At 36.7% G+C, this 72,089-nt stretch overlaps 3 protein-coding genes across 5 annotated transcripts; 2 read left to right on the plus strand and 1 right to left on the minus strand.

The window, feature by feature from the left end:
- Nucleotides 1–10,092: 10,092 nt before the first annotated feature.
- Nucleotides 10,093–18,656, minus strand: LOC121413771 (carbohydrate sulfotransferase 11-like). Of its 2 annotated transcripts, none has more exons than XM_041606712.1 (3): nt 18,096–18,656; nt 16,025–16,110; nt 10,093–12,775 (listed from the first exon to the last, which is right to left on the minus strand). In XM_041606712.1, exons 1-3 carry the CDS (start codon nt 18,121–18,123, stop codon nt 11,861–11,863), a joined length of 1,029 nt encoding a protein of 342 aa, XP_041462646.1. In that variant the 5' UTR covers nt 18,124–18,656; the 3' UTR covers nt 10,093–11,860. The 2 variants fall into 2 exon arrangements, with proteins under 2 accessions (XP_041462646.1, XP_041462645.1); XM_041606711.1 differs by lacking the exon at nt 18,096–18,656 and adding an exon at nt 17,722–17,883.
- A 7,857-nt stretch (nt 18,657–26,513) lies between these two features.
- Nucleotides 26,514–35,809, plus strand: LOC121413772. Of its 2 annotated transcripts, none has more exons than XR_005969770.1 (2): nt 26,514–34,489; nt 35,598–35,809. XR_005969770.1 is itself a non-coding variant. In XM_041606713.1 (2 exons), the coding sequence occupies exon 2, from the start codon at nt 28,232–28,234 to the stop codon at nt 33,839–33,841; it is 5,610 nt and encodes a 1,869-aa protein (XP_041462647.1). In that variant the 5' UTR covers nt 26,514–26,806; nt 27,915–28,231; the 3' UTR covers nt 33,842–35,809. The 2 variants fall into 2 exon arrangements, 1 of the variants encoding a protein (XP_041462647.1); XM_041606713.1 differs by having other exon boundaries at nt 26,514–26,806; nt 27,915–35,809.
- Nucleotides 35,810–52,968: 17,159 nt separating this feature from the next.
- On the plus strand, nt 52,969–67,145 carry LOC121413773 (acetylcholine receptor subunit beta-type acr-3-like). The gene is made up of 7 exons (XM_041606714.1): nt 52,969–53,117; nt 54,514–54,558; nt 55,702–55,811; nt 61,785–61,965; nt 63,135–63,492; nt 63,743–63,941; nt 65,294–67,145. The coding sequence occupies exons 2-7, from the start codon at nt 54,535–54,537 to the stop codon at nt 65,640–65,642; spliced, it is 1,221 nt and encodes a 406-aa protein (XP_041462648.1). The 5' UTR covers nt 52,969–53,117; nt 54,514–54,534; the 3' UTR covers nt 65,643–67,145.
- Nucleotides 67,146–72,089: the final 4,944 nt, after the last annotated feature.

Genomic DNA, 72,089 nt, shown 5'->3' on the forward strand with positions numbered 1-72,089 from the left:
AATGCACTCAGAATGCAGTCAGAATTTTTTAGAATGCACTTCGAATATTCAAGAATGTGCCAAGAATTTACATTCCGACGGCATTCCGGCTCATTCCGCCTCTAGTGTGACTAGGGTAAAAAGTAGTAAAAATCTGTTATTTACATCAAATTTCACTGATAATAGAGAATTGCAGTCATATCATGTATTCAAACGTATACTGCGGGCAATGCGTTAAAATCAACAAACCTTAAAAAATTGTAGTGGATTTAGACCCTTTTCGATTAATACCGAAATTTGCAATCAATTTTTGCCAACCTTCCAAAACATGATTCTGATGCGATATGATGGATTTGATTCACATATTTAAGATAATAACCACAATTATTTTGAGGGATAAAAACATAAGTGCATCCGATACATCTCTCAATTAAGCTTTGGTTATTAATTGGATGTTGCCCCTTTTTGAATCATTACGATATTGAATTTTAAATGCGGACTTACTTCATTATTAAACAACTTTTAAAAAATACTTCTGTTTCAATTCACCTTACTTCTTTTCATTTAAGTATAGTGAAATTTGAAGTGGAATAAAGAGGAGACATATAATGATGTTATGTGGGGGCAGAGGCGGTACAATTAGGCCTGCATGGGGAAGTGAGGTGAGCACTGACTTTGATTGTTCATTTTGAAATAAAAAAAAACAATCATTATTAAAGTGAAAACAGGAGAAGAAAGAAGAAAGGAGAACGTAAAAGAGTTCCATTAATTACCCCCACTATTCAAATGAGAAAATGACATCACCCGTGTGTGAGTGAGTGGGTGTGAGAGGGAGAGGGTGTGTGTGAAAGAGAGAGCGGACATGGGCGCGCGCGCGCGCGCGCGTGTGTGTGTGCAAGTATTAGAGAGAGTAGGAATAAAGATGGCAAGTAAGTGATGAGAAAGAGAACACTAAAGAGATGAATGGAGAAGACAAAGACTAAATGAGGGGGCGTATAATTTATGCTAATATAATAAATCAAACACAAACAGAAAAATAAAATATTGTGGATCAGAAAGATAATTTAGGGATTAGTTCTATATGTTCTAAGAGAGAGAGAGAGAGAGAACCAACAAAATGCGATTTCTACCCAAAATAATGACTATTTAAAAGATATGTTATAGACGGAGCATAGGCCAAACATTGATAGATGTTAAGTGATAAGGAAATACGCATTACGCCTGTATGTTTTAAGTTTTCTTGCATCTTGGCCCCTACCTTTAAAAAGGGCGTTACCTACACTTAAAATGCCCTTCATGCCGAAGTCATGTATGCTAGACATACATGTACTTCATAAGGCCTTAGAACGTTGATGATATCCACGCACTTGACAGACTTTGAAACCAAACACTGTATTGACGAACACGTAGATCAGGACATCATGAGAGCGTTTGAGCTACATCATACATTTATTGTGATCGTTCTTATTTTATTTTTCAAAAATGGTAAGTATAGATCCCCGCTGTATTCGGTAGTTTATTGAATGAAATCCTTCATTATTTAGCTCAATTTTGGCCATTGCTCATGATTATCATCAATCTACCAATATTTCATACAAGTGATTGTAGTTTAGGCGTACGCCCCGGGGGGGGGGGGCACTTACATTGACGAGTGGATACCATGCGCGACCAAAAAAACACGTAAAAAGGATGTCTTTTTCACGATAGGGCACGTTACGTACGTAACGTGATAAGGGTGTCAAAAACACAAAAATAATGAAAAAAGGGTATCTATTTCGCTAGGAAAATTACGTGTTTAGGGTCGAATTTGCGGGGATGATAAAACAAAATTAAAATGTTTTATAAAGGGATGTCCTTTTTGCCCCAACACTTCGTGTTTAGAGTCTGATTTGCGCGAGGTGTAGAAGGTGGGGTCCGATTCTAAACCAGTAAGGTAAAGCCGACGACCGAAGGACCCGTAACAATAAAACATTCCTGTACTTGTTTAGGGGTTCATTTCAGGAAATATTTGCCAAGATAATCGTTTTGTTTCCAATACTTGTTAAGGGTAGGGTTTCACACCCCAATACTCGTTAAGGGGTGCATTTTCAGAATATGGAAATTACGTGTTTAGGGTGCTTTTCGAGACTTCATGGTCGCGCATGGTATCCACTCGTGAATGGAAGTGCCCCCCCCCCCCGGGCGTACGCGGTAGGTCGTGTTTAACATCATCCGAATGGGGATTGTCCTCAGTACTCAGCACTATCTTGACCCCTCTTCCAGTGGCTTGGGTATCCTTTCTGTCTCAATATTACCCATGACCGACCCCTTTGTCTGAATAATACCAAGAACCCTTTCGTATACAATACCAATAACATCCTTAAAAACAATGATAAAAGGAACTGTTAGAAAAAAAACAGAAGATTTTACAGAAGAAGAAAAAAAACAGATTTTACAGAAAGAATTAACCAAATCATTCTGTAACTTGTTAAAACAGGAAAGATTTTATACAATTTTTATTGAATTTTACAGAACAGGTCTGTTTTAAGAATTTGTAAGGTTACATACACCAAATAACTATTATCTGTAATTCCACACAAATGCATGTAAGATTGCACAGTGCAGTAAGATAACAGGTGTTCTCAAGACTCTGCTGCGGGATTTTTTTTAAGTAGAAATTTTCTAACAGTAAAGGCTATTAATAGTAATGATTCTGTACGTCAGCATTATTATAATATCGCCATTATCAATGTATATTATCGTTATGAAAATGGCTACACCTATACGTACAGGGAAGGATATCAGTAGTGGTGGATAGCCATGTGGCGCCCATGTAAGACATCGAAGTTGACCCCCCTTCAAGGGTGCAATATCATACCCATAATGGTAGAAGGTACTGGGGCAGGGTGACCAAGTCAACAGTCGAAATTCAATTAGACTTTAACCCGTATAAAGCCATTTCTTGGGCATTTTTCCATGCTCTATCAGATATTTTCCGTAAATCAACCCCAAAGTTGGTTGAATTGTGAATCGACAGTTGTTAAAAATAAATCCTATTTCATTGTGCATGTAAGTTTGTTTAAAAAAGAGTTGTAAGCTACATATTTGAACCAGCTCATACAATTTTATTTATGGGCTTCAAATGAGAGTGTGCATCTAAACAACTCAATCAAACTGAAAAGTTATAATGTTCAAATTTGGTTTTGGTGTGTAGAATTAACAAATTCGTTGACAAATAAAGCAATCCACAATCTTTTGATATGAATACTCCACCGTCGTAGAAGGTAATTACAGCACTACGTTGTGTGCAACATTGGACAAGGATATTTAGAAAATGCCTCTTTAATTTTTTTTAACCGGAATATTTTTTTAGAGTTTAGTTGTTGTTAAAGTCTTGATGGGCACTTAATCCAAGATTCAGATTATATTATCACAGTAGGCAATGTCATAGATCGTGTCAAAGTTTAATGTTGCTCTTAGATATTCTGCTCACAGGAATTGACTTAAAGTAAATTAACTCGAAGAAGTAAAAGAAAAGAAACGAAACAAAGAAATGATACCGAACTTTTAATCCCCGTCGAAACCTTTGTTTTATTTCTAACCCTCTAGTCTGAAGTATGCAGCAAATATATTAGATTATGAAGATTGTGACAGGATTGGTTTGACTCTGCCTCAAGAATAATGTATCATCCTTAGCCTTCATTCTTTTATTCTATTTTCCTTGCAGCACTGGCGTTAATCCGCCACAATCGTCTTTCACAAGGTGTGATAATTGGATGTGGCGAATGAGAATAGCGAGCGAGCAAATTTTCAGTAGGTGGAAGAAAGAATGTTGCCCCTAACCTCTTTCAAATGGTGTGTAATTATATATACAGGTGTATAAAACTGCGTGCATAATATACTACCATATTTCACTTGAAAGACTATTCAGTGATGGTTACATTGCAATAGACTTGTTGTGACATACACCATTGGATTGCATTTAGTGTCCAAATGCGAGTGAGCGAAGCGAACGAGCAAATTTTCCATAGTAGGAAGAAAAAGAATCATCTTTCAAGGGAGTGTTATGGGAGAAATTGCGGCGGTGAGCGTAAATAACGAGCCTTAAAAAAGTTGTTTCACTCGTTTTAAATAATATGCATTAAATACAGAGGATGATAAGTGTATATTATCAATAACGTAAACTATAGAAGGATATGAACAAGAAATATAAAAAAAAGAGCAAATAGGGAGTTAAATAGTTATAAATAATAAATAATTTAAGTATTAAACTGATTCACTCCAACTAAACGCATATGTTGCAGTGGATATAACCTTTGCAATAAGATAAACGTAGGGATTTGTCACGGCAAAATTCTTGTAAGATTATGTTGAGCGCGGGAGCGGAGCGACCATGCGAGAAATTTTGCATTTTTAAAATTCAAAATTAGGCCAATTCAAGCACTTTGACTGCATTTAAAGATGAATCCACACATTAACAATAACATTAACCATGTGATGATTTAAAACATACCTTTTCTATCTTGAAAAGTGGGGGGATGATTGTACATGCCACCCCCCCCTCCGAAAAATGGAGGGATGTATCCCCCATCCCCCCCGGGATTTACGCCCGTGCCTTGCAGCAAATCCATGTCACTAAATTCTAGTGTACTAAATTTGATCTATTGGCATCGTCATGAATGAGATGACGTTGTCATGGAAATATAATTTCGATAAAATGGATAAACACTTTTGATAACTTTGGCAAGGTATTTTCCCACTTCCTGCCCGTTGCACAAAATTTGTAATAAAGGATAAAATTTTCAACCAACAATCCTTAGTCTTGAATTCTTGAATGCCTCTTAAATAAGATTAATATAACCATCAGATGAAACACGGTCTTTGACGGGATTGCAATTAAGTGTTTATATAGATTTAGCTGAAGAGTATTCCCACTGCATGTAAGGAAATGAAATTTTCTGTGAATATATTCACTCTAAAAAACAAAGAGCTAATTTAGCTCTTATAGAGCGTGTATAGCGACTGCACTTCGGAGTGCTGATTTGTCTAGTTCAAACTTGAACGGGAAAAATCAGCACTCCGAAGTGCAGTCTCTATACACGTTCTTTAAGAGCTAAATCAGCATTTCGGTTTTTTTTAGAGCAAAAGCCCAATGGTAGTATTAATTTCAAGTTAATCTAAGTTTGTTTCCTTTTTTCTTTTCTTTGTTTTTTTTTGTTAATGTTGGCTCCCAAATTCAACGAAATAGATATGGACAGACGAGAACGTGATATGGAACCCCGAAAAATATGACGGTGTTGATTACGTCACAGTTGGCATGGATGATGTTTGGATGTCGGATATCGAGCTAAAAGAGAAGAACGTTATTAGAGAGACACCTGGAAAAGGGGTACAGCAAAGTTCCCTCAAAACTGAGACCATCATTATTTCGTTTAACAGTATTTATATAAACATATCTAGCAGCCATTAGATTCAGCTTTTCAACAACCTGCAATATATATTTCAAGAACAAAAAATACTTTACTTTCAAATTACGGCTTTTACAATTTTAATGCAGTTCGCAAAACAAATATAAGTGAAAAAGAAAGAGTTTTAAGGAAACCAATCGTTGAACTAAAATTCCATGTCAAATTATCTTTTTAATTATTGCACAACAACCGTCAATGAAATATAGTTAACCTCGAGTCTTAAACCCTAGCTGGATATTACAATATGGATGTATAATCCATTGAAATGATGTACAGCATATGACTATTAATCAATTCATAATTCCTTGGGTCGGCCATACCTCACTCGAGGCACTATTTTACAAATTAGTAATGGATATTGAATGAGATGTTTTATATTCTTCTCAGGAATATGCCTTCAAGTCGAGCCAATTTACTATGTTATCTCTGGTTATGGCAGGTACATTTTTTATGTAACGACGGGGGGGGGGGACAAAAAACTTAGATATTTTTTATGGATGGTTAAGCAAACAAAATATATCGGATACATTTTACCATCTACAGTAGAAAACACATTTGTTATCTCGTCACTTAATATTATCATTCTCCAGTTTTCAATGCACAGTCACACCGAATGAACTGAACCCAAAATGATTGCTGCTATCTAATTGAAAACAACGTTATAGATATGGATAAGTTTCTTCGGTATGACTGTAGCATTCATCGGACTCTCATTTTTTTCCAGGAATCTCTTCAGTCTGCTCATACTACTATGCTATCTTGAAGTGGCATGTGCAATCATCGTTCTTCGGCTCTTCCACACTGGCAGTGGTAGACCATTGCCGTCGTTGGTCATGAGGACGGTAACCAGTCCATATATCGGTTTCCTGGTCAGCGACAACGCTCGACAGCTTTTCTTGGCGCCATGTAGCCATCCCAATCAAGGGTAAGCCTATTCTAATGTGTTTCATCTCAATGACAACGTAACAATTGCTCGAAAGAGTCATACGGACTTTTTTGTTGTTGTTATTTAAGCCGTCCAGTTGAATTGTTAGCGTTGGGTGTAATAAGAAGTGTCTTTTTTTTAAGATAGTCGGAAAGGTAGGCATCCTTTGTGACCTAAGTACGACATAAGATTGAAAGGAGTAGCAGATGCCCATATCACAATTGATATATACATTATGGATTACTCTGTTACAGAGGAACCAGGTCAGGCGACAAGAGGAATATGGATAACATTCTGGAACTTACAGATCTTGAACTCTTCATGGACATACCGAAAAAGCTACATCCGACCAACTATTGCGAAGCTAGAGACAACCGAGCCATGCGAGCGGTAGAACCAAATGATAGACCAATCGTAGAGGGCGACGTGCAGCCTATTGCCAAACCTGAGGCAAATAAAATGCATTGGCAGGAAGTTGCTATACTCTGTGTTAAGATTCTGTTTGGTTTGATATTCATTTCCCTCCTTGTTACTTGGTGTTATGTCATTGTAAGTGTTTATCTAGAATGAGGACCATCCACACAATTTTGATGTTTTCAGGTCCTTCGAGAGAATATGGCGTCTTGGAACATGTGGAATGTGGATGGATAGGGCATTGATATTTTTTTCTTTAAATAAATCATGTTTATCAAATGGGTAATGGAAAACATGGATAAATAGTATTGGAAAGAGATGTAGACCACTAAAACAGCTACGGTCAGGGTGGTGATTAATTTCAACAGGGGTGGCATGGGGAGTATAGGAGGCGCCAGGAATAATTCATTGTGCGACTATACCTTCGACCTTGGTCCGGTTCAGTAGTTTTTCACACAGTCATTATTATTATTTTTTTAATGTACAATAATTCCTGTGAGCGATGATGGGGAGGGAAGTCATTTAGGTGCCCCCACAAAAAAATAATGGGTTATATTTGTAGACTTATTTCCGATACCTGGAACGAATTTTAATGATGGTGACATGATGTGGTGACAAACTATTCTTTTTTTATCAAGTGGAGTATTCTGCGTTTGGGATGATAAGATATAAATATACAAAGTAAAAAAAAAATTGCAAATCAGATTGTAATATGATGTAGTTGCTACCACTATTACTATTTCATTTCGATACCTGTGTACTTTTCAAGCTAATGAATTGTCTCTTAAATAAGACAAACACTTTATTGGGTATGTTCATGGTACTGTCTTATAACAAAGTGAATCTACACTTTCTTTTTAATTTATCGTTATTGGTTGTTTATTGTTCTGGAAAGTTCACATTGATCACCCTTGTAAACTGCTCTGGAGAAATCTCAGAGTCGTTAATAAACTTGATTTATTGTTATTTATACCAGTTATTGATGGTAACATATTTATATTATTACTTTGTTAGTATTTTATATCCCATGTAAATATGATTTGCCAAGTTTTTTATGCTTTATTAGTTCAACGTCAAGAAATCCATTCCATATTTTAAAACTATTATATTCTACACTATTATTACCACATCTAAATAATGGAATTTTAGCGTGTGGAAATGCCTCTGAGACAAAATTTCTTCTTTTGAATTTCTGGCTCATAATAATCAACTATTCATACCAGCTATCGAATGTAACAAATTTATATTATTACTTTGTTAGTACTTCATGTACCAAGTAAATAGGCCTACACATGATTCGCCAAGTTTTTTGTGATCTTTTAGTTCAACATCAAGAAATTCATTCCTATAAACTCGGCAAGTACATGATTTCTTCTACATTTCCTCACTTCGTAATATTTTTGTCCGAAATATTTAAAGGTCAAGTCCACCTCCACCCCCCCCCCCCCAAAAAAAAAAACATGTTGATTTGAACCAATAGAGAAAAATCAAACAAGCATAATAATGCTGAAAATTTCACCCAAAACAGATATTAAAAATGAGAAAGTTATACCATTTTAAAGCTTCACTTAGTTTTTTCATACCAGTCGTATGCACAACTCAGTAATATGCGAATGAGAGAATCGATGATGTTCCTCACTCACTATTTGTTTTTTTTTATTGTTTGAATTATAAAATAGGCCTACCTGTAGTTTTTTTTTTTACAGATTTGAGAATCAACTTTACTGAACTATAACAAGTTAAAAAAATTGTCATTCCACACGTTCAGTGAAGAGAACACTTTGTTTCACAGGAATTGGAATATTTCATATGAAAATGCAAAAGAAAATGAGTGACGGCATCAGTTCTCTCATTTGCACACCGACCAGTTTATGCATATAATTGTTTTGTGAAATTAAGCAAAACTTGAAAATGTCATAACTTTCGTACTTTTCGTCAGATTTTGATTAAAAAAATATCCTTGATATGCTTGTTGGATTGTTCTTTTTTAAAATAAAATAAAAAATTGCTGGGGTGGTCTTGTCCTTTAAATGACGTTTATAGTATTCATTTTCAGTGAATATACACCCCCAAAGAAAACATAGAGCTTTCCCTAATTTGTTTGATTTACGCATCTTGTTCATTATTTACTGCTAGAAATGAGGGTTAAAATGTCACGTCTGAATACTTAAAATATGACATTTTGAGTCAAAACTGAAATTTTGAGATATTTCATTAAACAAGGCTTGAAAATGCAACATTGTCAGCATACTTAGATAATAATCAACAAAGCGATTATTACGAGCTTTAAAAAATCTATATGGACCTAAAGAGGGACATTTGAAGAAAGGTTTTCATTGAATCATGAAAACCGTCCCCTTTGAGAAAATCTAGCCTGCGTACGCTCCTGATTGAAATCAATTATTTTTACACCTTATTCGCCATCATGCAAATTGCTAGTTTTTTAACGTATCTGAATATAAACTTCTCAAAAAAATGTTGTAAATCTGACTTTGATCGATAATCCCTCCTCGGTTTTAGTGAATATTAATGTGTGATTGATATCAATGAATAGGTCATTTAATTGTCTTTAAAATAATACCCTTCATGATAATGTTTATGGTTCACATGGAGGTTCAGTGCCTCGAAATGCGGGGCATGTCAAACAAGTTGCAAAACGACACAATATTGAAAGTCACTGTTCTTCTTTTCCATGGTGATGAGTGGGTTTCTCAGCGGTTTCTTTTGTTTTCATGCAACATGGAATCAAACATACCTCTGCACATGCATACCCATAACAAACAAACAAACAAACAAGCAAACATGCATGGGTATTTCAAACCACTACTCAAACCATGTTATCTCACAGAACCATCCCTGCATAAACCACATCAAAACCTAACAAATGAATGAATGAATGGATTTTCATATGTATTGCCATCGACAAAATAAATTTAATTCCTGAGGCTACAAACATCAAAATCTATCCTAAAGCTTTGGTAAAAATATTGTACATATAGACCTGTATTCTGAAGTCAGGTTTAAATTAGACCTTAGTCTAAGTCTGTGCTAAAATTATGGGAAGCCAAAAGTGTCAAAATTTTATTAAGTTGTTTGTTTCTTATATTTACTGTGCTCTTTCCTGATTTTTCAATGGTGAAGACAATCATCTATTTTTACTTCTTAGATAATCATGAATGATTTGAGAGTCGAATGAGCTGAAATATGATATCTCTACTGTTAGTGATTTATGTAACAATTGGCTATCCATACTTAAGCCACAACTTTAAACCCGACTTCAGAATACGGGCCCTTGGGTCAATGCTTATACTTGGTAATCATCAAACATTCAATCTTACAAAAAATACAGCGGCGGCTGGTTTTATTTTCAGTCATTGATTATTGGTAACAATTTCAAATCAAACTTTTGTTTATCTACATACAGCTATTTTGTGTAGATAGCGTACATAGAGTATCCAGTTATAAAGCGTACATGTATGTGGGTCAGAGAGCAATTTTGTATGAATTTCCTGGAAGCTAGTGAAAGTGAAATTTTCTTCAGCTTTTCTTCAATTATTTTGTTGGTTATATAATACTAACGCTGCTGATTCTATTGGACAACGCGAAAGCATACGAGTTGAAATACAAAACCATGAAATTGGTATGGTATTACAAAATCATATGAAACAAATTTGTCACTAGGTTAAATTGTAATTAATAAACAAGAACACAAGGTAGGAGGTCGAAGATATCCATGATTTCGACCCTACATGTAATTCATAAGAGCGTTTCATCAATATTTGTTGTCCGACAAGTTGTCAGATCTGACAAATTTCCTCGACTCTGATTGGCTGAGAAACATTGTAACTATGGTAACTGCCGGATAGATTAGACGTGTCAGATAAAACTTCAGACAAGATCTTCCATGATACACTTCCCTGTCAGTCACACACATCATATCGATGACAAGTTACAATTTAATGTTATCAGGGGTGTGAGTGGTCACAAATAAAAAGATCTGAAAAAAAAGCTGAAGAGTGCTGAAAAAGTCTGAAATAGAAAGAGCTCCCATACATTTTGTACATAGAGGAGCCAAAATAAGCTGAAAACAAACCTGAAATCGGCTAAAAATCTGAACTCTCACACCCCTCTGTTATATGCTACTGAAATCCTCCAATTTGTTTTGTCAAATAAGATTTGGTTATACATAATATACTCTGAAAACACAGAAGGCGAAAAGGAGTAAAAGGGCCGAGGAGAGATAGCGCTTTCCAACCTTATTAAAAATGCTGTCACTCCGCGATCGTTTTAAAGGGCGATTTACCCATTACCTCCATTTAATTTTCAGAGTGCATTTAATTCATGAAAACCATCTCTGTTCTTTAGTGCCATACATTGTATCAAATTGGAATTAGTGTTCCGGTTTTGTTTTCTGTTTGTGTGCGAAATTTATATGAAAAGTTGCTATGCTATAACTGAATAAAAATATGAAAAGTATCTTACGGTAAACAAAATAAACATGGGGTGTAACAACGTAATTAAAGACACTCACCAACCGTACGATGCTATGTGTTTTGAAAAGTAATGATATAAGCTATCTCCCTCAACAATTGATGACTATAAAAGTCGGCACACAGGCATAATAAATACAGCTGATAACGGTGATCTAAAAAAAAAACACCATACATATCTCAAATCCTTCAAAATTTGTTTGTACATTCTTGTATTTTTGTGCGAAATATCTGAAATTAAGTCTTATTGGAAGGTAGGAAAGACATTTTGAAGTTATTGTATGGATAAACATAGGCAAACACCACTTGAATAATTGCCGTTGATATTACTTTTACGACCAAGACCTGGGATGACACAGGGTATTTTGATATGCGGCAAGATTTTTTAGACGTCTTTTTCATTTCTCATATTTAGAGAGACCTTGTTCTTTATCTTTAGTCCTCTTTATTTATACTCTCTCCCCTTGCTTTTCCATATTGAGGCCGGTCGCTTGCCTACCTAGATATGACCAACCCTATCCAATACCAAGTCTGAATTACACTACAAAATCGGCAACATAACACTCAGTATACATTCAAATAATAACGTATTGTCACTTCGGATTTCAGATTTGTAGATACGGGTCAGCGTCGTACCCAAACAATTTAAAATCGACAGCATACAGCATCGCCAGTTTATACATAAGTGATTTAGGAACACCTTGATAGACCGTATCAGCCAGCGATCCGTCCGAACTATTCGTCACATGTGACGGATGTGGTTTAGGAAATTGTATTTTGGGGTCAATGTTCGCAAGTCTGAGAACAAAGTCTGCGTCATCGCTCATCGTCTCGTATTTGCCGATGACGTCGTAATCGATATCACAAGGCTTGCATATAGAATGGATGTCATCCCAGTGTTTGTTGTGCGACTGTATTCCAGGATCAACCAAAAACCGGATAAACTCTGTAAAGGTGAGGTCGTATTGCTGTTTCCAGTTCGAGTTGACTCTATCAGCTTCAGCCTTACCGCGGTAACGGTCAATTATCCGCTGCCCGTACTGCGAGATCCAAGTCCCCTTTCGATCTTCGTTCCGGAAAAAGACGGAAATGTTTGGAGCAAGCTTGTCTCGGAAAGCAGAAAGAACGCGATTGAAAGGGTGCCTGACGAAGACGAACTTCGTGTAGTTCTGCAGCATAAATCGCCTCTGGCTGATATTGTAGTTGTGTAGGTAATCGAGATAGAGTCGACCTTTCTTATTAGCCCCAAGGTGTGCCTCTCTCGAAGTATTGAATTCGCTAAACCCCCCTAGTTCCAGTAAAATGGTCTTCCAGTTGGTGCAGGCTACTTTCGGTACGTTGCAGTAGATGATCCGATACTCTTCGTTGACAATGAGTTGTTCTGGCGGATCTAGGGCTACATCTCGGACTTGATGGTGTTCCTTCATGAGGGCGCACTGTTCCTTTAACCGTGCCTTGCGTTGTTGAAGGACAGATATGCGTTGGCGATCTGCTTCGACTTTGCTTCTTGAAAGGGCAGCCTGGGAAAAACCAATAAGACAAAGACATTCGCAATTATATTTGAAATAGAGGAACATCTTTCACTCAGGCACTATCAAGGGACAGTCCAGTATTTCAGTAATTTATCCCACGCCCCATATTACCCTATCCAGGGCGCGAAATTAATTGCAATTTGATAATTGTTTAAAAATTGGATCTAAATATAGATCTTAGCCTAAGGCCTATGTAAGGGTACCGGTAATTTGAAGGTATTGATTCATTCGTGCCAACGTGAACGTTATATGACATGCGCATGCGTACTCTTATTTCGAAGACCCAAGTCATTAATGCATGTAATTTACTATTCATGTTTGAATCAAACTACTTTGAGCACATTAATAAAGAATATTCAGATATCACATTTCTTTTTTCTCATAGTCGGCCCAGATTAAAGGAGAGAAAATAAAGCAATTATAAATAAGGGAAACTCAGACTTATTACACTGGCAGGAGGGGGAATGATAATCACCTAGTATGGTCCTGCATTTTTTTTCACTTAAGAGTGCGTTTAATCAAATAGGCTGTGTCGAGATAACAAGTTTATTGTACACCATGTGTAAAGTTCTTGGAGGACTAATATGAGAAAAGCGGATAGATGAAATGGAAAGGCGAGAAAATGGTGATTTGAAAGTAGAGTATTCTTTTCAAAATGAGTGCAGTCATTAAAAGGACTAAACGAGAAGGAGTCGAAAGCTGAGAAGTAGACAGGCCCGAGTAGAAGGCTTGAATAGGCGAGATAAGCGTGATAAGGCTGGCTTGAGTTGGCGAATTGAGCGATAGCAGGAGCAGGAGAGTAGATTCGACATTTCGGACAGGTTGACTGTCAAAGAGTACTGATTTCCTGCATTATTTTTTCCAAAACAAAAGAATAAAAGTTTGATTCCAAACTTAAACAATTAACATATCACATGGAATTATCATGGATGGAAAATATTATCTTGATATTTTGACAGCAAAGCGATTGACTATCCAAACATTTAACTGGGAGATGTACAGTACATTCAAAACTTAATTTAGGGATCACTATGAAGTATATAATTGCCTCACCTGCATAGCAGTGTGAGACTATAGGCGCCGCTTTTCCGACGGCGGCGGCGGCGTCAACACCAAATCTTAACCGAAGGTTAAGTTTTTGAAATGACAGCATATCTTAGGAAGTATATAGACCTAGTTAATGAAATTTGGCCATAGGGTTAATCGAGTACTACTAAATATCCTGCCGGAGTTTCATGTCACATGACCTCAAAGGTCATTTAGGGTCAATGAACTTTGGCCGAATAAATGAACTTTGGCCAAATTGGGGGTATCAGTTGAATTACCATCATAACTTTGAAAGTTTATGGGTCTAATTCATGAAACTTGGACATCAGAGTAACCAAGTATCACTGAACATCTTATAGTAGTTTTCAAAGTCAGCACTGCTGCTCTATTGAATCGTGTGATGCAGGTGAGACGGCCAGAGGCATTCGACTTGTTGTAATAATAATTATAACATTTGTAGAGCGCTAAATACGGAGGTTTCTAAGCGATCAATGTACTAAATTACCAGGAAAAAAATAGTCTCCATGAATTGAAAAGTTATCTAAAGGAACAAACAAACCCCACAAAATAACAGAAAATATTGTTTCTCAGATTTCCACTTCACTATGTACATTCTTATGTAACAAGTGCTATTTATTACTCTAATACCCACATATAAAACATATGATCTGATGTTCCATCTTAAGGTTTCCGGAAAATACCATAGCGCCGATTAGATTCGATAAGAATACCCTTTGTCAAATTATCTTTAAGTTTCAATTACCTTTAATTGTTAGTATACAGATAAGAAGTTTCAACCGGATCAGCAGAGGAGTGACCTTTCTGTTGCCTTAATAGCTATTTTTTTTTTACAAATCGGTGTTCATTCTTTCTACTATATAATCGGTCACTTTCCTGTTTAAATGCACTACTTAAGTTCCGATATATATATACATACATACATATATATATATATATATATATATTATTTATTTATATATAGAAGAAACGCAATTCGAAAGGCGATCAGTAATTTCATTTTGAATCCCCATTATTGATTTCATAATCCTAACACAAAAAAATTCCAACGTGACCTTTAATAGATTTAATAAAATTTTTATTCAGCATTTCTAATATTGATAAGAAAATAATATTTCCACATGCAAATGGGAACGGAAATTGGCTAGTTTTTGACAATACAAAGTTAGGAAAGTGAAGCAAAATAAAAAGCAAAGAGCAGAATAACTGGGATTCAATAACCTAAGATCAGAAAAAAAAAGAAAATTGGATTTTGTTTCGATATAACTATTCCCAGATTAGCTCACTTTTTCATTTTCCTATGATATTAAAAGGTTACACTCTAAACACAAATCAGTCAAAAATGACTGGTTAATAGGGTCAGCTGGGAGCAACTGTTATTCTAGTCAAATTTGACCATTTTCCAGTCATATTTTACTAGAACATGGTTATTTCTGACTAGAATATATGTCAGAAATGTGATTATCAGTGATTTCTATATCAGTTGCTCCCAGCTGACTACTTGTCTAGTCAATTTGACTGATTTGTTTTTAGAGTGTATCTTCGTATTCTTCCTCCTCCTCTTCTTGTTCTTCTTCTTCTGCTTCTTGTTCTTTCTCTTCTTCTTCTTCTTGAAAAAACTTGAATAAACCAAATTTCACATTGCAAAATACAAAAGAACAGGTGGGGACACTAGCGTACCTAAGGGGGGGGGCAGTCTTCCCCCTGACGAGTCACGACCCATACAAAAGACATATCCCTGCCCCCCTGACGAGCTTGAATACCTATTTCGCCCCCTTGATGAGCTTGAAGACTTTTTTATTGCTTGTCACATTTTTTCCGTTTTTTTTTTCTTTTGCTTGTCATATTTTTTCGGGTTTGGGGGGCTTGTCAAATTTTTCGACCGGTTTTGCCCCCCCCCCCCGTGGAAAATACCAGGTACGCCACTGGGTGGGGATATTTGACACCATCAGATTTCTCTCTGGATATTTAAGAAGACGTTTCACTGGAATATGCAACTTTTGAAATGCCATAGCTTTGTTATTCCTTGTCCGATTTTAATAAAACTGTCAGTGTTTTGTTTCTTTCATTTTTCTTTATCCGTCATTTTGACGGACTGGAGTACCCCTTTTAGAACAAAATGGATTACAAGTCATTTCAAATAATATAAAGGTATAGTGAAACAAAACTTACGAGGCTTTGGTCATTTGTAAATCTGTCATCTTTACGTTGTTCAGAGTCTGTCATCCTTTCATCTTCTCCGAGTATTTTCCTGACATCTGCAAATTAATAATAGAAAATAAAGTACGTCTTTGATCTCTGTTAACATACATAGCTATAACAGCATCATGAACAGTCATATAATTTACTTCGTACATTATTGCAGTCTGCTGATTATGTCCATCGTTCAAAAGCTTGCTTATCATGTTTATGTGCAGTAGCTACATGTACATTAGCATACAAAGTCATGTAGGCCTACATCATGTACATAGTTACGGCATAGTTATGGAGTATGTGTTGCATAGATGTATATTACAGACAGGCGAGAGTTTATTTATAGCATGAATGCCCTGCTTGTAAAATGCTACATTTTGCTAACACGATAAAGTCATATCGTATAGTGAAGACATTCAGTTAGCTTTTGCCATTCTCGACCCAGATGATGCAGAATGAATATTGTCATTATCATTATCATCATTAATAATATTACATTCTATTTTTATAATTTATTTATATATTTTTATTTACTTGTTTATTTTTTATTATTATTATTATTCATTATTATTTATTTTTTTTTTTTGGGGGGGGGATATTGCCCTGGATGAGAAGCGGGGGTGTTGTGTGTGTTATGTTCCCTTGGCAACATCCCCTTGAACTTCTGGAAGGTGTGGCAAAATGGAGAAATATAACCAACATGATTTACGTTTGTAGTAAAACCTTTTGGATGGAAAAGAGTCAGAAACGTATTACGGGCGAAAATGCATCGTAGTAGGGGTCTTAAAAAGAGAATGTTTTGCCTTTTTTCAATAGAGATTTAAAAGGAGCGAAGATACCCTATTTGTAAGATGTGTCTTATATAAAACATTGGGATGTTTTATTTCTGTCACTCTATCATTAAATTCCCTTTTGACATACTAAATGGTGATTTCAGGCCTTAATTAAGGAATTCTTTATAATGCCAAAAGTATGTGAAATGTCATAGCCAGATGTTCAGAAAACGAGTTGATATCACCACCAGCGACATTGTCATCATCAGTGTCGACATATTTGTTTCATTTTGAGAAAATCATTAAAATCCAACTAAACATCAAACATAGCAAAATGTGCAGACAAATACGTTGAATCGAAACTGGATCCAAACTATTATATATTCTGGTAAAAAAAAGGAGGAAAAAAATCATGGGAGCATGTATGCATGTAATGGAAAGAATGGGTGATATTCTCGTTGTCATGGTTTAGTTAAAGAGAAAAAAGGTTTATTGTAAAAACAGTCGAAAGCATATTAAATATTGGTGAAGGTTTGAGAAAACTCCAAAGATTCTTTTGAAAGAGTCATTATAATTATATATTCTTCATTTGTGACGTCTGATGCGAGCAGCAATGTATCGTGACTAAAAAAAGTCAGAAAAATGTTATTTTCTAAAAAAAAATTAGGTTGTTTATACCTCGGTCACATTTGCTCTATGGCGGCCGTACGGCGAGTCGAAAACAGTCGTTTCATCCATTTCAATTCAAACCAATATGTAGCTAGTACAAAACAAATGTTAAAGCGGCTGTTTTCGACTCACCGTATGCGGCCGCCGTATTGGCGGAGGTATTATTATAAACCTGGCACAAACTTCCAAATAAAGAGGGATTTATTTATTACGAACGAAATTGCATTGGGCTACCTTTCCTGGAGTTGTATAACGAATGATCTTTCGTACTGCCACTGATGAGCATGAACAGACATGCGATACCGACCAATAATATAAGTCCATATAATGTTTGAAGATGGGGTTTTCGCGGCATCCTGCTCCTCTAATGCTTCTAGTCAGAAAAAGGGGAGATCCACGTTCTGTATCACTGTACATTTATCCGAGAATTTTATTCGTTGGTTGATACGCAAATAAAATCGTTGTCCAATAATAATTTTAAAAAATAAATATCATTGAGAACTGTGTTTACAAACAGGCCTTGATAATGAACACGTAATTTGGATATAATATTTTGACAGGAGAAAATGAGTCACACAAGACAATGGGAAATGTTCCGATGTTCTTACAGCAATCATAGAAGTATAGGTCCGGCATCTGGTTCTATAAAGCGAATTGAAATCGTACTTTGATGAGAGATGATACAATTCGATGTAACGCTTTTACTTATTTCCATCCAGTTTCAGTGTGTTCTAGAATATCAGTTGCTTTATATGTGATTAGGCCGAATAAGCTGGTCAAAATCACGTTGATGAGCAGGCCCGCTGTTGGTTAATAACTCCTGGTAATTCCAGTGAACTGAACATCAACGATTATCATGATAATGTTTTTCGAATTTTTAGCAATATGTCAAATCACTCGCTCGAAATCAGTAAAAGACCGGTGTAGTTTATTCCGTGGATGCTATTAACAGACTGCAATAAGACAACGCAAGATGTCTTCTACGAATCCTTGGTACAATTCAGGTATGACGCAAATGTAGAGAGTGTTACTGCTGGCGATGATCATGATAATTGCATGACTATGGAGGACCCCGTAAGATGAAATTCCAAGGGTTCTGATTGCGGAGTGACTAGAATCTGAGAATAGCTCATTGATTATTGAGCATTTGCTGTCTTGATACCAAGGTTCCTAAGCAATATACCTTTTTATAGTTTTACATTACGTAACATGTAACAATTTCAGCAAAGCGCTTCGATCGATACGCGGACAAAAGAATCACGGGCCATTGAAGAAATTTTAATCTCTGCTTTAATACCCATCACTGGGATTACGCGGGGGGGGGGGGCTTCTTCCTACTGTTGAGGCGTCGAAAAAAGGGTTGTTTCCACTACGTACATACATGGTCTGGGGAAACACAACAGAATGTGTCCTTTCATACGTGAAAGCGACTATGTATATGAAGATACCGATTAAAGCTTCTTCTTACGATGGTTTGAGTGGCGATTAGTCATACTTGACTATTGTTGCCACGTTACGATTCTTGTTAGTGAATAGTCTTCATGATGCGTCTTTGATGCAACAAACCCAATTTTGACACCGGGAAGAAAATATCCATAGAAAATACATAGGGGCCCGGGACACGGCGCAGTTATGGGAAAAACACGAACGGGAACATTGCACTTATTTGCGATGATAAAGATTTAAAAATGGAAAGTTATGTGTATGGGATTCATTATTATTATTATTGTTATTATTATTGTTATTATTAACATTATTATTATTATCATTATTATTATTATAATAATAATAGTTATTAATATTATCATTATTATTGTTATTTTCATTATTATTATTATTATTATTCTTAATATTATAATTAATATTATTACTTAGTAATGATAATAATCTATTGTATAAAATCATATTATTACATGGTTTTCATTTTCTCTTTCTAATTTGCATGTACAATGTAGGACTGAACGATTCATGATGTACGCAAAACATATTATAAATACAAAAAAAATGTGTTAAACCTACGTGTTCACCCTTCTAATATGCCCCAATATGAATTTAATGTATTTTAATAAATTACCTTGAATGAAGGGGTCCATTTGATAGCCATATTGCAGAATAAAAGAAACGCTTTGATTTAATTAATTGATCATTGACTTGAAAAAAAGGAGATTAGAGAAATAGTCCCAATAACAAATCTTTATGACAACATTTAAATGAGAAATTTGTATAGTAGGCCTATATACTTAAGGTTGAAAAAAGGAAAGTAAAAAAAATGAAAGACCTTAACGAGCTAAACATCAATTCATGTAATCAACATGATCAAGTTAATGGTAATAGTAAGACCGCGTCTTAGTCAAACCATGATTATGAGCCTTTCTTGAAGGGGTTCACTAACTTTTGAGCACAATATTGCATGTGTGCTTGTATACATATCAAATATGTGTGTGTGTATATGACAAATTATGCATGTACAACAGATTTGGCAACTCGTGTATTTAAATGTGTTCTGAAAGAAATGAATGAAGAGAACAATGGTAGGCGTAGCTTAAATCAATGTTCCCCAGAGCTATCTGCCCATTGGGAAAAAAATGGTGATGCCGAAAAAATGTCTCTGCCGGGAACCGAACCCCCCCCCCCCCCCCGCTTAACCACTAGACCGCAGAGACGAGTTAGTGGCTTGGGCGACCCTGATCCAATTGACCATCAGATAAACATTTGTTTTTTTTACTTCTATTCACGGTCAAAGAGCCTGCTATCAGCTAGAAGCTGCTTTTCAGCAAGGCCGTGGACAAATAATAATAACATTTAATACCAACATAAAATAGGCATTTTCGACACCACCAATTAAATTTCCTTTGTCGGGTGTAGGTGAGTTTTGAACGATGACATTCCACCATGCCTCAGCTGGATCAATATATAAATATGAATATATATGTATATATATGTGTGCAGCGGCCATATATCGATGACCACTGCACTATCATGGATTTTTACTCCAAGTTGATTACCGCCATCTTCAGGTGGCTTCAGAGGAAAGAGTGCCATATTCAAATTCGTTGCCTCTGTATTTTGGTATTAACTTGAAATGCTTTCCGAGTGTATTTGTTGTTGTTTTGTATTTTCTTTCTTTGTACTTCACCTTTTCACTCTTCCTTTCTCTCTCTCATTTTTCTTTTCTCTTGCGCTCTTTTCTATAAGCGATTGCTTGCCCTCCTTGCTACATGATCAATTAATCTTCTCCCACTATTTATTTTTCAAGCACCTTTATCTCTCTCATTCTTGGCCTCAAAATCTACTTTTCATGTAAGGTGTTATTCTCCCTTTCTCACCCCTGTCTCGCCCAAAAACCCATCGCTTTCAAGTGACACATATAGTGCCATTAGTCTCAATGTGGAGGCTTGCAAATGACATTATTAGAAAATTGATTGCTCGACAAAAAAAAAAGAAAAGTTACAATCAGCTACTGGTCTGCTAGTGTTGTGAAGTGCGCCTTTAATTCAGGCTATACGTGGGAAGCTACAAAGTGATGCAGAGGTTCGGATGGTGACGTTAAATTTCAATCCCACACGTGAATAATCTTATGTGATTGATCTGTAAAAATCTGTAAAATCACACACACACCCACACACTCCCACACACACACACACACAGCTAGGAGGTTGTTGCAATCGGCCAACCTAGAGTCTCGCCATATACAAGCACTGTAACGACAGCAATCATTCTGACGAGTGACAGGGGGCCGTGTTTGTAGACTATGCTCTCGGTCGCGGATTCCATGTCGCTATCGAATATTTTCTTTATCACACTTTAAGGAGACAGTTTAAAACACCTCAAAACGCAACTATGGCAACAAGCATTTCAAAATGAATTATGGGCATCGGCGTCAAAAGTAGTACCCATTTAAAGGGAAACCTTATTCTTTTCTTTACAACCTACTTTGTTTAAAGACAGTTTGATACATGCGTGGAACGTTTCCTTTGAAATATCGTCACCTTTAATAAAAAATATTCTTTCAGACAAATGAAATCATAAAAAAGTGCGAGCAGTTTTGCTTTCTACAATTATAACAGGGTCTTCGGACGAATGTTTTGATAGGGGCGCTGAAGTTAATTTGAAAAGCATGCAAAAGAACAAAAAGTTTTCACTTGGTTCAGAGAAATTTGAAAGAAAAAAAGGTTTCCCTACCAAAAGGAGATGAAATTGGTCCCGATGCAATTATTCAAAAAGCTTTAAGAAAATAGTTTCACTACAAAACGAAGTTCTGTTGGTAATATATTTTACATTTTTACACACATCTTCCAGAATACCTGGGGATGATGCCTATGGAGCATAATACCCACAACACCCAAAACGTAATTTTCCAGGGCCATGAATCATAAGCATCCTGCACTAGAAAGTATTGGAATCCAATGGGAGTTTGTAACTTTGCCCAGTAATTCAAAGTAAAAAAAATACTTGATTTCAGCTGCTAATATAGCATAGTTGCAATCATTTAGATTGAGAGGAAAGCCAATTCACTCTCTCTATCATCATATAAAACATGTAAAATGAAACGGCGTCATGGGCATCACCGCAAAAACTTTAGAATATTCTCCCGGCAGGCAGTATCAAGTTCATTTATAAGAACCAATATACACTATAAAATCAAATACAAAACATATATCATAAGATGGTTAGGACCAAAATGAAGCCGAAGCTTGTGTATCTCCACGAGTGTTCAACCGTTTGACTCACGCGGTTTACCAGGGTACTCTTGCACGGTGTAGTGTAAGTTAATTTTTGGTCATCTTTTACAGGTTTTAGGAAAGTATTTGACTTAGATTTCGTCAATTGGTGTGTTTATCGTCGCGTTCCAGTCTTCTAATCGATGTTTCAAAACACCGATTAGCCTCTAGTTGATTGTTGATCATACAACAGTTCATTAATTAAACAAATACCTTGTTCCTACTTTCAACAAATTTAATCAGCCCTTTGATAATGTGAATGGGGCCCGGGTGGTCTTTATTAACATTCGTCTGCAAACACACACACACCATTTCGTATTAAATCCTTCGCATATACGAAATGCATCAGAAATGTTCAATTATTTCCAAATTTATTTCACATTCAAACACAAATTGACATGAAATAACACACATGTTTTTGGCATTATCTAGGTACTGCTGCGCGTGAATGCAGATCAATCTCCAATTCTCTTATAAAATCCGTCCAATCATTCTTTTAATTTGATATCAGCGTTCATTGTGCATATGGGGATAGGATAATTATGTATATATTGAATCGCTGTCGTCATATCGTTCGAGTGTCATCGGAAATTAACTTGGTTTTATCAGCTGCAAACAGATAAATAAAGCCAATTTATCTTATCGATTGGACCTCTTCGTCTTATAGAGGGGCAAACGTATATATTATGCGGTCATCGAAACTACTCAAGTTGTATAAATATTATACACGTAGGTTTTGGGAGGAGACGTAGTTCTTTCCTATATTATATGCACTCTCTTTACAGCTGTATGCTCCCCCCCCCCCCTATTCTTAAATTCTCTCTCACACACTTCGATATACACGCTACTCCTTATTGTTTACATCTGATGGTTTATCTCACAATAACCGAAACAAGCCGAAATGATAAAATGATAACTCTTGACACCGTTTATCTTAATGTCCATGAAAATGCATTTTGCCGAATCCGACAATACCATTTGGATTGTTTCCTGCAAACTATACAAATATGATTTACGTACATTATAGTAACGGAAGAAACTTTGTAACCTTATACGATAATTGGTCCATTATGCTAATGGAGGGTCATATGAGGAAAGGGGCACACAACATATCTCTCTTAATCAGTCATTCATTTCGTGATCTATTTATTTCCAGTAAAACAATTATACACATAGACCTAGTGCACTTAAAAAGCTAAAAAAATGTATTCATAGTATACAACTAAGCCCACGTTCTCCACCCCCCCCCCCCGTTTACTTCTTTCCCTCTTTTTTTCTCCCATCTTGTTTTTTTTCTTCCTGTTCTTTATTTCATTTCTTTTCTTTTTTATTTCCTTTCTTTCTTCCTCAATGCCATTTAGCGTCCATTATCTAGTTTTTGGTCCATTTTGGTTTTTGCTCTAGCGTTTCAGTCATTCATGCAATTTAACTCCAAAAAGTTTCAGTATGTCCGTTTTTAATGTTATTTCACGATTTTGCGGTACCAAATACTTATTCGTAACTGAAAAGAGCTTGGGTGTTATAAACGGTTGTGCATCGGGAAAATTGCAGATATAAACGGATTGAAGTACAAGGCGAAAAGTCCATCCGTTCTATAAGTTTTGCGCAGTTCAAAACTTTTTGCGCGGATGAAATCACAGTGGACGGATGCTCGATGGATAGAGCGTATGAAGCACGTATTGAATGAGTAACACAACGGATGCGTAGCGTCTTCAGAAGGATGCACGATTTTTTTTCCGTTTTACATCCGCTTTGCATCGATATGTGTCATGGGACCGGGCCTTGAGTGCAACGGGACCGGGAATTGGATGTTACGACTTATCTCGGGATTGGTCCGGATCAGGGACTGAAAGCGGTAAACGTCATTTACGGGTCTTCATTTCCTTTCTTAAATACCATTCTGCTGCCCTGTTCAGTTGTTATATTAGCTCGAGGTGCCGATTTTATTTCGAATCTTGCTTTGACCGACAGTATATCACAATTGCCATGCAAAGGTCACTGGTGATGGTCACTTGCTTCTTGGCACATTGATAATCTGAGCAAAATATTTCCTTGGGTTAATGATTTCACTTAAACATTCTAAGAGTGCTTTCTGCATGTATAGCATACTTGATGGCTCATTATTAATTTCATCAACCGAGATAGCATGGATGCATGGTGTGCTTGAATCCAGATCAAAGACGCTATCGCATCCTGTATTTGCCCCTAGCCGTCTCGACCCGTCGATGCCATCAACTGAGAATGCAATGCGAACATTGGTCACTAATTAGTGTTACCGCCAACATCGCCATAACTTCTGCATGCAATACTGGTCGATGGTCGACTCGAGGGGCGCCATCGAGAATGATGAAACCAAAATCATTTGTTGTCTTATGGTGGCCTCCAAACTCGGTCGCAGTACAGCCCTCAACGATGCGAAGGATGTACAGAACTGCCTTGAATAAATAAGGATATCGCATTGTGATTTTATTTGGAAAATTACGAAGGAGGAATATACAATGACTTGTTTTTCTGGAAAAAACGCGAAAATGCATTTACGATTTTTCATAATTATGTACCCCACTTTTTTCTTCAAATTGGGACTGTGCTTAAGCGGTGAGTTAAAAGTATTACCATGATTACGTTACTGTTAAACTCAAGTGTATATTGGCATAATAATGTTCAGTCTGGTGATATGTTTTTTTTGTTAATTGTGCTTATGGCGTATAAGTGCTAGGTTTGATATTTGACTCCACAGTATGCTATAATGTTTAATATTTAATGTCATGTTTGTATTTCGCTTGTGCTTAAACGGACAATATGTTAATCTAGGTCTTGATGTCTCCTTTATTCAGGGTTATTCTTTATTGGACTACATATACCTTGGTCACATTTACTCTACGGCCGTACGGCGAGTTGAAAACAGTCGTTTTAATATTTTTGTACCAGCTGCATATAGGTGGTTTGACTTAAAATTAACAAAACGGCTGTTTTTGACTCGCCGTACGGCTCTCGTAGATCAAATGTGACCAACACTGTTAAAAAACCCGTGATTTTACAGAAAATAAACAGAAGATTTTGCAGAAAGCAATAACAGAATCATTCTGTAAATTCATAAAACAGGAATTTTTCTGCAATTTAACATAACAGGTCTGTTTAAAAAAGGGAAAAGGGTGTTTTATTCGAGGAAATTTGAAAGATTCCATACACCAAATACCAAATTCCTGTAAGATTACGCAATTCGGTAAGATTACAGATGATCTCGAGACTCTGCTGCAGGAACTTCTTTTATTTTAAGGATAAATTTTCTAACAGTGAAGGTATAAGTGATCATGTGCCAAGTGGCTATGCTGTTTAGATATCAATCTATTTACAATTTATTTATTATTTATTTATTTATTTCAATATATTTAACCAGGGTAGCCCACTCAGCAATAAACTGGTCTCCCGTGGGGCCCTGAAATACATGATGAAAACAAGTATAAAACATTTAAATACATTTAAAATATACAAAGAAATATTCTAAATAACATGACTCGTATCATAACAGAAAACATAGTAGCAAACATACGACATCGTTAAAAGCATGATACTAATTAACAAAATTACACACGAAGCAGTACATATAAATAAAATAAAGTAGATAGACATAAAAAGTTGATTTCAAATTTAAGAGGCAATAATAAAACTTAGAATTTAAAAAGATGCACTTTAAGTTTCTGTTTAAAGATTGATAAAGATTTTGACTGTTTCAAATTAAATGGCAAGTTGTTCCAAAGTAAAATCGCTGAGTAAAATAAAGAGTGTTTAAAATTTTCGGTATGAGTTTTTGGGGTGATCAAATTATCTTTTGCTGCATATCTAGTATTAAAACAATAAGAATCACTTGCAAAAGTAAACACAATATTCCGATGACAGACCATTGATACATCTATACATAAAAATACACTTCAAATAGGTAACGCGGACATTGAACGGGAGCCATTGGAGTTCACGAAACATTTCTTTGGAGGGGGTATAAAAATTACATTTCAGGATTAATCTAGCAGCTCTTTTTTGAAGCTTAATTATACGATCTGTGTGCATATTGAAACGCAACCCCAGATTTCACAGCAGTAATCAAGGTGTGATTGAACTAAACATAGGTATAGAGTCTTGAGGGTATTTTGGTCAACATTAGGCCTCACCCTTCTTAGCATACCTAAGCTGGCATACACCTTTTTACATACATTGTCAACTTGGTATGACCACGATAGGTGTTGATCAATGATGACTCCAAGACATTTAATCTTTGTACATCGTTCTATAACATCTCCATTAAATTTGATTGTCACTACAGCAGTGTGTAGTGATGTTATATTTTCTCATCCAATCTTAATCAAGAGTCTGATTATCAAGACTACACCACCAAAGAGGTCTATGTTTCCCCAGAAGGTGTGACTCACCGCTAATAGTAGAGTAATTCATTGTTCTCCAACTTCTCTCCAAGAAAATCTTCTTGGAAGTAAAGATAACTTTCATTCTCATAGTCACAGTGATGGAGTAAAGTACTAATCACAATTAGTTGCAGAAAGTTCAAGTAAATTGTTATTTGTGGACAACTACAAAGGCCCAATTCGGTAAGAACATATTTCATATAATATTGTTTTGATATTTAACATGGTAAATGTATTGTAGAATTGATATTACTATTTAAGATAGTTTGAATGTGTTTTGCTAGAAAAGATGTTGTGTTTGTGTTAACAAAGTATGGTGTTAGATGTATTCTGCATAGTGTAGGAAAGTTGATTTCTTTGTTGTACGATTTGGAGGAATATGAGTTTAGTATTATGTTGATAAATCACATAATCTTGTATTATAATATGTTTCCATATAGAAGTGCTAAGATGTAAAAGGCTTTTAGATAGAATGAATTAGTTAGGCGTAATTATACATAGAGCAAGAAGTCTAGTTTCATTGGGAAACAAAGAGAGTCTGTTTTCTGGTTAATCCAGTAGAAACAGGGTATATGAATGATTACTTTGGAATGTGGCCCCTTTCACATTCATCCCTTTTTACTTTCTCTTTTGAGTAGATAACTTACTGCACATTGTAAATGCAGGGTTTGTTCACATTCGTATTTTAATCCAGTTTAACTTTAATCTTAAGATAGAATATGCTATGTTGTTTTATACTAAGCTGAGTTAGAGTAATGCAAAGTAGTAGGAACTGTTAAGAGTTTGGTTTCTTAATTTGTACTACTCACTTAAAAGAATTACTTCTTTAGTTTCATGGTTAATGTGATAATGTAGATTTCTGTTCGTACATGACCAATTTGTTATTTAGGACAAAACCATAACTTTCGTGGAGAGAAAGAACTTTCCTCTGGGAGTGATTTAGGGAGAAACCTTGAATGAGTGACTGTGTTGGCATGTAGTTATGTTCACACGGTTAATGTCTATTGGGTAGAATACTTAGTAGTGCACTGCACTGAGTGAGTGTAGATGTGTTCATACGAGGATTTAATCACCAGATTAACTTTATTCCTTGTATATTTTGTACACTATAAATTTAGGTTAATGTTATTAGGTATAATAGTACATGTGTATGTTGATCACTTAGTGTAAGATTGATTCTTATTTAATCTTATATAATCGCAATTGTTATACTAACTTAGATCTAGTAATTGACTTGATTTCAGGATGAAACATTTGTTTATTATTGTTTGTTTATTCATTATCATTACAGATTGTTATCTGAAGGTGCAGAGAAGTAAAATTGAAAGTACGACTGAAGTTTGTCACCAGTGTTGGAGATTAACTGAATAAAGCGAAAGTTTGTTTTATTTCAACAAGTCGAGTCCAGCATTGATTAATTCTTCGTGCCTTGTGAATAACAATAGTTGGACATAAGTAGACGAAACTCCTTCGTAGAAAGTTTTACGAAGGCAGTCACAATAACAATCGAAAGGACAACTTGTGTCGTCCAGTCAGGATCACGTTCAGAAAGTTCTGGAATTATCCAAATACACTACTTGATACTTTACTGCTCAAAAGTTTTTCATCATGGCCAACATCGATGGAAATAATCTAGTCAGCGAGACTACACGTGTAGATCTTCAGAGGACGTCCTCTTCGCTGCCAGAAATGATGGATAAGTATCCAAAACCAGCTAGGAGTCTAGCAAGCAGAAAGTCAGCCAAAAGCGAGATGCTTATGAAGGCCTTTCAAGCTGAACTTGATGTTATGGACAAAGAGGACAACATAAAGATTTTGCAAAGGGAGCATGAGCATACAATGCAGCTGGAGAGGGCCCAGATGGAGCTGAAGCGGTTGAAGCTACAGAAAGAACATCAGCAGAGATTAGCCGAACTTGCAGAATCAGAAGAAGAGCTCTCAAACACCAGTATCAAGTTGCCAGAGGAGACAAAGGAGGAGTCTGTTCAAAGATTCTTTGAATCTCAATCGACGGATGAGGGCAAGATCCAGACCCCAGCCCCACCAGTTCCAGCAACTCTCAATGAAGTGAAGCATGAACCAACCAACGCTTCACCAGGGATGGAAGACGTGGTTGAGTCGCTTGCCAAGGTAGCCAACATGATGATGAACCAAAATGCGACTAGTCAACAAGTATTGGCAGCCAGTCAGTTACCAAAGGTGGATGTCCCAGTATTTAATGGTGACCCATTACGATATCCCCTCTGGAGAAATGCATTTTCGAGTTTTGTTGACTCCAAGCCTCTAGATGCCGCAACCAAGCTTCATATGTTGCATACATATGTTACTGGTGAACCAAAGAAAGTTGTGGAGCATTATCTTCTTCTTGGCACCGATGAAGCCTACCTAAAAGCTAGGGAGTCTCTCGCCAGTAGGTATGGCAACACCAGTGTAGTTTCATCAGCGTTCATGAAGAAGTTAAACTCATGGCCGAGAATCTCAGACCGGGATCCAAGTGGATTGCGGTCATTTGCGGACTTTCTTCAGCAAGTCAGCGTTGCCAAGGTGACTGTTGATTCCCTTGGCATTCTAGATTATCCGCAGGAGAACGTCAAATTGTTGAGGAAGGTTCCATTCTACCTTGAACGCAAATGGAGAGACGAGGTGACCAAGTGGCAGCGATGTGGATATGGCAGTTACCCTACCTTTGCCAGATTTGTAGACTTTGTCACCAGTGCAGCAGAAGTGGCCAATATTCCAGAGTTGGAATACACCAGGATAGATGAGGCAAAGGTAAAGTCAACACCTCCGAAAGGGAAGACCTTTCAAGGTCGGTCACTGTCTACAACAGCCGCACATGGGAAGGAGTATTCCTCATGTCCTTACTGTGATAAGGACCATCACATCGATGACTGCCCAGAGTTTAAGCAGATCTACTACAAGGATAAGAAGACATTCTTCTTCAAGAAGTATCTGTGTATGGGATGTGGCCAAAGTAGCAACCACCTCGTGAAGGACTGCAAGAAACGCCGGGAATGTAAAAGGTGTAAAGGAAACCACCTGACCTGCCTACACCGACAGAAGGTAGAGAAATCATCGGCTAGCTCAAACTGTACCAACATCTGCGATCTTCCTGACCAAGATGGAAAGGACCATTGTATGATTGTTCCGGTTTGGGTGAGGCAGACTGATGATCCATCGAGGGAATCCCTGGAATATGCGATCCTTGACGACCAGTCCAATGTTGGATTTGTCTCCAGTGGTCTTTGTGACAGAATTGGTGTAAAAGGACCTGAGACTGATCTTATGCTGACAACGATTCACGAGAGTGCTCGCATTAGCTGTCAAAAGATTAGTGGTCTTGAGGTCTTGGACTTTCAGAAGTCTACAGTTGTCCAACTCCCGTCCTGCTACACCAGACAAGATGTTCCAGCCAAGCGATCGCAAATTTCCAAAGCAGAAGTACTGAGGAGGTGGAGGCATCTTGCACCAATCGCAGATGAGTTGATGCCATACAACCCGTCAATTAAGGTTTCCTTGCTCATAGGAAACAACTGTCCTAGAGCGATTCGACCCCGAGAAGTACTCGCTGGCGCAGAAGACGATCCATATGCGATGAAAACATCACTCGGATGGGGCGTCGTCGGCAGAGTATGTCAGAATTCTCAAAGTAATGATGCCGTCTGTAACAGGATTCAGACAAGTGAAGGGTATCCCCACCTGGTGCACTCAAGCCAAGCGAAGGAAGTGTTTACACCAGAGTCTGTACTGAAGATCTTGGAACGTGACTTCCAAATGACAAGTCCAAAAGGAGCTCCACTCTCAGTGAAAGAAGCAAGGTTCATGACAATCTTGGAGAATGGAATCCGCAAGAGAAGTGATGGCCACTACCAAATGCCCTTGCCTTTGAAGTCAGATCAGGTGACCTTCCCTGACAACAAGATTCTTGCTGTAAAAAGATGGAGACAGCTATCTGCAAGATTCAGGAAGAACCAGAAGTTTCTGGATGACTACAAGACCTTCATGGATGATGTAATCACCAACTACGCAGAACGAGTACCAGATGATTGCTTGAAGGTTCGAGATGGCAGAGTAAACTATATTCCACACACAGGGGTGTACCATCCACACAAGCCTGACAAGATCCGTGTTGTATTCGACTGTTCAGCAAAATTTGAAGGAGTATCCTTGAATGATCATCTTTTGCAAGGTCCTGACCTGATGAATGGACTACTTGGTGTTCTGTGCCGATTCCGAAAGGAAGAAGTTGCCTTCATGGCTGATGTGAAAGGAATGTTTCTACAGTTCTACGTAAATGAAGATGACCGGAACTTGCTGCGGTTCCTGTGGTATGAAGGTGGCGATGAAACTAAGGAAGCTGTGGAATACCGGATGAAAGTTCATCTCTTCGGAGCAGCTAGTTCTCCAGGATGCAGTAACTTTGGACTGAGAAGGGCTGCAACAGATGGCGAAGAAGAGTTCGGTTCTAGTGCAGCAGAGTTCATTCGCAGAGACTTCTACGTAGATGATGGTCTTAGTTCACGACCTACTGCGGAAGAGGCTGTGCAGCTGCTGAAAAACAGTCAAGCAATCTGTGCAAAGTCAGGATTGAAATTGCACAAGATTGTTTCTAACAGCAGAGAAGTCCTAAAAAGCTTTCCAGCTGAGGAACGAGCAAAGAGCATTCAAGACCTGGACTTGGATGTCGACAAGCTTGTGCTGGAGAGAGTCCTAGGAGTGTCCTGGAACGTCGAGAATGACACCTTCAACTTCAGAGTAAAGGTGAAGGCGAACTCATTCTCCAGACGAGGTGTCCTATCAACGATCAGTTCAATCTATGATCCAAGCGGTTTCCTAGGGCCAGTGGTTCTTAAGGGCAAGAGGGTTCTCCAAGCTATGTGCAAGGAGAACATGGACTGGGATGAATCTATGACCGATGAACAACGTTCAGAATGGGAGAAATGGCTGCTTGATCTCCAGCATCTAAGTGACCTCCAACTCGAAAGATGCTACAAACCAAGTGGGTTCGGAAAGGTCAAGCGAGTTGAAGTCCACCATTTCTCTGATGCCAGTCAGGATGGGTATGGGCAATGCTCATATCTCCGTCTCATCAATGAGGATGACAAAGTGCATTGTTCATTCGTAATCGGTAAGGCCCGAGTTACTCCATTGAGACCAATTACCATTCCAAGACTGGAGCTAACAGCAGCAACATTGTCAGCCAAGAGCAGCACATTTCTGAAGTCGGAACTGGAATACGATACTGTGACGGAGTTCTTCTGGACTGACAGTAAGGTTGTTCTTGGATACATCAAAAATGAAGCCAGGCGGTTTCATATCTTCGTTGCCAACAGAGTCCAGACAATCCGAGAGCAGACTGACCCTGATGCATGGTACTATGTAGATACCAATGAGAATCCTGCTGACGGAGCTTCTCGAGGAATCTCAGCAAAGGAGCTCACTTCTAGCCACTGTTGGTTTCGAGGCCCAGATTTCCTGTGGAACGATGGTTTGTTTGAACCCCCAGGAGATGATCCATGTACGGTAGATGACCACGACCCAGAGGTGAAGCATGCCTCAGTCCTGAGAACAGAAACAACCACCAACGTCAGTACAGGGCAATTCGAATCCAACCGTTTGAATTGCTTCTCCAGTTGGCACTCTGCCAAGAAGGCAGTTGCTAGATGCATACAGCTGAAGACGAGTCTGAAGAAAAGGGCTAGCCAGCATGCCAGAACCAGGTCCAGATCAGTAGAAGCAATGATCCCTCAGCTTGTGACAGTGAGTGAGCTGCAGGAAGCTGAGAAGGTCATCATTAGAGGTTTACAACAAGAAAACTTTCCGCAGGAGCTGCAGGTTCTGAAAGAACTAGATAAGACAGGAGAAATGAGTAGACATGAAGTGCCTACTCGAAATGCGGCACTGAAGAAAACCAGTGCCCTCTTCAGATTAGACCCGTTTCTAGATGATGATGGGGTGATTCGAGTTGGCGGCCGGATACATCGCGCCAATTTGTCCAGTAACATTAGACATCCAGTGATAATTCTTCGTAAGAGTCATGTCACCACACTGCTGATCCGAGACGCTCATCACAGGACTCAACATAGTGGTAGAGGTATTACTCATAATGAGCTACGTCAGAGAGGATACTGGGTGATCGGAGGAGTGTCTGCAGTTTCTCAATGCATCTCGTCCTGTGTGACATGTCGAAGATTGAGAGGACAGCCGCTCCAACAAAAGATGGCAGATCTTCCAGAAGAAAGAGTTGAGCCTTCTCCACCATTCTCGTATTGTGCAGTGGACTATTTTGGGCCCTTCCTTATCAAGGAAAGACGGAGTGAAGTAAAGAGATATGGTGTGCTCTTCACATGCCTGTCTTCAAGAAGTGTACACCTGGAAACTGCCAACAGTCTCAGTAGCAGTGCATTCATCAACGCTTTGCGGCGTTTCATGAATCGACGGGGTGCTGTAAGGCAGCTACGCTCTGACCAGGGTACAGCATTCGTTGGAGCCAGAAACGAGTTGAAGGAAGCACTGTCGGAAATGGACCAGGAAAAGGTACAGGAGTACCTGCTTGAGAATGGTTGTGACTGGATACCATTCAAGATGAATGTGCCCCATGCCTCTCATATGGGTGGAGTTTGGGAGAGGCAGATCCAGTCAGTGCGACGTGCACTGGAGCCATTGCTGAAATCATCTGGAAGTCAACTTGATGATGAGGCCTTCAGAACCTTCATGACTGAAGCAGAAGCCATAATCAACTCCAGGCCCTTGACGACAACCAATCTAAGTGACAGTGAAGCACCAGAACCACTGACCCCTCACCATATCTTGACTGCCAAGCCCAAAGTCATATTACCCCCACCAGGAGTCTTCCAGCGCGAAGATGTTTACTCTAGGAAGTGGTGGAGACGCGTCCAACATCTCGCCAATGAGTTCTGGCTTCGATGGAGGAAAGAATATTTGCAGGGACTGCAAGAGCGTAGAAAATGGACAAGTATAGAAAAGGACTTAATGATAGGTGATATTGTAATCTCCAAAGAAGAAGAGGGAGGACGATACAAGTGGCCCTTAGCAAGGGTGATAGATGTCTATCCTAGTGCTGATGGTAGAATTCGGAAAGTGAAACTTCTAATGGCTGATGGACAGTTAGATAACAATGGCAAACGCCAGAACCCACCAACTAAATTTGACAGACCAGTAAATAAGTTAGTTCTTCTGTTACCAAATCAACAATAATTATTCCCACTCAAAATCCACAGTAGTAAAGTGGAAGTATCTCATTTGTCTCGCGAAAGACTCGAAGCATTCCCCCTCAAAGAGCCGTTATCTTTTATTTTCATTTATCGATGATTTAAACGATGCGTTTAAAGTACTGTTTTTATTTTCATGTATGTTTCAGTGATAATTCTAAAGGCTAGAATGCTGTTTTTAAAGGTTACGTTGTGTGTATCTTAGACTATGTATCCATGAGGTATAGTATTAGTCAAAGTATTCTTTAAGATGAATTTGTTATGATGTTGTATAATTTGTTGTATTTTATATTCGTAATAATTGTTGCTAATTGAGTAAATGTAGGTACATTTAAAGGAGCCATGTCACTACAGCAGTGTGTAGTGATGTTATATTTTCTCATCCAATCTTAATCAAGAGTCTGATTATCAAGACTACACCACCAAAGAGGTGTATGTTTCCCCAGAAGGTGTGACTCACCGCTAATAGTAGAGTAATTCATTGTTCTCCAACTTCTCTCCAAGAAAATCTTCTTGGAAGTAAAGATAACTTTCATTCTCATAGTCACAGTGATGGAGTAAAGTACTAATCACAATTAGTTGCAGAAAGTTCAAGTAAATTGTTATTTGTGGACAACTACAAAGGCCCAATTCGGTAAGAACATATTTCATATAATATTGTTTTGATATTTAACATGGTAAATGTATTGTAGAATTGATATTACTATTTAAGATAGTTTGAATGTGTTTTGCTAGAAAAGATGTTGTGTTTGTGTTAACAAAGTATGGTGTTAGATGTATTCTGCATAGTGTAGGAAAGTTGATTTCTTTGTTGTACGATTTGGAGGAATATGAGTTTAGTATTATGTTGATAAATCACATAATCTTGTATTATAATATGTTTCCATATAGAAGTGCTAAGATGTAAAAGGCTTTTAGATAGAATGAATTAGTTAGGCGTAATTATACATAGAGCAAGAAGTCTAGTTTCATTGGGAAACAAAGAGAGTCTGTTTTCTGGTTAATCCAGTAGAAACAGGGTATATGAATGATTACTTTGGAATGTGGCCCCTTTCACATTCATCCCTTTTTACTTTCTCTTTTGAGTAGATAACTTACTGCACATTGTAAATGCAGGGTTTGTTCACATTCGTATTTTAATCCAGTTTAACTTTAATCTTAAGATAGAATATGCTATGTTGTTTTATACTAAGCTGAGTTAGAGTAATGCAAAGTAGTAGGAACTGTTAGGAGTTTGGTTTCTTAATTTGTACTACTCACTTAAAAGAATTACTTCTTTAGTTTCATGGTTAATGTGATAATGTAGATTTCTGTTCGTACATGACCAATTTGTTATTTAGGACAAAACCATAACTTTCGTGGAGAGAAAGAACTTTCCTCTGGGAGTGATTTAGGGAGAAACCTTGAATGAGTGACTGTGTTGGCATGTAGTTATGTTCACACGGCTAATGTCTATTGGGTAGAATACTTAGTAGTGCACTGCACTGAGTGAGTGTAGATGTGTTCATACGAGGATTTAATCACCAGATTAACTTTATTCCTTGTATATTTTGTACACTATAAATTTAGGTTAATGTTATTAGGTATAATAGTACATGTGTATGTTGATCACTTAGTGTAAGATTGATTCTTATTTAATCATATGTAATCGTAATTGTTGTACTAACTTAGATTTAGTTATTGACTTGATTTCAGGATGAAACATTTGTTTATTATTGTTTGTTTATTCATTATCATTACAGATTGTTATCTGAAGGTGCAGAGAAGTAAAATTGAAAGTACGACTGAAGTTTGTCACCAGTGTTGGAGATTAACTGAATAAAGCGAAAGTTTGTTTTATTTCAACAAGTCGAGTCCAGCATTGATTAATTCTTCGTGCCTTGTGAATAACAATAGTTGGACATAAGTAGACGAAACTCCTTCGTAGAAAGTTTTACGAAGGCAGTCACATTGATTATTACATTTTCCATAGAAAAATTAGATAGCTTTTGCGGTGTCCCTATTAACATGAACTTTGTTTTATCCGTGTTAAGTTTGAGTTTATTTACGGTTAACCATTCTTTTAAGTAATTCATATCATCTTGAAGCTTATGTTGAATATTTTGTGCAGACGTACTGTGAACGAATAATGTGGTGTCGTCTGCGTACATGGTAATACTACAATGTTTCAAGGCATGAACCAAATCATCGATGTATATTAAGAAAAGGAGCGGTCCAAGGACGGACCCTTGCGGTTTATTATTTATCAATAATCTATTTAATCATCGTATTGATACATTCGAGAAATAATAAATGCACAGTGTAGAATATAACGTGACGTAAGTTCTCGAAAGGAAAACTGCCGTTTTCACTACGAATAACCGAAACCCTATTAAAGATCATGCTTGGATCTACTGCCCTTGTAATTTCAATTTTGTAGTTAGTAATAAGCCTGTTCACGGTTGTAAACTGCGCACGAGCAGAAAAGGGTCATTGGAGAAAACAATGAAGGTGACTTTCAAATTCACTGACATAGGCATTTGTGATTTGATGATGATTCATGTATTCCTTTCAAAATATTCATTTTATCACATCCAAGCAATGCATTTCGGTATCGGTAAAACACTATTAATTTTGTTTTATTTGTTTCTAATTTGTTTCTCTTGGAAAATTTACAGGAGACATTGCTTTGCAGATTACTGCTTTAATGAAGCTCTGGCATATGAATCATGACGAATGTACCCCACCTCAATCCATATATTAACTTTGTTAAAATATATATCTTTTGGAGACCCCAAAGTGGCAAAACTGCATCTCCCCGGCATTCCCGCTACTTTACAAAACAAGTTTGACTTGTATTATCAACTTGGGAAACACAGATTATGGGACATCAGACAACATGATTCCTGAAAAAAAAAAATTATTTTTGTTTATTTAGAAGCCCACGGGAGCCCTCCAAATTTACCCTATCCCCTCTCCGTATTTCGACTTTAAAGGTCAAGTCCACCTCAGAAAAATGTTGATTTGAATCAATAGAGAAAAATCAGACAAGCACAACGCTGAAAATTTCATCAAAATCGGATGTAAAATAAGAAAGTTATGACATTTCAAAGTTTCGCTTATTTTCAACAAAATAGTTATATGAACGAGCCAGTTACATCCAAATGAGAGAGTCGATGATGTCACTCATTCACTATTTCTTTTGTTTTTTATTGTTTGAATTATACAATATTTCAATTTTTACGAATTTGACAATTAGGACCTCCTTGCCTGAAGCACAAAATGTTAAAATAATGGAATTCCACGTGTTTAGGGAGGAATGAAACTTCATTTTACATGACAATGACGAGAAAATCAAAATATTTCATATAATAAAATACAAAAGAAATAGTGAGTGAGTGATGTCATCAACTCTCTCATTTGGATGTAACTGGCTCGTTCATATAACTATTTTGCTGAAAATAAGCGAAACTTTAAAATGCCATAACTTTCTTATTTTACATCCGATTTTGATGAAATTTTCAGTGTTGTGCTTGTTGAATTTTTCTCTTTTTATTCAAATCAAGTTTTTGTTGGGGAGGACTTGTCCTTTAAATTAAAAAAAATATATATCATGTTTTAAAGCCATCGGCAAGGCAAATTGTGGTTTTTTTGGTATAATAAAGCAACTTTTATATCTATATTTTTATATTTACATTCATCATTATTGATATTATTATAATTATCATTATTATTATTATTATTACTATTATTACTACTATTATTGTTCTGCCATTTGTAATGGTGCTCTAGCACAGTAAAGGCTATAACCCGACAGGAGCATGCCTATGGGATACCCTTTCCCTTTTTGGTTTTATGTATTAAAAAATAGTTTATTTTCTTTAGAACTCTTAAAAGATTACTTTTGTTTGTATTGATACCATGGAATAGATTGAGGAGAAAATACTCTTCAACTGACATGTAGAGGAGCTGTGGTAAATTGAAGAACAGCCACACGGCCCTTTATTGATTCCACTCTATGTTGAATTTAAATATTTTGAGAGCCCAATCGGAAGAAAGATACATTTCTACTACATGCATTAAAGCCTCTTTGCGTTCTCCTATTGAAAAAAACAAACAAACATAGAAGGCATTGTTTTATATCTTATAAAAAAAGTTCGTGTACTTGACGGTGGCCTGTCGAAGTTGCCAAAACCGTTTATTTTGACAATATATATTTAGAATGTCGTCTACATGAATTCCAGGGGGTGCAATCTATCGAGAATAATACACGCAGCACCCCCCGGCCCCCCTCTCTTCCGGAAAATCTTGCTGGTGCTTCAGCCCCCGCTTCCAAGTACCAGGGCCTCCTCTATAATGAAGATGCTGCCTTTCATAAGTGCCCTTTTCCAGATGAGGGCTTCAGTTAGATGATATTCTAAATATATATTTTCAAGACAAAATAAAGGGTTGGGCAACTTCCCGGGCAACTTCGACAGGCCACCGTCATGTACACGAACTTATTTTATGCGATATAAAACAATGCCTTCTATGTTTTTTTTCAAGAGGAGAAAGTAAAGAGGCTTTTACTCTGTGTAGTAGAAATGTATCTTTCTTCCGAATGGGCTCTGAAAATATTTAAATTTAAAATAGAGTGGAAGCAATAACGGGGTTTGAGTATTATAGAGCTTACGTGTGGCTTCTTTTTTCAATGTACTACAGCTCTTCTGCATGTCAATTGTAGAGTATTTTCTTCTCAATCTATTCCAAGATATCAATACAAACAAAAGTAATCTTTTAAGAGTTCTAAAGACAATAAACTATTTTTGAATACATAAAACCAAAAGGGAAAAGGGTATCCTAGGCATGCTCCTGTTGGGTTATAGCCTTTACTGTGCTAGAGCATTATTACAAACTGCAGAACAATAATGATATTATAATAATAACATTAATAATATTAATAAAGATAAATATGAAATATAGATATAAAAGTTGCTTTATTATACCAAAAACGCAATTTGCCTTGCCGGTGGCTTTTAAACACGATATTTTTTTTAATTTAGTGTCGAAATACAGAGAGGGGATGGAGTAAATTCGGAGGGCTCCCGTGGACGTAGGCTTGAATAAACAAAAAAAAAACTATTTCAGGAAACATGTTAACTGATGTCTCATACATCTGTTTTTTCCAAGTCGATAATACAAGTCAAACTGGTTTTGTAAAGTAGCGGGAATGCCGCGGGGAATGCAGTTTTGCCACTTCGGGGTCTCCAAAAGACATATATTTTAACAAAGTTAAAATATGGATTGAGGTGGGGTACATTCGTCATGATTCATGTGCCAGAGCTTCATTAAAGCAGTAACCAGCAAAGCAATGTCTCCTGTAAATTTTCCAAGAGAAACAAATTAGAAACAAATAAAACAAACTTAATAGTGTTTTACCGATACAGAAATGCATTTTGCCCGTATACACACCAACAAAAGCGATACGAGAAGCCGATGGAAACTATTGTGTTGAGATTGTGTTATTTCGAATGACATACCATTGATCGCTTTATTGTCCGATTCGTGAGTGTGACTGTGACATAGAGGTTGTTTTGGTCTCGTTTTAGCGCAATATCACGTCATACATTTTGACATATTTGCCCTCTTTCTAAGCAAATTAAGACACTAATACTGTCATGAAGCATATCGATGTTTTCGCTAATATATTCTCTTTCATGTAGAATGTTGACATTTTGTATTAATTGCTGTTATTTATAAAACAGTTCAGGATTCTTGAAAAAATACTCTGTTTTAAATTATAATTTGCATAATTTATGTAAATTAGGTAATAATAAACAAGGATATCCCAATTATTTTATGACAATTTTCTTCCCTGTCTTACCTTAAGTCTTTATTTCCAATTTTAGGGCAGTTCTGGTAAAATATATATTCTGAATTACTTGTTTTTACATATCGACATAATATGCAAATTTATGCAAATTACTTGCTTATTTGCATAGATACAGCGTGTCTCTTTGGATGAATCTTTTTCTTTTGACTCAAGGAACATTTGTGCCAAGTGGGACATTTGTACTAAAAAAATGCAGCGTTCAACCCTTTTTTTGCACTTAACAAGTCTACTACAAAGGTCATTTGAGATTAGTTGATCATGAGCTAACCGTGAACTGGCTTATTGGAGACAATATTTTTGTATGATACATCATAAACACAATTTCCTTCAGTAGTTCCTGCTCATAACTTTTGTTTGTACTGATCCACAGTTCGTAATTATCAACATCAAGATCTCAACTGTTTTCTTCAAAAAACTTTCTTTGATTATGTGTACTAATTACATATCACAATGTTCACATTGTTTTTAATTCTAATCTCGACTCCACCAATTAAATCAGATTCCTTTCAACTGTTTACTGCTATTGATTTTATTTTCCACATTTGTCATATTGCCTTTAACCTACGTATTAACTGAACTCTCTAAATTACATGAGAGGACCACGTACTGAACAACACTTAAAGTAATCAACTGTCAAATATCATTTATATATTGTCTCATTACACATACCATTTATACATATATTTAGATATATTCAGCTTCGGCATAAAATAATCAAAAATAGTATAGTAAATTCCGTAGAAATAAAATCGTAGATTTAAAAAAGAGCATAACCCTAAAAAAAGAAAGGTACAGTAACACTCTTCGTCAGTGCACAAAATGTGACCAGAAACAAAAAAGGTAATTCAAAATCCGTTTCTGAAACAGTCGTGAAAAACACGTCTGTTCATGGGCATACGCGTCTTTAGACATGTTAGATGTGTCTTTTACGGTGCGCATCTTTTACAGTGTGCTTCTTCATCCCATACAGATTGTGGGTTTCCTAATCCGTATGCCAAAGAACAGACGCGTTTTTCACGACTGTTTCAGAAACGGATTTTGAATTTTCTTTTTTTTTCTCTGTGTCAGCGATTTCATAACTCCCTGTATGGTGTTCAGAAGTGCGAAATAATAAACTTTATGTTGACTTTATAATCTTTTATTACAAATAAAATGTTTGCCTTTCATCATACAAACTATGCAGCCACACACACACACACACACACACACACACACACACACACACATATATATATATATATATATATATATATATATATATATATATATATATATATATATTGTAAAGAAATGGATGAAGAGAACAATGGTAGGCGTAGCTTAAATCAAGGTTCCCCAGAGCTATCTACCCTTTGGAAAAATTGGTGATGCCGAAAAAATGTCTCTGCCGGGAATCGAACCCGGGCCCCCAGCTTTGAACGCCGGTGCCTTAACCACTAGACCACAGAGACGGGTTAATGGTTAGGGCGAGCCAGATCCGATTGACCGTCAGATAGACAGATTTTCGACACTACACCAATTATATTTTCCCATTGTTCTCTTCATCCATTTCTTTACAATATTTAAATAAAAAAAGAGTTGCCTGAAGCTGTTGTACATGTAAAGCTTTACACATTTGTATTTCTTCTCCCTTACGTGTACTGTATCAAAGCAATAGCTTCGATCCAGCTGAGGCATGGCGGCTTGTCATTGTTCAAAACTCACCTTCACCCGACAAGGGAAAATATAATTGGTATAGTGCATGCATGAATGAGCAGAAACACTTTGAAAAGGGGATACCAAAAGTAACTTGGCGGGCTGTATCTGGCTTTCGAAAAGAAAACCACATTTTTAAAAAGTTCAATATCTGCTCTTTAATTTTATACCTCAATTACAGAAAATGGTTAAAAATAAGAAAGTTCTGGTTATTTGAATCGAGGCTTGATTTTCAATAATTTGATAAGATGAAGACTCCGTTTTGTTGACGATCACCCATGCATTAAGTCTTTTGTTACGGTGCGAGAGCTTCTGTGGAAAACCGGTGAAAACACGTTTAGTAACGAAATTATGGAAATACAAGCATTGTTTCGAGGGATCATTACTATTTACTTCTTGACGATTTTCTGTGATTTAGGAATCAAATAGATGAACAGATGTTGAACTTTTCAGTCATGTGACTTTCTTTTTGATATTCAGATACCCCCCGCCAAATGACTTTTTTTCATCTTTTCTTCGAATTGTTTTTGCTCACTCATGCGTGAATGAGGAATAATCTAAGTAGTATCAGATGAAAGAGGAGATTTTAGGCTTTACGTTGGTGGGTCATTTGTCTATTGTATTTATGATTAAGTTATCGCTAAATTTTTGTTTTTTGTGGGACGCACAAATAAATGATGACAGTGCTATTGGTCCAATCAGGGAAGACATCGTTCAAATAAAAGAATAGAAATTTTAAAGAACGACCCAATGCTCACACCATGGTCCATTGGCAAGTCCAGTGGAAGATAAGGATAATATTCGCGGTGTATGGTACATTCTCTTTGTATGGGAGGGTTCTTAATTTAAAAAAATAAATAATTACTCCTTTGACATGAACAGCATGTAATTAAAGGACAAGTCCACCCCCCAAAAAAACTTGATTTGAATAAAAAGAGAAAAATTCAACAAGCATAACACTGAAAATTTCATCAAAATCGGATGTAAAATAACAAAGTTGTGACATTTTAAAGTTTCACTTCATTTCACACAAAAAGTTATATGAACGAGCCAGTTACATCAAAATGAGAGAGTCGATGATGTCACTCACTCACTATTTCTTTTATTTTTTATTGTTCGAAATATGAAATATTTTGATTTTCTCACCATTGTCATGTGAAATAAAGTTTCATTCCTCCCTGAACACGTTGAATTCCATTATTTTAACATTTCGTGCTTCAGGCAAGGAGGTCCTAATCATCAAATTCCTAAAAATTGAAATATTGTATAATTCAAACAATAAAAAACAAAAGACATAGTGAGTGAGTGACGTCATCGACTCTCTCATTTGGATGTAATTGCCTCGTCCATATAACTATTTTTTAAAAATAAGCAAAACTTTGAAATGTCATAACTTTGTTATTTTACATCCGATTTTGATGAAATTTTCAGCATTGTGCTTGTCTGATTTTTCTCTATTGATTCAAACCAACATTTTCCTGAGGTGGACTTTATTGAACAATAGTCAGGGACTTTAACAACTCTGAACAAAAATAATGAAATTTCTTTTTTTTTTATAATGTTATGTTATATCATTTTGGTATTCATCTTTCTTTAAACTACTCACCTTCGATTCCATTTCTTTTCAATGTGTATTCATCGTGTAAGATTGTTTACCCAGAGACTGATGTCCCACGTATAACCATACGAAATGTATTTTTCAGGTTTCGAATCTCGAACCTTTTAATGAACTGTTAATTTCCATACGTAGAGTCGGTTATGAAAAAAACTAGTTAGAAACAACTACATTCCTGGATTTTTTTTTTTTTTTTTTGTGGGGGGGAAATGTTAATATTTTGTATAAGTATAGTCAAATGACTAGGATATGTCATTTATAAGTAGAAAAACACCAGGAAATTAATAGGCTTCTCAGTTAACTTAGATTAAATTCATTCATTTGCCTCCTCATCTCTTAAAAACCCAACTGACTATTCCTTTAGTTAGTCTAACTTGTTTGATTTTAAGCGTGCAGACGGGATGTATGGGCACACCATGACGCCGAAGTAAGAACATAATTTCTTCCATAGTCTAAAGAAATTTAAATGATAGTATTTGACCTACAGATCAACCAATTGAACACGCCTTAATTATTTCATCCACCGCTGTGCAGCAATTTATGGATGAAAAAGAGCCCCAGTCTCATTATACATGGGGTAAAGTAAACTAACGTGATTATAATGGGAAAGCAAGGAGACAGAAGCACGTGAAGTAGCCAGGGACTGCCCCGTCACACCTTTCCCATTTCACTCGCATTCAGAAGAGGGGGGAGGGGGGGTGGCGGACGGTTGCTTCTGAAAATGGACGTGAACGTTGACCGCTTGTTATTAGTTGTCAGAAAACTTTGTTACCCTAATAACTGACGATTTTTTCCTCCACCTAGATGCCAGCCACTGCCCCCTATATGAATTTAAAGGCAATATCGCCTCTCCTAAATCCCCCCCCCCCCAGAGTAAGTGTACACTATTTTTAGCAATTGAGGACAGTCTGACCCATCCGCTTCGCTTCCAGTCGGGGTTAGAGATTCTTCCTAATTAGTGGCATTGACATTTTGATTCGCTGCGACGTCTCTCAACCTAGCCACCCCAATCCTTCCACCCTTTTTCTTTTATAAACATCATCGTAACGAAATTAATGTTGCCACGAAAAGTGCCACTGTCAATTTAACGTTCCGCTGCCGTATTTTCTATCAATCTCGCCCAGGTAACCAAACGTTGGGTTTCTGGCTGGCAGTATTGACGAAATGATTGCTTTTTAAGAGGTCAATCCTTCAAAAGCGCCATAATATTAAAAACAAAAAAATGGAGCGCAGTCTGTAGGATTATGACCAATGAAAAACGCAAAATTCATTAAACCTACTGATGTCAAAATCTAATTTAAGGGGACAACTTGATCGCCCATGTCTTATATTTCGTTATTGTCCATATCATTACTGCTTACACTACAAATCAAGGAAATTATAAGTCTATATACGTTCAGCCGATTTCCGCTTCTTAGTTTATTTTAGGCACTCTGACTTTCATATAAATCTATCTAGAACTACTGCAATAATGGGTACCATTCAGCCACCCCTTCTTTTCTAACCAAACGATTATCTCCCGAACTGATAAAGTGTGCCTCATCTCCGTTTCCATTATCTTTAGTACGTTATTAACCTTCGTTCTTTCCAGCAATTTCATCCGTCTATTTTTTCTTCAACTGTACAGTCATTAATGTTTCATGACTGAACATGCTGAACTATAGACATGATTTTAATCTCTGATTATAGGAAATGCAAATCACATTGGTTATTATTGATTGAACTATAATAATTGCGATGATAATGATGATGAAGATGATGATGATAATGATTATTAACATTATTATTCAGATTCAGATATTTTTACAAATGGAAATTCAATTTGTTCGCACAAAATGATTTAGAATATTACATGATACAAACATAATTTTACACGATGCATAATAGTAAACATTATAAATCAAAAGATAAGAGAAATTAAGATAAAGGCGGGGGGGTAACATAATTTCAAGGATGGCTATTAAATGCACGGATATCAATATTACCTAAGCTATTATTATTATCGTTATCATCATCATTACTATAGTTGATGTTGTTGTTATTATTATACTTATCTTTTTATCATCATAATTAGCATAATCATTATATTTTCCATAAATGCCACAAATTGAAAATTAGTTTGCTGCTTTCTACTACCTACCTTCGTAAATCAATATCGATAACAACCAGCCTGACAACGGGAAAATATTCGTTTTGAATATAGGGAAACAAAACACAATTCGTTTTTGGTAGTAATTACAAATTACTGTGGAAAAAATAAAGCATTCTAAAGAGAAAGAGAGAGAGAGAGAGAACAAAAAGAAATGCCCATACCTCTGATATTAAAAATCCCGCTGATACGTCTGATGCGAAAGCCTAAGTATAATAACATCTAGCAATTGAGTATTAGAACTCTTTTCGGGAATGCCACATTTGGAGTTGATAAGCTGTGCATTGTACGCGGGCACGCCAGGGTCCGATGATATAATTTATATGTAATTTAAAGGTCAAGTCCACCCCTGAAAAATTTTGATTTCATTTAATAGAGAAAAAAACCCAGACAGGCATAATATTGAAAATCGCAATTCTTATTCAAATGAGAGATTCGATGATGTTCCCCACTAACTATTCCTTATATTATAGTGATTTTTTATACAAATTTGACAATAAGGACCCACATGACTGAACCATGTTAAACAATGGTAATTCCACATGTTCAGGGCGAAATGAAACCAGTGAGGAGAAAAATGGAATATTTCATATTTCATATAATAGAAAACAAAGAAATAGTGAGTGGTGTCATCAGTCTCTTAATTTGCATACCGACCGGAATGTTCATATAACTATTTTGTGAGATAAAGCGAAAATTTAAAATGTTATAACTTTCTTATTCTACATCCGATTTTGATGAAATTTTCAGTGTTATTCTTGTATGATTTGTCTTTTTTTTATTCAAATGAACTTTTTGTTGGGGTGGACTTAGTTAAGACAGGTTGTTCCGATGTATTAAGCGGTATACTATGAACATAAAGGACGATTCCATTGTCGACAAGTCAGCCACTTTCACAACTTTTCTTTTTAACCCGCTACTCAAACAAACGAGGGATTTCAAATTGCGTTATGATAAATATGATAATGTACTAACCAGCTAACGGGCAGTCATGTAAGAATGTGACAACCAAGAAAAAATATGTCGTCCATGGGTGAATCAGAGGTGAAAATGCTGAGTGTCGTAAGGGACATATGTGAGTCCCGTACGACACAGAGCATTTCATCTTATAATCAAACATTTTTGGGTTGGTTATCAGTTGTTCACATAATTACCCACTAAATAGGTCTATAATTTACATAAATATGAATAAGATTGCTCAAGCATTCGGCTGTGATACTACTTCCGAAATGTCGAGATGTCCCATACGAAACGCATGGAGTCGCCCTAAACATGTATTATATAATGTATATCTGCTATGAATTTATGTACAGCTTTAATGCGTATTCCTTATTAAACATTCCAATGCATGTGCAGTTATTAGATAGAGTTTTGGTCCCTCTAAGAGTACTGCAGCAGCCATTGGTAGCTCCTTGATTTACATGCATGAAATCAGGTTGGGGCATACATGTATATGTTGCAGCCCTTCAGATTGTTGGAACAGAAAAACTGTATATTTGGATCAATCAATGAATATTATTCTTGTCAACTACATTCAAATCCTACGTGTGCCGCATTCACGGTTAGCAGCAACAAAATAAATGACACTTCGAAGGAGAAACAACAATAATAGCCCTTCGGTCATTGTTCGTTTGGAGAGTATACTTGTCACGCTCTTCAAAAGACTGGGTAAACACAGGCCCTACCTGTATGAGTCCACCTGAACAACTTCTCCAAACAATTCCATTATGTGTGTTTGTTTGGGAAGAGTACTGTCTAATTAGGTCCGTTGTGGCAATTTCGGTAGAAAGATGACCTAAAAAATATAGTAAGCATAGATTGGCTAATTGATTCACCGGCTATTTTTACTATTGTCAATTTTGCCAAATTATTATTGAATGAATCAACAACAACAAAATGAATTCACTAGATGGCTGCCCTTGTGGTCAGTGTAAGAGAGTGCTGACTGAATAAAGGCCATGATTGAAAGTATCAGGAAATTCATTTCTACTATCCAGCGTATATTAGAAATTGCCAAATTTCCGCATTAATGTTTTAATGCCTCTTTTATATACAAAAAGAATTGTAGGAGCAATTACATTTATTTATTTAGTTATTTCCTCTTTAAGGATATTCATAGCATATAATGATTAAAAATGTTGCAGTACAGCTCATGCTTTGTTGGACATGAGTTATACTCTTATTTATCTCTAGAATGTCCAAAGAGAGACAATACAGACTGCTAAACAATAGATTGCTACACAATAGACTACTAATAGTAGCAGTGAAAAGATCATCATATCACATTACATCATATCAGATTAGAACACAGAGTTTCACGCCAGACTTAATGTCAGAGGATAGCTTATTTCCACCTGGAATATTTATCTTCTGTGGGATTATTTGTACGCCATCAATGAACTGTTTGCAGTTACTTTGAAAGAGGAATTTTCAGTTCTCATCAAGATCATTTACCTGTTCTAATGAACGCTTTTCAACCCATGGATTGCTGAAATTCACTGTTAATCATCATCAACATCGTCTTCACAGACATTTCAACTCGTTACAGTGACTCATGTTATTCATCGGGTTTCAACATCAGTTTCATCATCGCCATCACTGAACTTTAATTTTAAGGAATTTTCACCAGCTAACTTGGATTTAACTTTGGATTATAATCAACTCTTCAAGAGATGTAAGATATTTTGTTTTAATTCTGTTGATTGATTTATATATATTTCCTGTAATTTAAAAAAGGAAATCAAATTTGAATTTAAATGTTTAATTGTTATTTGTTGCAGTATCGTAACACCTCTTACCTGCTCACCTATACAGTTGCTTTATGTAAGAAGCAACGGCGATAAATCGTAACCCTGTGGGATGCGGCAATCACACAAACAGAATCGGCACCAGAACGATTATAGCTATTTTATCATTTTGAATGACATACCATCGATTGATCCGTAGTCAGCTACATTTGTGTGTTGCAACATAATGTAGGGAAGAGGTTCCAGATCGGATGTTAATTCGATGTAGATCCTGTAGGATGAACCCGAAAGAATCCATAAGTAATCACCAGGCGGCTGCAATAGATCTCTCCTCGGTGACATCATGGGCATGTTGGGTTCCGACAAAAAACGTAATCCTTGAGTTGGTGAACTTCATACAAGAAATCGACATCCACTTGCAAAATATCAAATTTGTCAGGTATCCGCTGAATGCACGCGTATTAAAAAAGGTACATATCAATTTTATTTTAAATTTGGCAGAGATCCTTAAACAATAAAGGTGTAAGAAGCCTACATTATTGCTGAATCAAGACAGGACTCTCCTCTTTCATCTATCAGGTCTTGAATTGAATGGCCATCTTTGTAAACAAAGACACCCTCCATCAGGGCTATCATCGAGATTGGGTGGTCCTTTTCAGGACCAACACCTGCCCAAGAAAGATACATGGTGCACTGTGAAACCTACTACACTATCTCATTTTCTCTTTAAAAGACAAGTCCATCTCAACGAAACGTTGATATTGATTAAAAAAAGAGAATATCCAACAAGCATAACACTAAATAATTTCATCAAGATCGGATGTAAAATAAGAATGTTTTAAAGTTTCGCTTAATTTCACATAACAGTTACATGTATATGCACATCCCGCTGGGTATGCAAATGGAAGAGTGTTTAGGTCACTCACGATTTCTTTTGTATTTCAAGACATGAAATGTGAAAAATTCTAATTTTCTCCTAATTTTCAAGTGAAACAAAGATTTATTCCTCCGTGAACACGTGGAATTAGCATTGTATTATAAAATACTATAGTGAGTAGTGGTAGTTAAAGTTGTTGTGATTGGCTAGATTGGTACCACGTGACTTCCCTTCAAAAAGTTATATTGTATATATGTACAATATAACTTTCGATTTTTAGGGGATAAAACCTGCATTAAATGAATGGGGAGAATATCGATTAATGGCAATGCGCATTTAACCAGTAAATCATGTGCGTCTGCATTAACTAAGCTCAGGCAGTTCGTTTAATTTCATTTTTGAAGTGACGTCACGATTTTTTTTTGCCCCTTGCAAGGTACATTATATACGTTCCTTTTTGGATGGTACGTGTGTAACGGTACGAATGTTTGACATTCAGCCTCTCATTTGCTTGCGTACAACAAGCTAAGTAGAAGTTGTACAATTTACTATAATAAATAGTGAACGTTCTATCATTCTGATAGATCCCAATATGTTGTTTTTAATAATAGTTCATCAGACTTTTCCAGTATCACACATGGTGTACCGCAAGGTTCTATTCTTGGCCCGCTATTTTTTCTATTTTACATCAACGATCTCATATATTCCTCAAATAAATTTGAATATATCATGTATGCCGATGATACTACTTTAATATACAACCAACCTTATAATCTTAATATATAAAATGATATCACGGCCTAGAAATTTGAACAGTTATTTGACCTTTAAGAAAAGTGGTATTTTGTGTTCCAATAGTGATCATAGTCTAGAAAGTAGACGGCGTGTGTTAGATAATAATATATAGTATTCTCGAACTGCAATATCTGAGAGTGCTCATATTATAGGCCCTAAAATTGTAGTAGGTACAAATTAGAAAGCTGTCACTTTATTACGCTGTTACACATTCGCCTTCTATTTTGTGTCATTTACATTTAACAGAAGCAATTTCAGGAATTGGGACTGATGTTCAAACATTTGTGGTTCGGCGTTGCGGCTATCTTGTGTCTATTTAATCTGAAGATGATCTGTATTGCTATCTATAGAGTTATATCATAGCTAATACAGAAAATGGATTTATCCATGAAAAAGAACAAAAATGTAATTCAGCATTCGATGGTGAAATATAGCATGTGACGACGTTAACATTCAAATAAATGAGAAACAGAGCAAGAAAGAGGCGAAAGGGGGGGGGGGGAGACTGTGAGTTTTCTGAAAAGAAAATATTTGAAAGAGGTATAAATAAAATGCAACAAACATGTTGAAGATCCTACAGACTTAAGACAAATATAAAAATGTTTAGATTTTTTTTGTAAAAGAATGACATATATTCGATTAAATCATTTCTTGCACATATTGACGATCTATACAATTCCCTAAACTGCTAAATGGAGTGATATCAACTGTTTGGAAAAGAGTCTACTGTGATGCAAACACTTCTTGTGGAGTGCGCGCTGGTCGCATCATGGCTGATGGACGAATAATTGAGAAATGCTTCTATCAATAATTGCTGTTCAATATGGATGATTCGAATGGAAGATGTCGAATTGGTAGGTAAACAGTAAGTGAAATGTGCATATATACCCGAGAGTAGCAGAAAGAGGGGGAATATTGGATGAGCAGGGGAAAAAACCCAGAGAGATCTAGAGAGAAAGAGAGAGAGAGGGAGATGGGCCGGGGTGAGGGAGGTACGTGGAGAGAGAAGAGGGGAGCAGTCATTATTCAACAGCGGTAATCAATAAAATCATGATAAGTTTCTTCCTGTCTATTTCCTTCCCGCAAACACCCCCAAAACAGATAAAAATACCATTGATCAGAATTCCATCCTCTTTCACTGTAACAACTGATGAAGCTATAAGTAATGTGCGATGCGTAAGCAAGGCGAATCCTTAAACTAGATACTAGGAAATAAACTATATAAATACTCATATACTTCAACCAGTCTTTTGAAAAGTTGAAAGGGTTTGCGGTTGTACTCTAGCACTATCAGATTTTAGAAAAACTTTCAGAACAAAGACAAAGCAACACAGCAATCGAGTATGGCCAACGACATCCTGATAAATGCCCGAGAAACGTATTTCTTGGCAAAACAAGTTACACGTTTTTGTCATGATGTGGGTGGATTTGATAACTCTAGTCATTCAGTAATTCACTAGGATAGCAAGCGGTATGATCGATATCAACATTTGTCATCCGTCATGAGATTGCAAACAGGTAAATGGAACAGTAAGAAATTAAAATCAGCAGTGATTTAAAGATAGGTCTACCTACCACTTAGCTTGAGGAGGGTCGTTTATTGCGAATTCCGTTTTTAGAATGAGTATCGACCCCCCCTCCCCGGGCCATTTGATTCGGTGGTAATAGAAGAAAATGGTGAAGAGGAAAAAAAGAAGAAGAAACGTCCTTAGTTTTTGTACCAGCACCTGCTGCTCTCACATTGGCAGTAAGACTCACATCTCACATTATCACTACTCTGTTAATACCATAGGCGGATCCAGGGGCCCCGCCACGAGCTCCCCCTTATTGGCGGAAAAAAAGGGGTAAGAAAGAAGATAAAAGGAAAATAAGTGGAAAGAGAGAGAGGAAAAAGAAGAGGAAAGGTAAAAGGAGGTTTGTGAGTGAAATAAGTTGAGGGGAAAACTTCGAAAATGAAAAATATATATTTCATGTCGCTATTCAAAATTTGCACTCGCGCTTTGCGCTTGCATTGTCTGTTCGACGAGATACATATCTTGCTCAATAGGCTGATATGGAGCTTAAAAATATTAAGTTTTGAAGTCAATATACAAAACATATTTGAGCTCGGACATCGAGCTATCTGTATTTTGTTTGATTTACAAATCGATTTGTAGAATGTCCGTCTTATGGTCCGATTATCAACATTTTCAGCTCCCGCTGCCCGCTTGTGTTATTATTATTATGATTTGCCAAGTACCTATTGTCTTAGTGTATTCCAAACAAATCTTTAAATATCCCTTTTCAGGTCTCATTGTCAAAACGTATCAGCTGGCGCTGCGCTTGCATTTTGATTGGTGAGTTTTCAGCGCTCTCATTAATAAGATGATAACTTAATTGTTTTACGAATTCCTAAGCACTTTTGCTGAATTGAATATCGACAAGTTTTATCTCGCGCAAAAAGAGAAAGAGTATACAAATGATAAACGTTCATGAGTGTAACGAGTTGAGTGGATCGTTATTTCATTTTTCACCGAATGAATTATTCTGTCCATTGCACGAATGAAAAAAAATCATTATTTGGTTTATATGACACCAAAAAGTTGATTTCTTTTCATATGAAATTTATGAATTTCGATGCAAAACATGCTCATGCCGTGCGAGTTAGGTGTATTGACTGTTACGTCATTACAATATGCGCACTGTCCTTGGATAATGACTGCACTCTGAATGCTGATTTAGTCATTCAAATTTGAACTGGAAAATCAGCACTCAAAGCGCAGTCACTATACAAGGACATTAAACATGTTAAATGCTAAATAAGCACTTCATTTTTTAGAATGTAGAATGTCCATTTCCAGGTCGGAATGTCGGAAATTCTCAGCTTGCATTTCGCTCTCGCATTATTTAAATTATTGAAAAGTATCGTCTCCATGGGTAACTGCAAACAGTCCTTAACACGTAACTTTTCGATCAGGCCAAAACGTGTATTAAAAATTTCTGCTCGCGCTTCATGCTCGCAGTGTTTATCTGGGTAAACAATACGCATCTTGTTCAGAATGGCATATATTGCACAGAGTGGTAAATTTTCGAGACAAAACAAAACATAAAATTTCAGAAAATATTAGCTTGCCCTTCGCGCTCGGCCGAATAAAATAGGGCTTATGAGATGATTACCCATTTATGTTGATTTAAGAATTAAGGTAGTGAAGTGACTGATAGGACTACCCCTTCAAAGAAACAAAGAAAAAACATCAACTTTGAGAGGCCATTCGGGGAAAATATGGGGGATATTCCCCCCCCCCCCATTGGCGAAAAAGGGATCCACCGCTGTATTACTACCAACGCTATCGTTAATATTCCCTTAATGATTATATACCTTTTCTCATCATCATCTTACAACAGGGACCTCTGAATTCGGGGATCGATACGAGAAGCAGCTTGTATCTGACCTGCTTGCCAAGTACGGTCCATCTTCTGTGAGGCCGGTCAAGAACTCCTCCACGCAATCTGAAGTATTCTTCAGGCTTCTCCCTAAGGAACTCATTGGCTTCGTAAGTTGAATAAAAATGGGAACGTTTTATAACTCAACTTGTTAATGTAATGATCGTAAAGTTAATGAAGTGCTTTAGATTGTTGAATACATCCAATGACAAAGACACAAGAAGATACAGCCCGCACTAGCGCTCACATGAGGGCTTTAGCGTACCTGTATCCCCAAAAAAAGTCACACGGTCGGAGACGGCGGGGAAAAGGACAACAAAAAACATAAAATACTGTGAATATTGCGTTAAAAAAAATGCTGTGTAATTTTCATTTTACTTTCAAAAGATCAAAATCTTGAATCTGTCGAAACCCTCGCTTTGCTCTCTTGCGACATTTGTTTTTAATCTCGCCAAACACAATTTTTTTTATTCTGCTCCCTGAAAAAAGGTGACAACCCTATTTCACAAGAGTCATCAAACGCCTAGATGAAATGTTGATGACATAAATAAATTGATACTCTGGTTTTCTTAAAAAAAAACACTAAATGAATATCGTAAAAAAACAAGGAAAATAATAAACATAAGGTAGCCCCTCTTTATATCCAAAGTGACCACATGACTCTGTTGTATATTTCTTTCAAACCATACCGATGCCCACAAATTTGTGGTCGATAACAGACCAACATTTCAATATATATATAATTATATAGTCAGGAACAGTGGTATGGTGAACCTTTACATTAGTATTTTTGTCATTCAGGCAATTGATATGCGCGGCAATCTGATTCTTTCTTGAGCCATTCACTATGGAATAGCTACATCCAGACTAAATATAAGTGAAGTGAATATATTGTCCCCTTAGCACCCTCGTTAGGGGTCTTTAATATTTAATTTTCTCAAGGAAAATTGCTATAAAGGGACTGGATGTGACAATTTCCTGAGGTCCAATCATTTATCTTGACGGCCTAGTGTATTATAATACTACGTATTTTAAAGAAGGAATTACAAGGTACCATGGTAACAAGGGTGCTGCCTGGTAATCTGTTTTTGTTTTCTGATTGTGGATTGATAAAACGTTGTGTGAAGATAATGCTCATATTCCTGTTTTATTCCAGTTTATGACCATGTTTGTGATATTGGGGGAAAATATATATTGCCTCTGAGTTAATATATTTAGAAAAAATATGTTAATCCCTCTCGATCACCAAATCTCCCTTATCACCCTCTCTTTTCCTATACCATTTTTCTACGTGGGTTATATTCGCTGTCTTAATTTCTCTCTCACTCTTTTCCTTTTCCCCGTCCCCCTTTCCATCGCTTTTCTCTCTCTCTTCTCTGTCTCGCTTTACTCTCCCTCCTTCTCTCCCCTTCTCGTGCCCCCCTCTCTCTATTTCGCCCTCTCCTTTTATCTCTTCCTACCACACTATTTCCCCCTCTGTCCTCGTCCATTTATTCATCACTGCAGGACGAGGCCCATCAACAGATTATGTTACTAAACTTTATGCGAATGGTAAGAATGCAACCCTTCATTTTGTATTCTTCATTTTCAATATGCTTTTTGGTATGTCCCTTCCATTTTTAATGAAACATAAAAGAATGAGTAATGGTACAGATTTCCGTTTCCGAAACCTGACGAAACAAATCAATGCACAAGGGATATGAATTCCAGATGGGATTATAAAATACATTATTTTCGCCTTCCCTAGGTCTCCACTTCGATTGATTAAATCAACATCAGTGATTTTATTGAAGCCAGCAGAAGCGATGCAATAAATAAAAAAAGTTATCATATCCCGCATAAAAATCATAACTATTTCTGAAAATCATGCCCAAGGGAAATGCATATCGTATTCCATGATGCAGCATAGAGAACATGACGTGAAAATATAGATATTGTATTGTCCTTTTAAGTTAATGAATGACTCAGAAGACCGCAGATTTTACAGAAATCACTTGCCATCGACTGAAGTAATAAATCCAATTTCAAACGGAGCATTGTAGAGATATCATCATGATTATTATCTTCTCTGCTTCAAACATGCATAATTATTATCAAATAGGAGGGATTTCTATTTTGGGGTTAAGTGTCCCTGGTTTTAATGATTACTGGTCTCCGTTTATGCCGTCATTGAGTAATCGCGTTATAAGACAAGTCGTCGGTGTTTGATTTGAGATTTGTGAAATATCTTCTATATCATGTACAATTCAAAATCGACAGAATTTATGCACAAAGTGCTTCATCCAACGGCATAGAGCCCAGAGGTTTCGAACCTCCCATCCTTACGAGACCGACGGTCCACGGGGCCGTTTTTGTCATATTGCATTAGCCTGATGCACAGATTACATAAGACCAAAAAAAAATGGATTAGCACACCAATGGACACTTTATAAGGGTATTTGTTGCATTTTTAGTTAAAAGACATTGGCATGTTACTATTATATTGTACAAGGTCAAGCTACGTGGGGGAGATTACACATCGCTGCAGAGGTTATAGGTTCAAGCCCTGGTCACGTCTTTCGGTTGGTGACGTGAAGGGTCAGTCCCATCTGAATGATACACGTCTGCAAAAAAGAAGGGGAAATTTTGAACACACACGTCCTACACACCTCTGTCAAATCAAAAGTTATTAATATTTCGATCGATCTCGTTTAGATGTGGATTGATGAGAATCTAACGTGGGATCCGAGTGAGTACGGAGGAGTCAATATCACCACACTACTGCCGAGCGATGTCTGGACACCTGATATATCTCTTTATGAAAAGTAAGCAACTCAATTCAAATTCAATTAATATTGACTTTGAAAACAGTGAACCTAAAGTATTCAGGGATGTTAAGAGTGGCATTGGTTCGTTGTACCTGTATTCTGGTTGTTTCCCTATGTTTACGATTATTTGAGATCATGGTGGTTTAAGCATACAGGTATTATGCGATGGTTTATCCATGGATTAAGCTTGAAAGCAGTAAACAAAACAAAAATAACATGAATTGAAAACATGAAAGTCGTAAAAGTAATAAGGTACCACTGTGAAATATGACCTGCTGCATTGTCATATGTGCTACGAAATATTGTTAAACAGTACACAGATATTAAGCGCTGCTTGGAAAATATTATCAAATAAAGTGAAAGGAGATGCCGGATCGAACTTTCTTCATAGACTGCAGTAATACGTCACACAGAGATATTCTGATATTATTCAATATTTTCCCTCGTTATTTTCTATCTAAACATTATCATAATGCCACGAACTTAGAGAGTACACACAAAGAAAATTCATGAAAGTGATGATTATAGACAAATTATATATGAATGGAAAGGTCTTGTCTTTTTATACACAAATATGTCACTAAAAAGTCTTACAGATGTTGTGGAAATGCAAGAAATGAAATTAATAGAGACCCTTCTCAGCCCCCCAGCCGCCCCCAGGCAGACATTCACGCGATCGAAAACAGTCGAGAATAATGACGTCACATGATCGACTACACACTATCTCTCTGTGCATAATACACTGATACACCTTCCTGGTCTCTATTTTTCTTCGAATTGACCGTTTTCTTCATATGTGTTGTGATATCCGATTTCGACATCTTCAGACTATAAGAGAACCAGAACTGTGTTACTTTATCCATTTTTATTGAATTATGAACTGGAAAGACTGATTTTGTCCACTCGACAGTCTTCGTTGTGTTGCTCTGATTCCACCAAGCTGTACGGTCCCATTCACTTGCTGCCGATGCAGGTTACGCTGCACTGTTTGATCCAGTCAAAAGTCAAGGTAAGCATGTTTGGAAACTGTAGTCTGTACTTGTTCTGACGATGCATTCAGGTCAGATGACAGATACAGATCTGATATAATTTTAGAATCATGCATTTTGGCATGACTACTATTAAAATTAAAAAGTCTTTATTTTAGAAATAATGTTTTTGCACAATTCCAGCAGATTTTTCTTCACAAAGACTTCAGTCAGATTTCTAAATAAACTGGTCAGGACTCAGGCGATTAAATTATTTAGGAGCATGAGCACTGGCATGGACCATGGCTGAAAATATGCTGTTTCAGAGGAATGTTTGGCATTATCGTAGTTTTTGTCACCAGTCCATTCACTGCCGTTTATTTCGTCAACGGCGGTGATCCACTCCCATTGACTTTGTACACAACGAGCGCACAAACACCAAATTTCACGATAAGGCCGAATGTTTTCACGATAAGGCCAAATGTTTAAGTTTTTATTATACGCAGGTCTAGTACCCTATGCGTTTATGCTCAGGAGGGCCCTGTATCGTATACATCCAGATACACAGAATTATATCGCCATAATGCCGATGTCATGAAGCAAGACAAATTTTCAGCAGTGGTTACCCTGATCATGCTGATTCCTGGCCAAAACTAGAGTCTGGTGTATCTTTCTGATTAGAGTGCTTCTACATATGAATGCGTAGTGCCTTCAACATAAAACAATGAAGATAAATGCACTCTTTGTAAGGTAGCTTGTCAAAAGTCCATGCACCGTTCTTCATCGTTCTTCCCGCATCCGGGTTTTCGCTTCGGCTTTCCCGCCCAACGTTCCCTTCTCTTCAAAGGAACGGTCGCCATCAAAGGCCCTTTGATGCCACCGTTCTTTTGTTCGTCTTTCCTGCAAGTCTTAATTTCTGTCGAAAGGCCAAAGAATTTATTCTAAATAGCTCCCTCTACGACCAAAACAAATGTGTGCCTTCATCATGTTCATATTGACTGTTGGATCGAGATTTCGCGTCACTGTTCTGAACTGTGGTTCGCATCTATAATGGAAGTTCTGGTGCATTCATGTAGCGGCACAGCTTTGCAAGACGGCCGGTGGCCGCCCACCGTCTTGCGCTGCCCACGTACAAAAAAAGGACGGGAGTCAAAGAATGACAAGTTCGATGAAGTTAAGTTGTGTATCAGGTTTTATTCTAAATCAAAGTCAAATTACATGCTGGATAATAATAAATGTCGCATCTCTGGGCTGGACGACCGACGACAGACAAAAATTAGGCCGACATGGCCTACGGCGGCAAAACAAATCGGGAACGAAAAACTGCCCCTTGTCAACTAAACACTCCCTTTTTATCCCCTTTTTGGTCAAACACCGCGTGGCGAAAAAAGCCTTTCCCCAAGTCGACCCTATCACTTTTGGTATAATGCGCGAAATTAATCCGCCTATAATGTAAGTATATAAAACGGAACTTAATTATTGTGTACCCCGATTCCAAATTCAAGTTCTTCGGCTTTCCATTATTCTTCCAACTTACGTAACTCTCTTAACCACTCCCCCAACTGCTCTCTCAGTCAATTAATCCTCTTTTGCGACTCTTGTCACTTCAGCCACTCCCACTCACAGCTCACTTCCACCAAGGAATTCACTCCTTGCTTCCACACCTGTTCACACTCTCGCTCTCTCTCTCTCTCTCTTTAATCACTGAAGAATGCAAGCGAGCCGAAGAACATGAATAAGAAGCAAAGTAGTAAATAACTGAAGTTCCAATGGACTTCTATTAGTCCTGAACGCCTAGCAACCCAGTCAGTTTGCCCTCTTTCACTTCCACATTCCAATCGCTAGCCTGGCCCAGAAAAACTAGCAAACGAAATCAACACCTTTAAGGAATGTAAACAATGGAAGAAGGCGAACGAACTTCTTTTAATGACACAGAGTACCGTACCTCAAGTGATTCACTACCGCTAAGCGGTAAGTAGAGTGGGGCCTACACAAACATCACTTGAGCGTTGAGGTAGAGCACCAGTGTTCTGAATGGAATTTTTCAGGTGTCTAAACCTATTATTTGTTGTTGACCGGGAATTACATGCCACCGCACGTCGTCAATCATCAAGATAATGAAATTCATACTTTGATTTGATTATTTAAATTATTTCTTTATTTTTTCTCTCTTCTACACACAGATCTGCACACTTGCTGACTCTGGTGACTTCTGGTCTCTGCTCGCTACTTCAATCTGGGAGATTCCATCATGTCCTCTTACTGATTTGGATATCGCCATTTTTTCTTTACTCTTTCCAGGAGCTACGGTGCAAGTTTTGGACTGATAATGATGCAACAGAAAATTTATCTTTATCGATCTTGGAAACGATTTTGAGCACAGTTTTGGAGAGAACTAAAAAAATTGACTTGGACAGGAATACAGCTTGTCGAAAATAAGAACACACAACTTAAAACGAAATAAACAATTTTAATGTTATTAGGGCATTTTGCAAGAAATTTTCTAATCAATCACACGTCCCAAATCAAGGGTAAGTCCTTTGATTAAAGACAAACATGTACATGTAGTTGAACTGCTATTGCAACTCGACCTTATTACGCTTGAATTTGAATTTAAAACTTACGCTTGATTTGCAATGGAACATAAGTTTCTTGCAGTGCCCCATATTTGTGTTTTGTTATCAGATATCTAACGTGCTGATTTTTCTCGAAAGGTATAATATATTTGTCCTTTTAAACGGTATTTGAATATGGGTACGCCTTTTATTTGTTTTCCACAATATTTATTGCATGTACATGTATGAACAGAAGTGAAATATTTATTGTGAAGCACTGAATGTTGTGTGCTGTTGTGTGATGGTTCATCATTTTTTTTGTTCTAAGACTGTAAGCCTGGTGGGTGTGAGGAAGTGGCCTGGATGAAAGAAAAGTGAACATGTGCCCAATTACAGATTTGCATATTTTAAGACAATTTTGTTTCTGGATAAATATTGCTATGCATTCCCTACATTAAGAGTAAAGGAGAAGTCCACACAATCAAAAATTCATTTGAATTTAAAGAAAAATAAGATATTGCAGGAAATTTCATAAAAACTTTGATTCAAATTTATATAATTACTACTCTAACATTGAGAAATTTTGCCTAATTTATAAAACGATGATATGCTCATCTGTGTCGATGTGCAAATTACACTAACCGTTATGTCACACGCACTAAGTTCTTTTGTATTTTGTTGTTTGATATATTTACATGACATGTAGATTTGATATTTAATTTTCTATTTATTTTCTGAAAAATTTTCAGAGGGATTTTAATTCCTCCAAATAACATTTAGAGTTACAGTTCCGTAAATGTAACCTATTGTGTTCGAATGAAGAAATTCCTATACTCAAATCTGCAAAGAATTAAAAAACAAAATGCCACAAAAAAATTAGAAACGAATGTGATGTGAGTGACAACACTAATTTGCATATCATTGTTTTGTGACTGTTTTGAGTAAAAACAGCAAGGGAAATTACTCTATTCAAATAATTTTTAGTTGATGTGGACTTGACTTTTAACTCATCCTGTACCCCTCCCATCCCAAATAAGAGTAGAATCTAATCAAGAACTTGAAAATCAAAAGCAGCAATTAAATAAGATTTGATAAATACAGGTCTGAATGGGATTTCACAAGAAAAAAAAGCTGGGTAGGGACGAGAAGGAATAAAAAAAAATACCCAAGTTAATCCGAGTTTTGAACCAGGGTCCTCGCACACGACAAAACGATGGCCAACACGTTTGGCCACAGACCATTCCCTACACTAAGGTGGGCTTTTAAGATATATGAAACAAAGTCCGCTCGCCGCTGTGGGCTAATCATGTTTCGGCAATTCAACTGCAATTTCAATCATTTCGCGATGGATATTGCCATGTTATTTTGTGGTTCCTGACTTTGTTACGTAATGAAATTTCATAATTTTTTTTCAGTCGTGACGAAGAATGTCTATGCTTTATATTGATTATAATATCAATTTGTCGCAAGTGTGATTTCTAAGTGAAAATATGCTTTGTTTATTCAAATATATTTCTTGAAAAAAAAATCATTTTTTCTAAGCTAAATATCGGTTACCAAAATACGTTAAATGTGCACTTTATTTCACTGTTCAGTAAATTCAAACTTTTATCTATATAACAAGACCAATCTTGTGAGGAATAAACAATTCTAAGAGCAAAAAACGCTGATTGGAAAGATCGTCTTCAATGGGCTGCTGTCAGCTCAGCTGCTCACGCTCATTGTGTGACGTCACTCAGCTGGAGCTCGCAAGAGGACCGATGGAAGGCAGAAATATGGCATGAAAATAAATCATTTTTGAGAGCTGATTTCTGCAAACTCTAATGACTATTTTGAAAAGTGAAGTTATATATCTGATTAGTAATACTTCCCCTTTACAATGATGACCACAAAAAGGCATTATAAAATACTTTGGATTCTTCGAGTGTCTCCTTTAAACATTTATCAAAAATTCATGTTCTTACATGTACAAAACTAGTGCCCATTCGCCGTTAATCATCATCGCATCTATATGTTACACTCTAGCACCGATTATTCATACGTCCAGCACTTTGATACTTTTATTATAGCACGTGCATAAAAATTGGGAAATTAAACCCCATTAGCCCGCACCTTTACTTACCCTGATACGCAGTTAAAGGCTCGTTACTGAATGGCCTTAGGCGTTAAACGTCACGGAGGAGTGGGATTTCATAAATGTCATTTGGAGTGTGTTATGATAGATATAATGAATGAACGAATGGTGCATTTTTAAGCAACTAGAATTACATCCCTCAATCTTTATGATTTGCGAGGTAAGAAATATTATCGATTTGAATTCACCCACAATTTTGACTATAATTGCAGTGACCGATATTAGTTTTAAAACCATTTGTCATCGAAACTACAAAAATCACCGAACATTTTTACTTTAAATAATAATCACTTGTCATGTGTTCATTTTTCAGTGCCCAGAAAGATTTCATCAGTATCCAGGAAACATATATCTTAGTATCGTATAACGGCTCTATGGATTGGTACTTTCCCGCCTTTGTGACGTCAGTATGTCCAATCGACATCACCTACTTCCCATACGACGTGCAAGAATGCAAAATTTCAATTGGGCCTTGGGCGTACATGAAAAGCATGGTTAGTATCGAACCACTTTTTGTTTTCATTCTTTCCTTTTTTATTCCAGAGAACAAAATAAAACCTCTATTTCATAATCTAAGCAAAAGGAATAACAAATAAAATTATTTTGCTTAACTCTTTTACATACCACCTTTTTTCTTTATTTTCCGCAAAACATACAATATTCTGTAAATTAAAGACGACTAGTGATGCTTACATCATGAAAAAATTCATAAACAACGATCATATTTCTGATGGAATTTCTCACATTGGTTATTATAAAAAATTACTTTTACAGAATAACATATCTCTCAATTTCATTTTTAGGAGATAAAGGTTGGTAATTTATAATTCAGGTCATTTTGTGAAAGACGAGAGATTAATAGAATGGTACTAAGAGCATAAATATTAATCTTATTCAAGATAAACACAATTCTCGATCAAACGGTAAACTGATAAAAGTTCGCTTAACCAATGCATTACTTTCTTGTAAATATTGAAGTTATCGGACATTCAGATAACAAATGAATTAGTGCTTCTTCTTCAATTTTATTGTTTTATATAACATCTCCGGTAGATGTGGACACACTGTACCTATAAGGAACGTCTTACATGTATGAAGAGTCTCCTCAGTTGTGTTTTAAGGGCTTTCTTCATTAGATAACGGGAAACCTTGCACCTGATTGGCTGGGGCCATATTTGACCGTGAAAACCACTGATAAAACTATGCAACGCCCTCTGTAGGTGACGGTACGTTCACATCTAATGGAGACGGGGCTACATGGCATCAAGAACTGAAAGCCCGAATTACAATTAAGACTTTGTGCAATGGTTGCTGGATTTATAGGAGGGAAAGAGCCAAAATTATTTATTGATTAATTAATCAATTATCAACTTAACACACATTGTTTGCAGTTTCGTGATGAATGTTGTTTGAAGCATAATTTATGAGGTATGATTGTGGAAACGGGTGTAGACTTCTAACGGTAATGGAGGCAGAGTTACCGTATACATTTAGGAGTACAGACTTGACACACAATCAGATTTCTGTATTGAAAGGGTTAAAAAAGATGGCCCCTACACTATGCCTGCCTCTTCAAATTAAGTGGCTATTTATGTAGTCCACACCACTGACTCAATAGCTTTTATCAATTCTGCATTTATGTTTGCATTGCATTGCTGAGCAGGTGCATTTCCAGCTCTCTAAACAAGGGGACACCACTATCGACATATTCAACCGAAACGGAGTATGGATCCTGGAACGATCCGTTGGGGTCAACAAGGATGCGGTCCTCTGCTGCGATAACAGGACCTGGTCTATCATTGAGTACAGCATCACCATCCGTCGCATGTCCAAGTTCTACACTAAGACCGTCGTCGTACCGGCCTTTCTTTTAACTCTATTGATGGCGCTCGTATGTTGGCTTCATCCAGCTTCCGGTGAGAAGGTGACCTTGGCAGTCAGTAACCTTCTGGCTTTGATCCTCTTCCAGCAGCTCGTAGCCGATAGGATGCCACCGAGCGGTGAAACTACGTCCATCATAGGTAATTAAGTATGAAAATATGATGGTAGCAAAGTTTAAAACCACTCACTTGCCCCTGTTTATCTTCTTGCATCTAAATATCCTAAATAACGAAGATGTCCGGGATTACACACTTTCGATGCATTTGCAATGTAAATAGGCGAGAGATTCCTTTGGTTTATTTTGTAAAGCTTATGAGAAACCGTCTTCTCTTTGGTCTCCCTTTAACGATTCTTCTTCGTGTCTCTCGCTCAATTATCTCGTTTGAACAGTGAGTTTCTTCATCGTGATGATTGCAATGTGCTGTGCTGAGGTCCTCTGTTCAATCTTCGTTCTCCGCATTTATCACATGGGTGGTCAGACCGAGGTTCCGTGGTTGGTAAGGCGAATCATGCTGTGTCCCATCATCCTACCCCTCTACCACAGTCTAGATAGTAAAGAGGTCTTTAGAGCGCAACAAACCAATTATAAGTAAGTCAATTATTGGCATAGTTATTCTTAAAATTGAACAAATTGATAATAATATATATACTTGTATTTTTACCGTCTATACATCTGTCTATACATTTATGCTAAAAGTTAGTGAACCCTTTTACAAAATGCACTCGTTCATGCTGATTGTTGAATGTAGACAACAACCATTCAACTTTGTTAATGTAATATCTTATCACCTGATATCTACATCATGGCCGAACTGGAACACTTTACATATGTTCATTGTCTGTTGGGGTTCACTATAACTCTAGAACACTGGTAACTGTACATGTATATCTTCTATATATCTATCTATCATATATCTATCTATCCATCTATTATCATTTTTACATGAATCTAGCTAACTATGAAAACTGTCAAATGGTGACACCTTTAATAATACAATCCTTACTTAAGCTTGTGGCCCTCTTCTCGTTACTATGTATAATCTTAAGCACATTAAACTACAAAAAACGAAAATAATTCTCAATTTAAAAATGTGAAGCCTTGTTGGGCGATTCCATGCTAAAAATATCAGCTATTTTTGCAACATTTTTCAACCTATTGTCCATACAAAGGAAGAACTTCAATTTGTGTTGTGGTAATGATAGAGTACTACTGGGTAGACATATGAAAAAATGACAACCAACAGAAATATAACGTCCATGTGGAAATTGGAGGTGAAAATGTTGTGTGTCGTAAGGGCAATTTCTGAGTCCCTTACGACGCACAACATTTTCGCCCTTAATTCAGCCATAATCAATCATTTTTGTTGGTAATCAGTTTTTCACATTACTACCCACTATACCTTTATTATTGACCAAAGATACTTTTGCATTGCTCAAGCAATCAGCTAAAGAGACTATAAATTGTTGACAAAATGTCCCGTACGACAAGTATGGAATCGCCCTGTCAAACGTTGCAGGGACCCTTCAATACACAGATCTACTGGCTTTTCTTTAATGTCGTGAGAATGAAAACTGCCATGATTTCATTTCGAACCGTTTAACGGTTTGAATTCAAATACCAGCTTGAAACGTATCACAGCAAGATAAAGCGTCCGATCAAGTGTGTCTGAAAAGAAAATGTTAATTTACGAGTGACTTACGCAATTCAATTGCGAATGGGTCATGGATAGCGCTTATCCAAGTGGCACTTTTGAAGTTTCCATTCTTCTTTTTTAATAATATGTTATTAAACAACTATTCTAAAACTTCCAAAAGACCAATAGCCCAATTCGAATCACATTAATCTGCTGCACTTCTGTTTGTAGGTTCTGTGGAAATAATGACAGTACTGCTGCACATGACTTCAAACCGATTTCTACTTTTTATTATACTTTGCCTTAGAAAACATCGCAGATCGAAGCGTGCCAGGGAACGTATCGAGATTCCTCTAGATAAAACCAAAAACCCTCAACCTCGCAACGTCAGCATCGAGGCACCAATAGAAACTATTCGGGAGTCCGAGGCGCCCGATCCCGCTACCAATGCACTTCTCGTCAACCACGCTAACAACGTACATCGCCCTAAGAACAGCCTTGGTAGCCATTACAAGAATGATATTGACCCGGAAAGGATTGCGCAAACTTGGCGCGATACTGCTATCGTTACCGATAAGCTGATATTCTTCGTGTTGTTGCTGGTGACTGCTACCTCTTGGGTTTATATGATCGTGTCGTTTTTATTCCATTCCTGAAAATTCGGACTTATCCGGAACAAATCCGAAATAATTATGCACACACATGTCGAACAAGCACCAGGCCCATTGAATATTTAAAGCGATTTGGGAAAAGAAAGGTTATATTTGGATGTACACTGTTCTCTAGGCCTACAAATCCTGGACTGCTGTACAAAAGTCACACTTTCAAAATCGACATTGGTCTATCTTTTAAAATGGAAATATTGTAAATTGCCACATAAATAGCATTGTAATATTTTGTGGTTTGCTCACTGTTTATTAGATAGCAGTGGTTTATCTAATGAACCTCGTCAATAGGAGCAAAAACTTCTGGCAAGGAAAAAAAAACATGATGGACAGCAGTACGCTTGATTCACTACCCAAGTTCCCAGATGATTAGTAATAATGATATGTAATTGCTTTCCAAATGACTTGTAATTTATGTCATTTCTTAATAAGACAAATTAGTTACTGATGAGGTGTGTGTTTCATTTAATATTACAGACGTGCGTCAATCATATTTTTATAATGAGATACAAAGGTCGGTCTAAGACCGACATTTAACGTTATCATTGAAAAAAGACGTAATAGGGAACGGACCTCTACATCCATTTGTAACTTCCCTTACATACCTTTAATTACAAGCGTACCCCCACAATGCCCAGGATAATGATTAAAGCTAAACTTACAGATTTTCTGGTTTAAATCCTACGACGTTACTATCATGACTATTGTACATCTTAAACAGTCATTACATTAGTCAAACATTGTCGCATGGTAGTTTACAAGGTTGTTGACATTCATCTTTGAAAAGATTCGTTGTAACCATCAAATGCAGGTTGGCACCTCAAGTTTCTCAGCGTCCGTAATATCGCCATGTGAGGCGCTATTACGTTTTTATGATGCATTTATTCCACCCCTTGCCATTTTATATGTTTTAAGTAGTCCTTTAAGACTCACTACCTAACTGTACATATCCATTGCCCGTCTAACACTACTCCCGCAGTGCTATCGATTCGAAAAAAAAATCAAAAAGTAATTTCATTTAAAACTGGTTTAAGGGATAAGTAAAAAAAATAATGTGTTCAATTTTGTTACCTATAAAGAGAAATAATTTCATAAATGTTCCCTATTATAGTCTGTATCAACTTTCAATCTATGAAAGGTGCAAAATATACACGCGTGCTGACAGTTTGCAATGTACATGGGTCTAACTTTAGCAACGTTTTTATTCAATATGCATGGTGATTAAGGGTGATTATTTTACCATCAGTGACGTCGATATCTGTTAATGTAATGGATTTTAAAATTCTACATTTTATTTTAATGTCGGATAATTATGATTGATATCTACAGATTTGAAATCAAAGGGGAAAGATGTTTAAAAAAGGGGGAAGAACAATGTGGTAATATGCAAATCCCCTTTTGTACCAAGTATCTTTCAACGAAATTGTAAGATATTTTGACTTTTTTTCTTAATCATTGAGTTTAAAAATGTACTGAGGTGAAAATATGATGTATTAAAAACGCTTGAATTTGTCATCATGTATGATAAAATGTCATTCCTGTGATTTATCAAAATACATCGATTACCATGCATGTTTACGACAGACAGACCAAAAAGACGATGGTAAAGAAACACAGATAGAGAAAGAGAGAGATGATGTATTATAAGACTATTGAGATAATGACATACTTGTAAAAAAGAAACATAGCCATTAATCGGAGTCGGAATGTTATCTTAGTGTATATATGACGATGATGATGATGATGTTGATGATAATGATGATGGTGATGATGATGATACTATTACGGTGTTATGATGATGAAGTTGATGACGACGATGATGATGATACCATTACTAGGTTATGATGATGATGATGATGATGGTGATATTGTTACTGTGTTGTATTATTTTGTATTCTTCACCAAAATATTGAAATAATAATTTCAAGCGATCTTTTTTTTACTTTTTCGAATATTCATTTCATTAATGTGTGTAGTCTCTGTAGTCTATGTAACGTTATCAGCGATGACTAGTAACAAGTAGCTTATCACTTCATTCGCTGATTTGTAATTAGAGCCATGAGCGATTCATTAATCAATTATTACTTTTCGTACAGCGCCATTAATCTTCAATACTGTCTTTTGACACTTGTGCTATGTGGAGGAAACTAATTGACATACTCATTAATTCTACATTTCAATTTGTCATCCGTTACCATGGAGACTAGAGAGATATATGTTAACAAGCATCGCCTGGCGTAATTACAATCTTGATATAACACAGAGGATACAGTGATATCCTAATCGTGATATCAAGTAGCAAATCATTTACTTTGGTATTATGGGTGGGGTGTTTTCGTTCCACTTTATTCAGTGGCGTACCTGGAAAACCTCGTCAAGAGGGGCAAACATTCCTGAAAAAAGTAAATGTGGTCAAAGCCACCACCCGACAGATTCTCCTTCTCGTCAACACATTGGATTCTAATACATGTAAAAAATGTCATTAAAATTATGCCCCCCCCCCCCCCCGCCTTCAGATACTCTGATTATGGTATCTTCGCAACTGCAACGGGGATGGACTAAATAACACAGACATTAAAGAGATTGCTTTGAAAATGCCCGTCAAAAGACAAAAAACAGCTGGGAGGTGCTTTTTTTTCAAACTGCTAAACTGGAACAGCAGTTCTGTTCGTCCAGGACGAAACAATGGAGCGTTTAATGAATCGTCTTGTCGGACATTTAACCCAACAAGCCCTGTTTTATCTGACAGTTACCATAGCAACATTGCTTCTGAGCCAATCAAAATCAAGGAAAGTTGTCAGATCCGATCACTTGACGGACGATAATGTTGATGAAACATCGGTACTACTGTTCCGATTCACCAAACCTCGACAAAGACTGTTTTGGCATAAAGGGCATTTAACGAGTAGACGGGTCATTTGGAGCAAGATTACCAACATGTATTTACCGATCGATCCATGTTTTGAGAAGACGACATTCGTTGATTCCCAAAATGTATTTCCCAAGGGTTCGGAGGGTATCATTTGCTTGCGTCGAAATCCCTGATTGTTGCTTTTATGTTGCTGTGATGAGGAATAAGCGATATAACTACGCAATACAAGAACGAAAATACAGACGGCGCCGCCAAGTTATGAGAATTGCTTCATTATGTTCGGTGTGTTATTGCCAAGAAGGTAGCACTCCTCATATGGTTCAAGGAAACGAAGGTGCATCAAACATAGGTGTGGGAATCACGGTCTTTCTTCTCGCCATGCTTTTGTTCAGAAATATGAAACTGCTCGTTTCACATTTTGTGCTCTTATTACATATTACAGCGTCGAGCTCAGACGGTAAGTAAATGCTCAATTTAGATTATCCATCCAATTCAACATTATTCTGGGTTATACTGAAAGAAAATTAACTTGTAGTACTAACATTTATTAGGCGTACAATTCGCTGGAACATGCCATTGCATTATTGAAAACGTCGACATGGTCAGCTGCGTTGAGAAATGCCATTCCCAGAATTTGCTACAAGAGACAAACCTATATATCAGCTATATTAATATCAACACTCAATATAAAAAGAGGGTTAAAGCGGAAAGCGAAAAAAAAAACGACTGAGGATGCCACTCCAATATATGATTTTCTGAACATGAAATCAATTTTATACATAGCCGTAGTTATGCAATTCCTTGAAAAATTACCATTATGAAAAAAAAAACAAAGCCAGTAAATTCAGTTGTAACAGTTAAAAGCAGTAGTCAGTCCTACACCTTGCAAGTGAAACAAATTATTGCAGAAATCGAAAATACTAGTGCTGGGCACATTTTTCGTATTTATCTTTTTATACAATATACAATATTTTATACAATATATAATTCAGAAAATGAAATCATATTTTGTTGTCTTCCGTTCTCTTTGGTTTATTTCTTTCCGTTTCTCTTTTTTGGTCGTGAACCCCTCCCTCCCCCATGTGGACGCTAGTGGTGGGTATAACCTGTTGCGTTAACCAAAATAATATAAAAATCCAAACATTGCTATTAAGAGGATTCCTCTAAGCAAGTATGTTGGGGTGTCCAAACTTTTCTGACTTTTCAAAATATTCGTTAGGCATAAAAAATATTCACAATTTATACAAAACCAATTCAAGAAATAGTTACCACATTGACGGCGAGATCGAAAACTATAAAATCTTTGCCGAAAATGTAAAGTAGGTCGAGGGGTTTCGCTGGTATCGCGATCTCAAAATTCTATTCCGATTGGCGAATGCACGCTGTGTTGAAAAACCGTTCTGAAAAAGTGTGACCTAACTTAATTCGCGGACCAAATATTTTGTGGAGATTTAAGCAAAAACTCAAGTTCAAAAAGTGAAATATTTATATCAGATTGACGGCAAAATGCTATAGAATTATCACATTTAACTCACATTTGTTTTTCCATCATACAAGACGAAAAAAAGTAGGGGGAACATTTGATAATGTGTCCTCCCCTATATACTATTTTTGGTAGGGGTGACACGTCTCCCCCCCGGGATTTCCGCCCATGTTTTGTAGTAAAAGTGACAAAGGATGCACTCTCACTCATAAAAAGGTAAAATAATCACTTTTGAAAGATTGAAATATCATTGCTTCAGGACTGGTCCCTCATTAGAGACAAAATAATCTCCTTTAATTGCATGAAGAGTGTATAAATGGAATTATCGAAATAATAAAAAAAAAATTACATTTGGTATCATGATATCCTCAAGAGGAAATCAAATCAAAATAAGGTTGTATGTCATCAGACCAAGAATGATTTATAGAGAGAATGATTCACTGTACTGAAATGGCCTGCTTTTATCAACCGCCAATCCCTGCTCATATTGGAAGACATATCGGTCCTGGGGCATCATCCACGAACAGTCAAGTAACCGCCAATAAAGATCATCACGCTTCGTCCACACAAAACATCTCATTGAATTTTATATCCATCTCGCCAAAATTATATAGCCAGGCATTCCTGTTGTCAATTAAAGAGGTTAAGACACTACGCAGACAAAGCAATCATTTATTTCTACTTTTTTGTTACAGGAACTTGTACATTATGATTAAAATAAAGCTACTACATTTTCTTTATTTTATGATTTAGATATATAACACTTTCGATAATTCAGGAAAATAGACAATCGTTCTGTCGGATGAATTTATTTTGGTTATAATCTATGAAACATGTTAATGGTAGGGGTTCATACTTCATCAGTTTAGAAGGTGCAAAATGGCGATCCATACATGTCGTACGGGAAAATTCGACAACAATTTCTAGTCCCTTAGCTGAATGCTTGAGCAATAAGATTTACTTGTTTGTCAATAATTAAATTCTACTTGGTAATCATGTGAAAAACTGATAACCAACAAAAATTATGGACAACATAATTTAAACTTGTTGGTTGTCACATTTTCATCCAGGCCTAGCACTTTATCATTACCACAGAACAAATGGATGTTCCCCATTAGTGGGAGAGCAGGCTGAAAAATGATGTACGAATATGCAATTTGTCTAGCGTGGAATTGCCTAAAACAAGTTTACCAATCACAACCCCTGGGAGGGCCACTTGCATTTACGAGTGGATACCATGCGCGACCAAAAAAACACGTAAAAAGGATGTCTTTTTACGATAGGGCACGTTACGTACGTAACGTGATAAGGGTGTCAAAAACACAAAAATAATGAAAAAGGGTATCTATTTCGCTAGGAAAATTACGCGTTTAGGGTCGAATTTGCGAGGATGATAAAACAAAATTAAAATGTTTTATAAAGGATGTCCTTTTTGCCCCAACACTTCGTGTTTAGAGTCCGATTTGCACGAGGTGTAGAAGGTGGGGTCGTACTAAACCAAATAAGGTAAAGCCGACGACCAAAGGAAAACATTCCTGTACTTGTTTAGGGGTTCATTTCAGGGAATATTTGCCAAGAGTATCGTTTTGTTTAACGCATGTACGAATGCGGAGGTGAAAAAAAGGCCTTTAAAAATGACTCGGGTAGAAATGGGCTCTTTTGCTTCCCTCCCACGGTTGGACAAAAATGTATAAGGCTCTTCTGGTAAAATGTATATTCGCTTCGGTTTGGATTTTTCACACAATGTCAACACATTATGGCTAACTTAGTAATTGCACCTTTGTAATGAAATGTATTTTTCTTTTTTTTTTCTTTTGACGGTATCAATGTTTTTGATCGTCGATGATATTAGCGTTTGTATCGTGTGTACATGTATGGTCATGTTTGTGGAGTATTTTTGTGTCGTGTTGTTTATCTCGTTATCATCTCTCCTCGACAATAGCGACATCGCTTTTCGATGACAGGCACGAGAAGCGGCTGGTCTACAACTTACTGGCGAGCTATGGTCCTAGCTCGGTGAGACCCGTGAAGAACTCGTCAACTCAATCAGTTGTCTACTTCAGGCTACTACCTAAGGAACTCA

The sequence above is a fragment of the Lytechinus variegatus genome, chromosome 4 (genome assembly GCF_018143015.1).
Source record: "Lytechinus variegatus isolate NC3 chromosome 4, Lvar_3.0, whole genome shotgun sequence".
NCBI classification, from domain to species: domain Eukaryota; kingdom Metazoa; phylum Echinodermata; class Echinoidea; order Temnopleuroida; family Toxopneustidae; genus Lytechinus; species Lytechinus variegatus.

What these genes read in the sequence shown, in the direction of transcription:
- LOC121413771 (XM_041606711.1), bottom strand. Translation starts at nt 17,842, where the DNA reads ATGCCGCGAAAACCCCATCTTCAAACATTATATGGACTTATATTATTG. An exon ending in GTTATACAACTCCAGGAAAG is followed by an intron (nt 16,111 to 17,721) that starts GTAGCCCAATGC and finishes ATTAATTTGCAG; the next exon opens with ATGTCAGGAAAATACTCGGA. An exon ending in TTACAAATGACCAAAGCCTC is followed by an intron (nt 12,776 to 16,024) that starts GTAAGTTTTGTT and finishes GGTTTTTCCCAG; the next exon opens with GCTGCCCTTTCAAGAAGCAA.
- LOC121413772 (XM_041606713.1), top strand. Translation starts at nt 28,232, where the DNA reads ATGGCCAACATCGATGGAAATAATCTAGTCAGCGAGACTACACGTGTA.
- LOC121413773 (XM_041606714.1), top strand. Translation starts at nt 54,535, where the DNA reads ATGTTACTAAACTTTATGCGAATG. An exon ending in TACTAAACTTTATGCGAATG is followed by an intron (nt 54,559 to 55,701) that starts GTAAGAATGCAA and finishes GATCTCGTTTAG; the next exon opens with ATGTGGATTGATGAGAATCT. An exon ending in GATATATCTCTTTATGAAAA is followed by an intron (nt 55,812 to 61,784) that starts GTAAGCAACTCA and finishes TTCATTTTTCAG; the next exon opens with TGCCCAGAAAGATTTCATCA.